Source organism: Bufo bufo, chromosome 5 (genome assembly GCF_905171765.1).
Source record: "Bufo bufo chromosome 5, aBufBuf1.1, whole genome shotgun sequence".
NCBI classification, from domain to species: domain Eukaryota; kingdom Metazoa; phylum Chordata; class Amphibia; order Anura; family Bufonidae; genus Bufo; species Bufo bufo.
In genome coordinates this window covers 127,249,985-127,322,073 of record NC_053393.1, presented here as the reverse complement: position 1 = coordinate 127,322,073, position 72,089 = coordinate 127,249,985, and positions in this window count along the sequence as shown.

Sequence of the window (72,089 nt, the reverse complement as noted above, 5' to 3'; positions counted from 1 at the left end):
CAATTAGCAAGACACCCCCAATAAAGGAGTGGTTCTGCAGGTGGTGACCTGACCACTTCTCAGTTCCTATGCTTCCTGGCTGATGTTTTGGTCACTTTTGAATGCTGCCGGTGCTTTCACTCTAGTGGTAGCATGAGACGGAGTCTACAACCCACACAAGTGGCTCAGGTAGTGCAGCTTATCCAGGATGGCACATCGATGCGAGCTGTGGCAAGAAGGTTTGCTGTGTCTGTCAGCGTAGTGTCCAGAGCATGGAGGCGCTACCAGGAGACAGGCCAGTACATCAGGAGACGTGGAGGAGGCCGTAGGAGGGCAACAACCCAGCAGCAGGACCGCTACCTCCGCCTTTGTGCAAGAAGGAACAGGAGGAGCACTGCCAGAGCCCTGCAAAATGACCTCCAGCAGGCCACAAATGTGCATGTGTCTGCTCAAACGGTCAGAAACAGACTCCATGAGGGTGATATGAGGGCCCGACGTCCATAGGTGGGGGCTGTGCTTACAGCCCAACACCGTGGAGGACGTTTGGCATTTGCCAGAAAACACCAAGATTGGCAAATTCGCCACTGGCGCCCTGTGCTCTTCACAGATGAAAGCAGGTTCACACTGAGCACATGTAACAGACGTGACAGAGTCTGGAGACACCGTGGAGAACGTTCTGCTGCCTGCAACATCCTCCAGCATGACCGGTTTGGCATTGGGTCAGTATTGGTGTGGGGTGGCATTTCTTTGGAGGGCCGCACAGCCCTCCATGTGCTCGCCAGAGGTAGCCTGACTGCCATTAGGTACCGAGATGAGATCCTCAGACCCCTTGTGAGACCATATGCTGGTGCGGTTGGCCCTGGGTTCCTCCTAATGCAAGACAAAGCTAGACCTCATGTGGCTGGAGTGTGTCAGCAGTTCCTGCAAGACGAAGGCATTGATGCTATGGACTGGCCCGCCCGTTTCCCAGACCTGAATCCAATTGAGCACATCTGGGACATCACGTCTTGCTCTATCCACCAACGTCACGTTGCACCACAGACTGTCCAGGAGTTGGCAGATGCTTTAGTCCAGGTCTGGGAGGAGATCCCTCAGGAGACCGTCTGCCACCTCATCAGGAGCATGCACAGGCGTTGTAGGGAGGTCATACAGGCACGTGGAGGCCACACACACTACTGAGCCTCATTTTGACTTGTTTTAAGGACATTACATCAAAGTTGGATCAGCCTGTAGTGTGTTTTTCCACTTTAATTTTGAGGGTGACTCCAAATCCAGACCTCCATGGGTTAAAAAATTAGATTTCCATATTTTTTTTTTTGTGTGATTTTGTTGTCAGCACATTCAACTATGTAAAGAACAAAGTATTTCAGAAGAATATTTAATTAATTCAGATCTAGGATGTGTTATTTTTGTGTTCCCTTTATTTTTTTGAGCAGTGTAGATTTGTCTTCTTAGACTAATATACCTTTTCTTTTCTGTGCAGAATATTCTTAAAAGGAATTTGTTATCTTATCTGAGGGTAGCATAGACTGGAGACAGGGACCCTGTTTAAAATGTAGGGTCAGCTACATTTTTGTCGGAGTGTCGGAGTTTGCTTAGTGCAATGCACAGACTCATATTTATGTTCTCTCATACACAGTAAATGAGCTGATAGCTGTCAATCCTCCTCATTGGAGGGGTTGGCAGGGGCACTGTAGCACTTAAGTCCCACTGGAGATTCTCAACAGACATTTTGGGAAACCTACTAGATAAATACAGTAAGTAAGTGACAGAGCACTGGTATCAGGGTTTCTGCCACCATAGTATGCTGTCATCAGATAGGGTTGGAATAAATTGGTGACTGATCCCCACTTAATAAAAGATTAATAAAATACTGTTTTCATGAAATACTGACTATACAAATAAGAATCACAATGGCAGACAGTTGTATTATTATTTCAGCGATAACCACAAAGGCATTGCTGTTGGAAGATAAGAAGGCGCTCAGCTTCAGCCGGCGTCCATATTATCCCCAGACATATGTTATCTGTATAAAGCATATGCACACGCTTACTTAATAATCTGAGTTTACTGTACAGCAGCCATTTCCGAAAAATATACAGTCCATCTGAAGATAGAGCCTCACATAGTGGAGATCATGGAATGGACAGATCCGTAATATAGTAATATAGAAAACATTAATGCACAATTCGTACAAATCAATTTGTTTATCAGAGTTCTTGAGTAGAGTGGGGTCTATCCTCACTGTTCAAGAGGCTCCCCCTCCCACTTGATTGACAGGGCCAGACAACTCGCTTTGTCCTGTCAATCTCACGTCTGCACCCAGGGGCGGATTGGCCATAGACCCTGCAGGGAAATTTCCCGGTGGGCCGATGACCAGGGGGTTGCTAGAGCCCTCCTCATGACTGCAGGCCGGGTATATAAAGATCTGATGCTCTCAGCCTTAAAGGGGTTGTCCTAATTATTTTTTTGTTCTTTGTATGTTTTTAACTAGACAAATGTAAGGGGGGTTTCAATGCACTTCATCTGCAGTGGCTCCTTTCTCAGATTTCACTAAGGGTCACATGACCTGTGATGTCAGCTTCTCTCACTGCTCTGATGATGTTTAATGCACAAGCCTGAGAGAGCAGATATGTGTCTGTACACGAGACTGTGTCACTGTGCTGGCCACACCACCCTGCACTGCAGTCTACTGCTCTCTGCCCTCTCCCTGGATTCTTCAGGAAAATGTAACCTCTTCTGCAGCACACACTGAGGGCTGGAGGCTTTGCTGAGCAGTTGCAGGCAGCGAAGAGACACAGGATCTTCCCTCCTCATCTGCAGATACAGAGCTGACAGACTGGAGGAGTTCTGCAGAGCAGAGCACAAGAACAGGTAGGGGGAAGATCCTGTGTGTATCAGCAGTGTCATTGTACAGCTAGTCCTACACATACAACTTGCTGCTGAGCATCCCAGCAGTCAGACATTTAACTCGGGCTGCACTTTTATTCACTCCCTTTGCAGAGCAGGGGGAGGGGCAGTCTTTTTTGGCGCCCACAAATATTAATGAGGAAAACCTCAGAGATTGTTTTTATTGTAGGTAAACAAATGGCCAGAAGAGAACCAGGGAAATTGATTTTTTTTTGCCTAAAACTTGTTTAGCTTAGTTATATATTGCTGACTATCAGATTTAGGCCTCATGCACACGACAGTATTTTTTCACGGTGCGCAAAACGGGGTTCCGTTGGTCCGTGACCGTTTTTTCGTCCGTGGGTCTTCCTTGATTTTTGGAGGATCCACGGACATGAAAAAAAAGTCGTTTTGGTGTCCGCCTGGCCGTACGGAGCCAAACAGATCCGTCCTGACTTACAATGCAAGTCAATGTGGACGGATCCGTTTGACGTTGACACAATATGGTGCAATTGCAAACGGATCCGTCCCCCATTGACTTTCAATGTAAAGTCAGGAGTTAATATACCATAGGATCGAGTTTGAGTTAGATCGTGAAACTCATATCCGACAGTATATTCTAACACAGAGGCGTTCCCATAGTGATGGGGACGCTTCAAGTTAGAATATCCTGCGAACTATGTACATGACTGCCCCCTGCTGCCTGGCAGCATCTGATCTTTTACAGGGGGCTGTGATCCGCACAATTAACCCCTCAGGTGCCGCACCTAAAGGGTTAATTGTGCGTATCATAGCCCCCTGTAAGAGATCCCAGGCAGGAGGGGGCAGACCCCCTCCCTCCCCAATATTATATTCATTGGTGGCCAGTGCGGCCTCCCCTCTCCCCCCCCCAGTTAAAATCACATTCCGAATCCTCCATCATTGGTGGCCAGTGCGGCCTCACCTCTCCCCCCCCCTAGTTAAAATCACGTTCCGAATCCCCCATTATTGGTGGCCAGTGCGGCCTCACATCTCCCCCCCTAGTTAAAATCACGTTCCCCCATCATTGGTGGCCAGTGCGGCCTCACATCTCCCCCCCCTAGTTAAAATCACGTTCCCCCATCATTGGTGGCAGTGGAGAGTTCCTATCGGAGTCCGAGTTTAATTGCTGGGGCTCCGATCGGTAACCATGGCAGTAGCGTCCTGGTTGCCATGGTTACCGATCAGAGCCCCAGCGATTAAACTGGGACTCTGATCGGAACTCTCCACTGCCACCAATGATGGGGGAACGTGATTTTAACTAGGGGGGGTAGAGGTGAGGCCGCACTGGACACCAATGATGGGGGATTCGAAACGTGATTTTAACAAGGGGGGGGAGATGTGAGGCCGCACTGGCCACCAATGATGGGGGATTCGGAACGTGATTTTAACTAGGGGGGGAGATGTGAGGCCGCACTGGCCACCAATGAGGGGGGATTCGAAACGTGATTTTAACTGGGGGGGGGGGGGAGAGGGGAGGCCGCACTGGACACCAATGAATATGATACACAGAATTAACCCTTTAGGTGCGGCACCTGAGGGGTTAATTGTGCGGATCACAGCCCCCTGTAAAAGATCGGGTGCTGCCAGGCAGCAGGGGGCAGTCATTTACACAGTTCTCAGTATATTCTAACTTGAAGCGTCCCCATCACTATGGGTACGCCTCTGTGTTAGAATATAATGTCGGATATGAGTTTTCACAAAGTGAAAACTCATATCTGAAAAAGCTTTTATGCAGACGGATCTGCGATCCGTCTGTGTGAAAGTTGCCGACGGCCACGGATCACGGACGCGGATGCCAATCTTGTGTGCATCCGTGTTTTTTCACGGACCCATTGACTTGAATGGGTCCATGAACCGTTGTCCGTCAAAAAAATAGGACAGGTCATATTTTTTTGACGGACAGGAAACACGGATCACGGCCGCTGATGAAAAACGGTGCATTTTCCGAGTTTTCAACGGACCCATTGAAAGTCAATGGGTCCGCAGAAAATCACGGAAAACAGAACAACGGCCGTCGTGTGCATGAGGCCTCACAGTGCTATATGTATTTTTTTATAACTTGGACAACCCCTTTAATTAACTTAGCAGCATCACGTACATATCCACCTGACCGAATGCACCGTGTTATTTGCTTTCACTGAGGCAGTATTTTTTTGCTGCACTGTGGTATTTGGTTCTGCTGAGGAGGTACTGCCTGTCCAAAAAAAAAGTCGCCACCTGGATTTAACTAAGCAAATAGTTATGAGCCTCCTATTGGATAATTACTGCATGGGCGATTATCTTTATCTTTTTGCACCATTGCGAGGTGGTGACCGCCGCAAAAAACTCCTCCTTCGTGAGGCGTATTGGATCTTTAGGCTCAATACCAGAGTTCCTGCGGGTTTGAACTTGAAAAAAGAACTCATGTATGTATATCAATAATTTGAAACAAATGTAAGGAAATTTGTTCCAAGCTGGTTATATGGATCCCTGTGTAGTTTCATATGGTGTAGAATTTAGGCCATTGAAGGGTTAGTTACTATATTTTTTATAAGGCATGTTGCTTTTCACACTGTGCGGTTTATTTAGCCAGAGTATTGAAGCCCGAATGTAGAGACAGCAGCTTCTGTTTCAGAGACTACTGGAAGGCAAGGGTTAACCTGGTGAAAAACCTGAGCTCAGTGTGAAAGGCACCTGCAATTTGATGTGTGTGTATAGGTAACAGGTGATATCATGATGGAGTGACCAATGGAGTAGTTTTTCCCTCCCCTCGGTTTCTGAGAGGAAGGGTCAGTACACATATAAATATAGCTCTCCTTTAGGATACATTGTTACGACTAAGGACGTTATGTCTGAAACGCGTTAACGATCACTGCATACGATGTGGATGTGTCTGCTGTTTTATATATATTGTAATAAAGGAGAAGTTTTAAGAGGACCTTCATTCTATTCTGAAGCCGTTTTCTTAATTTTTTGCACCGATTATCTTTCAGCTGGCAACAAGTTATTTAACCCCAACTGGTGCAATGAGTTGCTTTTCATTTCTTAAACAACCATGTCGAAAGACACATTTCGTGGTCGTGGAAAAGATGTTAGTCTGTTTGAGAAGGGTCAAATCATTGGCATCCATCAAGCAGAGAAAACATCTAAGGAGATTGCAGAAACTACAAAAATTGGGTTAAGAACTGTCCAACGCATTATTAAAAACTGGAAGGATAGTGGGGACCCATCGTATTCGAGGAAGAAATGTGGAAGGAAAAAAATCCTGAATGATTGTGATCGGCGATCACTTAAACGTTTGGTGAAATCAAATCGAAGAAAAACAACAGTAGAACTCAGGGCTATGTTTAATAGTTAAAGTAAGAGCATTTCCGCACTCACAAAGGGATTGGGACTGAACAGCTGTGTAGCCGTAAGAAAACCACTAATCAGTGAGGCAAACCAGAAAAAAAGCCTTCAATTTGCTAGGGAGCATAAAGATTGGACTCTGGAGCAATGGAAGATGGTCATGTGGTCTGATGAGTCAAGATTTACCCTGTTCCAGAGTGATGGGCGCATCAGGGTAAGAAGAGAGGCAGATGAAGTGATGCCCCCATCATGCCTAGTGCCCACTGTACAAGGCTGTGGGGGCAGTACTATGATCTGGGGTTGCTGCAGTTGGTCAGGTCTAGGTTCAGCAACAGTATGTGCTCCAAGAATGAGGTCAGCTAACTACCGAAACATACTGAATGACCAGGTTATTCCATCAATGGATTTTTTCTTCCCTGATGGCACGGGCATATTCCAAAATGACCATGCCAGGATTCATCGGGCTCAAATTGTGAAAGAGTGGTTCAGGGAGCAGGAGACATCAGTTTCACACATGGATTGGCCACCACAGAGGCCAGACCTTAACCCCATTGAGAATCTTTGGGATGTGCTGTAGAAGGCTTTGCGCAGCAGTCAGACTCTACCATCATCAATGCAAGATCTTGGTGAAAAATTAATGCAACACTGGATGGAAATAAATCTTGTGACATTGCAGAAGCTTATCGAAACAATGCCACAGCGAATGCGTGCCGTAATCAAAGATAAAGTTGTTGTTTTTTGTGGCAACTTTTTTTTTTGGACAGGCAGTGTATTTTGTGCTGCATGTTTAGTTTTTTTTCCAAAGCCATTTTATGTTCAAAGACCACTCCTGCCCACACCTCTACTGTGAGTAGCAGTGCAAGCGCAGAGGCTCTACTGCTGCTACAGGAGCAGCGGATGTGCACGCACCGCTACACTTCCAGTGATGGAGCATGGACAGTTGCTGCTCCGGAAGCTGCGGCTCAGGGAGGGGACTCTTGAGCAGTGAGGACAGTCCCTTGCTGCTCAAGAACTCTGACGAATGAATTGATTCATATGAATGAACAGTCACCTCTAACTAGGATCAATAATCCCTTCTGAAAAATTTAACGTTTTAATGGAACTGGATCGTTCTCTATTATAGTAAAATATTTATCATTCAACAAATGAAAGGTATTATATTCTGTTAAACCCTTTTTCCCTGCTAACCAATTTTTTGTCATTTTTTTATAGAATCCGGGAATTCATTCTGCTCGGACTCATTGGACACTTCATAGGGAGTCGATGCAGTGAAAAGTAGGACCATGTGCAGAACGCTTCCTCCTGTGTCTGCACAGTACAACTAATAACGCTTGATGGGACAGGAGCAAGCAGAAGTGGATGACCCCGAGTCTGCGCAGGATTAGTCCAGAGAGTCTGCGCAGTAAAATGAAAGCCGGGAGCGAGCACTACTAAATGGAAAGGTAGCAAGCAAGTTGTTCACTCAATGATCTCATATGACTGTGCCACGAATAGCACGACCACTGTTTACCACAGAGTATTCGACCCCAAGCCAGCAGCAGAGCAGTGGTCACGAAGAAAGGGAATTTATATGATGGAAAAATTACAGAGCATACAGTAAAGAAATGTAAAATGCTATAAAAGCGTCCAACCCTTTTAAATATACGGATTGAAAATGAATGTTTGTAAAAGCATGTTCTCTTGTAATATTTGATATATGATGACCCTTCTCTCCCGGCTGCCCTGGATACTGCAGGATTGCACTGACACTAAGTGGTACAGAGATATATCCTGGATAATGGTAGAGAGAAATGTACAAAAAAAAGGTAATGGATGGGGTTACTGGTGATTTAGCGCTGCGTGCCTAATATTAAATCATGTTACTTACCATATTTTGCTTGACAAATGGAATTATCTTAGACGCTTTAGAGAACATCCAGGCTGACTTCTGGCCAAACGTTCTCTGGAAATGTTGCTTTGATGGTATGACTTCAGCCACTTTGTTATGGTGCATCAGGCGTACTTCAGACAGTTTTATCTACTCAGGTAAAGGCTGCATACTATTGATGTAGACACTAGATGTTTAGATGCAGTTGTAGTATCGAGTATGGTACATTTTATGAATGATTTGATGTAGCATTTGAAACTCCTCACTATGGGCAAGATCTGCAGGAAAGTCTTATTTACATTATGTCACTACTGTTATCGGCCACTGTGGGTGTCACTGTTAGGAGGGCACTGTAGATGCCACTGGTAGGAGGGCACTGTGAATATCACTGTTATGGGGGCACTGTAGATGTCACTGGTAGGAGGGCACTGTGAATATCACTGTTATGGGGGCACTGTAGATGTCACTGTTAGGTGGGCACTGTGAATATCACTGTTATGGGGGCACTGTAGATGCCACTGGTAGGAGGGCACTGTGAATATCACTGTTATGGGGCACTGTAGATGCCACTGGTAGGAGGGCACTGTGAATATCACTGTTATGGGGGCACTGTAGATGCCACTGGTAGGAGGGCACTGTGAATATCACTGTTATGGGGGCACTGTAGATGCCACTGGTAGGAGGGCACTGTGAATATCACTGTTATGGGGGCACTGTAGATGTCACTGTTAGGTGGGCACTGTGAATATCACTGTTATGGGGGCACTGTAGATGCCACTGGTAGGAGGGCACTGTGAATATCACTGTTATGGGGCACTGTAGATGCCACTGGTAGGAGGGCACTGTGAATATCACTGTTATGGGGGCACTGTAGATGCCACTGGTAGGAGGGCACTGTGAATATCACTGTTATGGGGGCACTGTAGATGTCACTGGTAGGTGGGCACTGTGAATATCACTGTTATGGGGGCACTGTAGATGCCACTGGTAGGAGGGCACTGTGAATATCTCTGTTATGGGGGCACTGTAGATGTCACTGGTAGGAGGGCACTGTGAATATCACTGTTATGGGGGCACTGTAGATGTCACTGTTAGGTGGGCACTGTGAATATCTCTGTTATGGAGGCACTGTAGATGCCACTGGTAGGAGGGCACTGTTAATATCACTGTTATGGGGGCACTGTAGATGCCACTGGTAGGAGGGCACTGTTAATATCACTGTTATGGGGGCACTGTAGATGTCACTGTTAGGAGGGCACTGTGAATATCACTGTTATGGGAGATAAAGAAAAAAGGAAAAAAAACTGGAACTGCAAATAGTATTTGCTCCTTGGGCGCTGCTCGGCTGGATATATAACGCAGAAGGTGAATAAAAAAGTATTTATTGGTCTACGCGTTTCGAGGGAATTGGACCCTCTTCCTCAGGACAATCATACAATACAGGACAGTAAACATTTATTTATACACTTGTTTTTGGCGCCTAACCTCGATTTAGGGGGCGGGGCTATGGGCGGAGTTAATGTGCATATAAACAAACATGAATTAAAATAATCGTTACTATATAAGTAAAAGCAAACTTAGAGACACTTCACAAGGACGTCCGGTAATCACTGGAGTGGAAAATATGTACCAGTGATGGATGTAAATAGAGAGCAGCAGGGGGAGGTGATGCGTCAGGACGGGTCGCTAGGCCACGCCCACATTTGTGACGCAACACTGAGGGGGAAGTTGGGTTTTACTCAGTAATAGAAGCGCTGGGGGGGGGGCTATGGGCGGAGTTAATATACATGTGAACGAGCATGAGTTTAAGATAATCCCTACTATATTGGTGACAACAAACATAGTCACTGGAGTGTGAATTATGCCCCAGTGATGGATATAAATAGAGAGCGGCAGGGGGAGGTGATACGTTAGGACGGGGTGGCTAGGCCACGCCCACATTTATGACGTGCACTGACGGGGAAGTTGGGTTTTGCTGTTTTTCTAAGTAATAGGAGCGCTGGGGGGGCGGGACAGTAGGCGGAGTTAATATACATGTAAACATGAAATAAGACAATCCCTCCTTTATGGGTAAAAACAAACTTAGGGACACTTAATATGGATATCCAGTGGTAAATAGGGTAAAAAATGTATGCACAAGTGATATATATGAAACAGAGAGCGGCAGGGGGAGGTAATACTTAGGGACGGGTCGCTAGGCCACGCCCACATGGATGACGTAACATTATCGGGGAGGTTGGGTTTTGCTGAGTGATAGAAGTGCTGGGAAGCGCTATAATATACTATACTACGCAGAGTAGTAGGAAACGCCCCCACTACCTTGGCACGTAAGCTGACGGGGCGGGGCCTCGGAGATGTCCTGTATAACAGTGAATAGACGTTATGGGAGCAGAATAACGACTGAATGGTGAAAGAATATAAAATGCACACAGTAAAAAGGAAATTAACATAGCAGGTAAATATAGATAAAAATATTATCATAAAAAGGATATATCATGTATAAAATTCTATAGAACATAGGTAGTAGCATATGTTATTTGATTACAGTACTGTTTCACTCAGTTCATTAAGACCATGGGGTGTTAGCGTATCAAGTTGATATATCCAGAAGACTTCACGTTTTTGTAGGATATCAAACCGATTAAATGGGTTTTCTGGTATGGGCATATTAAATGGGCATATTAAGAACGTTCTAGCCAAACACTGGCATATATTACTCCAAGATCCATACCTCTCAAAACACCTAGCGCATAAACCAGCCATTACATATAGACGAGCCCCTACGATAAAAAGCATTTTGGCCCCCAGCAAACCCAGACAACACAATGCACCACAAAAGAAATCCAGTATAATTACGGCACAGAATGTGGGCAGCTACAAATGCCGGTCTAGGCGATGCCTATGCTGTAAAACAATTACCCATAATCAAACCACATTCATATCAAACCGCAATAAAACGTCCTTCCCCATAAAACAATACATGACGTGCCAGTCCTCTTACGTCATATACCTAATCGAGTGCAGTTGCGGCCTGCAGTATGTGGGGCGCACAACACAGGAGTTACACTGTCGACTTAATCAACATACATACAATATACGACGCTTATATCAAAAACACGGTCTGTCAAGACACTGTGCGACAACTACAGAAAAACAAAAACACCCAATAAAAATCACTCCTATAGAACACATACCAGAAAACCCATTTAATCGGTTTGATATCCTACAAAAACGTGAAGTCTTCTGGATATATCAACTTGATACGCTAACACCCCATGGTCTTAATGAACTGAGTGAAACAGTACTGTAATCAAATAACATATGCTACTACCTATGTTCTATAGAATTTTATACATGATATATCCTTTTTATGATAATATTTTTATCTATATTTACCTGCTATGTTAATTTCCTTTTTACTGTGTGCATTTTATATTCTTTCACCATTCAGCAAAACCCAACTTCCCCGTCAGTGCACGTCATAAATGTGGGCGTGGCCTAGCGACCCGTCCTAACGTATCACCTCCCCCTGCCGCTCTCTATTTATATCCATCACTGGGGCATAATTCACACTCCAGTGACTATGTTTGTTGTCACCAATATAGTAGGGATTATCTTAAACTCATGCTCGTTCACATGTATATTAACTCCGCCCATAGCCCCCCCCAGCGCTTCTATTACTGAGTAAAACCCAACTTCCCCCTCAGTGTTGCATCACAAATGTGGGCGTGGCCTAGCGACCCGTCCTGACGCATCACCTCCCCCTGCTGCTCTCTGTTTACATCCATCACTGGTACATATTTTCCACTCCAGTGATTACCGGACGTCCTTGTGAAGTGTCTCTAAGTTTGCTTTTTTCTTATATAGTAACGATTATTTTAATTCATGTTTGTTTATATGCACATTAACTCCGCCCATAGCCCCGCCCCCTAAATCGAGGTTAGGCGCCAAAAACAAGTGTATAAATAAATGTTTACTGTCCTGTATTGTATGATTGTCCTGAGGAAGAGGGTCCAATTCCCTCGAAACGCGTAGACCAATAAATACTTTTTTATTCACCTTCTGCGTTATATATCCAGCCGAGCAGCGCCCAAGGAGCAAATACTATTTGCAGTTCCAGTTTTTTTTCCTTTTTTGTTTATCTCACTTCGCTTTCGCATTTAATTTTTAAATGCGCCCTGGAACCTACGCTGCAGCAAGGCACCTCTGGCCGCTGGTCCATTTTCCAGCAAGGCTCGTCAAAGGCGTTGTGACTCTTCACAACAGACTCTGGTAAGCGCATTACTTTTTTCATTACTGTAATCGTTTTATACTTTACTACACATTTGGCGCTGCCTCTCTCTTCTCCCCTCCCTTTCATATATATATATATATATATATCACTGTTATGGGGGCACTGTGGATGTCACTGTTAGGTGGGCACTGTGAATATCTCTGTTATGGAGGCACTGTAGATGTCACTGGTAGGAGGGCACTGTGAATATCACTGTTATGGGGGCACTGTAGATGTCACTGGTAGGAGGGCACTGTGAATATCAAGTTATGGGGGCACTGTAGATGTCACTGTTAGGAAGGCACTGTGTATATCACTGTTATGGGGGGCACTGTAGATGTCACTGTTAGGTGGGCACTGTGAATATCACTGTTATGGAGGCACTGTACATGTCACTGTTAGGAGGGCACTGTGAATATTACTGTTATGGGGGCACTGTAGATGTCACTGTTAGGAGGGCACTGTGAATATTACTGTTATTGAGGCACTGTAGATGTCACTGTTAGGAGGGCACTGTGAATATTACTGTTATTGAGGCACTGTAGATGTCACTGTTAGGAGGGCACTGTGAATATCACTGTTATTGAGGCACTGTACATGTCACTGTTAGGAGGGCACTGTGAATATTACTGTTATGGGGGCACTGTAGATGTCACTGGTAGGAGGGCACTGTGAATATCACTGTTATGGGGGCACTGTAGATGTCACTGTTAGGAGGGCACTGTAGACGTCACTGTTAGGAGGGCACTGTGAATATTACTGTTATGGGGGCACTGTAGATGTCACTGTTAGGAGGGCACTGTGAATATCACTGTTATTGAGGCACTGTACATGTCACTGTTAGGAGGGCACTGTGAATATTACTGTTATGGGGGCACTGTACATGTCACTGTTAGGAGGGCACTGTGAATATTTCTGTTATGGGCGCACTGTAGATGTCACTGTTAGGAGGGCACTGTGAATATCACTGTTATGGGTGCACTGTAGATGTCACTGTGAATATCACTGTTATAAAGGCACTGTAGATGTCACTGTTTTGGGACCAGTGTGGATGTCACAGCTATGGTTGCACTGTGGATGTCACTATTATAGGGCCACTGTCCATGTCACATGCCGGAGAATCTACAAGGTCCGTCTGTATCGTGAGGCCTGCAGAAGTCGACTTATAGGACTCTCTGATATGGGCTGCTGCTGCAACCAAGACTGAAGCCATTAATACCAGGGTCCACCGTCCAAAACCACTGTCATCAACATCAACCCAGTGATTAATATCAACTCTGGGGCGTCGCAGACACCTGTGTTGCCATGGAAGCTGCCACCAGAGGAGCAACAGCAGTTCTGTCAAGAATATCTGGCCTGCATATGGCTCTTTGGAAAGAAAAATGGAGATTGGTACTAAAATTGGAGAGCATTAATGGAAGGTCCAAGGAACAAATTATCTATGCATGAAGTGTTCGTGACAAGAAACTTTTATCTAATTAGAAGTTATTGTAGGTGTAACTTATGTAGATCAATAGTTATGTATAATAATGATGAAATCATGTAATCTGTGTGAAACACACTGATATCTATGCACTGCCGTACACTGCAGAAAACTTTAATTATAATACTAATTATTCTTTTGTTCTCAGGGTTCAAAAGACTGAGTCTGGGGACTTAAACCAAGCAGTGCCTTTTACCCCTGCTGCTTCACACTCCATCTACCTCTTATGCCATAATCTGCCAGATTTTTATATTTATTTCAATGCTGTCTTGCTGCTCTGGTCTCCGAATAAACAAAATAATCTTCTCGAGAAGAAATTGCTTCAAGAAGTTTTGTGTTGGTGCGACCAGTTTCCAACACACCTAAGGAAAGACTCTAATGTACAAGAGTTCCTTGTGACCCTCACCTGTGCTTCCGGGACTCTTTCTTAAAGGGGTTCTCCAGGAATTAAAAAAATGAAAATACTTAAATATTATTTTATAATAAATATATTCACAAATACCTTTCATTACTTAGAATGGCTTGTTTTGTCTAGGGAGCAATCATTAGGAGAAATAAAATGGCCGCCGTCCTATCAGTACACACAAAACACACAGGAGGACAAGTTACTTCATCACAATGAGCCATAGTGCTGCCTCATCCTTCTCTCTGCTCTGCTTGTCAGGAATCATAATCTTGAATACAGGTGAATCTCTGTGGGAATGGAGATGATGTGGAGACATGAGAGGAGGGTGAGGTGTGGCTAATGAGCAGCAGCACTTGTATGCAGTCTCCATTACCACAGCCCCACATTACCACAGCCTTTCCTCTCTATTTCAAATCCTCTCTCTATTTCATGTCTCCTCATGAACTAAATTCCCCAGAGATTCAGCTATCGTTCTTATCATCTGTATTCAGGATCATAATCCCTGACAAGTAGAGAGAAGGAGGAGGATAAGGCAGCTCTTTACCTCAGTGTTGTAAAGTAACTTGTCCTCATGTGTGATCAGGACAGGTTTTGTGTGAACTAATGGGACAGCGGCCATTTTGTTTCCCCCGATGATTGCTCCCCAGACAAAACGAGCCATTATAAATAACGAAAGGTATTTGAGAATGTATTTATAAAAAGTAATATTTAAGTATTTTCATTTTCTTAATTCCTGGAAAACCCCTTTAAGAACCGCATGTGGGGGATCTGTCAGGGCAATGTTCCTAAGTTTGGTACCCACCTCCAGTTCTTAGCTAGCACCCCTCCTTGACAACATCATGGAGTGGGCTAGCAATATGTCCCCTTGGTAGTTAGTATTGTTAACCTAGGCAATGTATGTTTGTATAAGCACTTATGCCCTTAACCTGATCTCTTCACAACTATGGGAGGTAGGGGGTCAGCGTGAACAGCAGCGTTGGACATCTGATGCAAGACTACCAGAAGGAATCATTAGCACAGTCCAAGGACATCCTGGCTTTAACCAAGGGGGTGCGTATTACACCAGACCTGGGGATATTAAAAATTGTGTATTGTATTATACACTCACCTAACGAATTATTAGGAACACCATACTAATACGATGTTGGACCCCCTTTTGCCTTCAGAACTGCCTTAATTCTACGTGGCATTGATTCAACAAGGTGCTGATAGCATTCTTTAGAAATGTTGGCCCATATTGATAGGATAGCATCTTGCAGTTGATGGAGATTTGAGGGATGCACATCCAGGGCACGAAGCTCCCATTCCACCACATCCCAAAGATGCTCTATTGGGTTGAGATCTAGTGACTGTGGGGGCCATTTTAGTACAGTGAACTCATTGTCATGTTCAAGAAACCAATTTGAAATTATTCGAGCTTTGTGACATGGTGCATTATCCTGCTGGAAGTAGCCATCAGAGGATGGATACATGTTCTCATTCTGTTTACGCCAAATTCGGACTCTACCATTTGAATGTCTCTATAGAAATCGAGACTCATCAGACCAGGCAACATTTTTCCAGTCTTCAACAGTCCAATTTTGGTGAGCTCGTGCAAAATGTAGCCTCTTTTTCCTATTTGTAGTGGAGATGAGTGGTACCCGGTGGGGTCTTCTGTTGTTGTAGCCCATCCGCCTCAAGGTTGTGCGTGTTGTGGCTTCACAAATGCATTGCTGCATACCTCGGTTGTAACGAGTGGTTATTTCAGTCAACGTTGCTCTTCTATCAGCTTGAATCAGTCGGCCCATTCTCCTCTGACCTCTAGCATCCACAAGGCATTTTTGCCCACAGGACTGCCGCATACTGGATGTTTTTCCCTTTTCACACCATTCTTTTCACACCAGTACCTGAGCAGATTGTGAAATACTCAGACCGGCCCGTCTGGCACCAACAACCATGCCACGCTCAAAATTGCTTAAATCACCTTTCTTTCCCATTCTGACATTCAGTTTGGAGTTCAGGAGATTGTCTTGACCAGGACCACACCCCTAAATGCATTGAAGAAACTGCCATGTGATTGGTTGACTAGATCATTGCATTAATGAGAAATAGAACAGGTGTTCCTAATAATTCTTTAGGTGAGTGTATAATTATAGTATTATTATACTAGCAGAAGGACCTGGCTTTGCACGGGTATATTTCATCTATATCATTTCATGTTTGTGTATATCGTTAAAAGATAGACAGTATCCACTATAACAGTGACATCTACAGTACCCCACCCCTTTAACAGAGACCTCTACAGCTGCCTGCCCTTTAACAGTGATCTTAACAGCGGCCGCCCCTTTATTAGTGACCTCCACAGTACCCTGTCTCGCTAACAGTGATTTCCACAATAACGCGCCCCCTTAACAGTGATCTCTACAGAGCTCCGTTCCCTGAAAATGTGACCTCCACAACACCCTGCCCCCTTAACAGTGACCTCTACAGCACCTCCCCTTGACACTGACCTCTATAGCGGACCATCCCCTTAACTGTGACCTCCACCATTCCCTGCCCCCTTAACAGAGACAGTGCCTGCCCCTTTAACAGTGACTGCTACAGTACCCTGCTGCCTTAAAAGTGACCCCACAGCGGCTGCCACTTTAATAGTGACCTCCATAGTCCCCTGCCTCCTTAACAGTAACCTCCACAGTGCCCGCCCCTTTAACAGTGACCTCCACAGCATCCCACCCCCTTAACAGTGACCTCCACAGTGACCGCCCCTTTATTAGTGACCTCCACAGTACCCCAACTCCTTAAAAATGATTTCCACAACAATCCACCCCCTTAACAGTGGCCTCAACAGCAATTTGTCCCTTAACACTGACCTCCATAGCGGATCGTCCCCTTAACTGTGAGCTCCACAGCACTCCGCTCCCTTAACAGTATCATCCACAGCGCCCTGCCCCTTTAAAGCTAACCTACAGCAGTGAAGAAAAACGGCTGGTTTGTTATGGAAATCTGGTGTAAAACTATGTGTATGTGAAGACTAAGGGCCTGCCAGCTTCTATTGGCTGATAAGAGTCATGCGACCGTGTGTACGGCAGTTGGGATATGAGTAAACACCTGCAGGCTTCTGTTGGCTAATGCAGGTCATGTGATGGTGCCATACTTGCATTTTTGGGAATATCTGCTAGAGAGCTGAGACCCAGTCTAAAACCTTCCTGGATACCTGATGTAACTGTGTGACAAATTTCGTGATTGTAAATGCGACTGTGCGGATTCCTTTAGCGGACATACATATATACACATACACTCTGCTTTATATATTAGATTTTACTGTTTGCTTCTGGTCATATCTACCAGCAAGGAATGGTTGACAAGGAACAGGGTTAAACACCCTCTTCCTCCCCTCTTGGTGGGAGTGGGCTGGACCTGCTCCCTGCCAAGAGGGGGAATTCCTGTGTAGACACAGAGAAGAGGGAAGTAACCTGAAGAGCTCCTGCTACTGCTACCTAATCGCCAGAGTGATGGGACTGAAAAAGCCTCAAGTAAATCCTTAAGTATAAAAACAGCAGAGTAAGTGGCTACATCAGCATCTACAGACAGTGTAGGGAGTACGGCTAGGACACTCATCACCCAGAACATGATGGCCAGTATGACCTCAGTGCTTAACTGCAGCCATCCAACCTGCCTCCAGATTCCTTGCTGGTGCCAGAGAGAATTGCACTTGTATTGAAAATTCTTCTATTGAAATTATTTAAAGCTCTATGTTGTACTTAGTAAAAAAAAACGTTGTTATGTTTAACTCTGGCCTCCTTCAGTTCTATAATTCCACTGCACCGATCCCCAGGGATCAATAGCCTGTGGGAGTACACCGTGATACAACACTTCATCAGGGTCACTACCACTCCTATCCTCTACACCAGCTCCTCAACACACATCAACCACTCTAGCAGGATGTCTGCAGTATGTACTGCTCACCAATGTCTGTACAAATGTCTGTACAATTAACAGGGGTGGCTTAACACCTAATTAATAGCTTTAACACACAATACAGCTCCCCGATATGTTTTGCCAATGAGTCGGCATATTCCAGGTTAACCGAGGCTATAGTACCACGCCAATGCTACGATCACTCATTTATAGGCTTTACCTGCCTGCCCCTGATTGCCATAGGCCATGGGTGCTCAACCTGCGGCCCTCCAGCTGTTGTAAAGCTACAACTTCCCTGCTGTAGGCTGATAGCTGTAGGCTGTCCAAGCATGCTGGGAGTTGTAGTTTTGCAATAGCTGGAGGGCCACAGATTGGGCATCCCTGCCATAGGCCAATCAATTGTTAATGGGGTGTCAAGGTCATAACTGGCCAAAGGTTTATACCTATCAGGAACATAAGTGTTTAAAGAATCAGCCCCATATAGCCTCTCCCCATTGCATATGACACAGGACTTTTGAGATTTGACCAGTATTAATGCGCTTGTCAGCGAGCGCTCCAGATATCTTAGGGTCAAGAGACTATGCGGCAAGGACTTTTCCAGACAGTCTTACTGCACATGCTAATGGACTGCTATGACAAAGTATACTGTACATGACAATATAAAGTGGTTGGGACAAAGAAGAGGAAATTTAGACAGGATTCTTCTGCGAGAGAAGGCACGTTGGATCCATAAATTAAGTTCCATGAGTCCTAAAGATTTTAATGAAGGCTTTTCTTTTTCTATATTTATTTGATAATTATGCCCTTGCACTGGTTTATAAGTTGTATATATTCAATATTAGGTAACTTGTAATTATTATAGTATATGTTATTCATGTATGATTTAATTGATTGCTGCACTAGATATGTAATATTTCATCTTTGGCATAGGACTCAATTAGCATGCACAGTTACTGCTACATACTGTTATGTAAATGGAAAGTAAAAATGTTATGGCCTTTGGAAGATGGGGAGGAAAAAATGAAAATGAAAAAACTGTATATGATGCCAAGAGGTTAAAAAAGACAAATGTAAAAAAAAAAAAGGTGTTGCAAGTAGTTGTGTTTTACATGTTCAGTTTGTGGCCCAGCAGGGTCAGTTTCTTTATTGTAGTAGAGCTCCAGAGCCTTCTATAGGATCTCAGTAGATCTCTGCGCCTCCGAGGTTGCCTATCCTTGTTGTACATGCTAACTGTAATAAAATCTGCACAGCATTTCTACAGCTGTGGACGGAAGGCATTTTAATTAAAGCAGGCTAACAATTCCTCCTTTTATTTAAGTTTGCCAACTGTTATCAGTGTCTTTACAGGAAATTATTTTGGCCGCGCAACATTTGGTGAAAAAGCCTCTAATCTAATTCATAGCGTAGATATTCTTTAAGAAGTCCCGGCCAATATCCTTCAAAGTGCACAGGCTAAATGGCACTCTTATTCCCACAAAACCATCTTTGTCTGAGGCCCCTGGTGTTTACATGAAAGCAGAACAGTGCTGGGCAATATTTTATTACATCTAACAATTAAGACATTAAAACCGACATCACTTCAAATGCTGGTTTGAAGTAAAAGATATGTTTCATCAGAGGGAATCGACTCAAGTAAAAGCAGGCTTTAAAGACGACAGGAGTACAACATTCTTCTTTCTTCCTTCTTAAATGGAGAAAAGTGAAATTATAATTAGCAAAGCATGCAGCTGTATTAGTTAGAAAGTGAATGGCAACATGAATACCTGAATATGAAATGACATAGAATTATATAATGTGCATATGTAGTATATACAGTATAGATGCATAATCACTTGGGCACCTTTGGTACCAAGGTGTGAAAAATTAGGATCCAATGGATATATTTTGGTCACCATGGGATGGATTAAGATTATGGCTGTTTTCACACAAGCATGTTCGGTCTGGGAAACATGCTCTGTGTGATGGCCGCATTCCCTGACCTGAACACTGCTCCTCTGACCCAACTCTTCTCTTATGATGCTGCGAGTTCCTGCCTGATCACAGGTCTACTGTGCTGTAATCACATAATACCGTGAGTACTATATAGCAGACCCACAGTTGAGCAGGAACTCACAGCAAGTTATTATGATGCTGTGATTTCAGGTCAGGGGAGTAATATTCGGTCTAGGAAATGTGGCCATCACATTGAGACTATTTCCTGGACCAAATACGCTCATGTGAAATTATCCTATTACATGTTAAAGAAAGTGTTTACAGTAGACTTATAGGCTACTTTCACACTAGCGGCACGGATCTCCGGCAGGCTGTTCCGTCGGGTGAACAGCCTGCCAGATCCGTCCTGCGGCTAGTGACCGTGTAGGTGTGTCAGGTGTGGACACGCCCTATTTCTGAAACAAAACCCCCTTCAGTGTAATCCCCATCCCTTTCAGTGTAATCCCCCCACTCATGCCCATTTTTATGATGCGTCACTCTTCAGTGCACGTATGAAAGCCGGGGCTGATGCAGCATCCTGGTGCCACCTACAATTCACGTTAATGGATGGCTTTTATCCAGGAGAAAACAGTCCTCCATGCGCTGTACTGGAGATTGAGTATCCAGCACTAGAGGGAGCATAGGCATTTTATACATATTGTTAAAATACTAAATTCAAAAATAACACAGTATGCAGTCTAACGCTACCACTAGTGGCAGCTACAGGTAGCCTGAATGTTATGTTTTATAACTATGTCTATGAACGAAGGACTCAGGGACAAAGGAAAAAAAATTACTTAGGTGCCTTAAAAATATGCATTTCCAGCCATCTCAGTTGAGCCCTGTGTGTGTTACATATATATATATATATATATATATATATATACAATGCTCAAAAAAATAAAGGGAACACTTAAACAACACAATGTAACTCCAAGTCAATCACACTTCTGTGAAATCAAACTGTCCACTTAGGAAGCAACACTGAGTGACAATCAATTTCACATGCTGTTGTGCAAATAGGATAAACAACAGGTGGAAATTATAGGCAATTAGCAAGACACCCCCAATAAAGGAGTGGTTCTGCAGGTGGTGACCACAGACCACTTCTCAGTTCCTATGCTTCCTGGCTGATGTTTTGGTCACTTTTGAATGCTGGCGGTGCTTTCACTCTAGTGGTAGCATAAGACGGAGTCTACAACCCACACAAGTGGCTCAGGTAGTGCAGCTTATCCAGGATGACACATCAATGCGAGCTGTGGCAAGAAGGTTTGCTGTGTCTGTCAGCGTAGTGTCCAGAGCATGGAGGCGCTACCAGGAGACAGGCCAGTACATCAGGAGACGTGGAGGAGGCCGTAGGAGGGCAACAACCCAGCAGCAGGACCGCTACCTCTGCCTTTGTGCAAGAAGGAACAGGAGGAGCACTGCCAGAGCCCTGCAAAATGACCTCCAACAGGCCACAAATGTGCATGTGTCTGCTCAAACGGTCAGAAACAGACTCCATGAGGGTGAAATGAGGGCCCGACGTCCACAGGTGGGGGTTGTGCTTACAGCCCAACACCGTGCAGGACGTTTGGCATTTGCCAGAGAACACCAAGATTGGCAAATTCGCCACTGGCGCCCTGTGCTCTTCACAGATGAAAGCAGGTTCACACTGAGCACATGTGACAGACGTGACAGAGTCTGGAGACGCCGTGGAGAACGTTCTGCTGCCTGCAACATCCTCCAGCATGACCGGTTTGGCATTGGGTCATTAATGGTGTGGGGTGGCATTTCTTTAGAGGGCCGCACAGCCCTCCATGTGCTCGCCAGAGGTAGCCTGACTGCCATTAGGTACCGAGATGAGATCCTCAGACCCCTTGTGAGACCATATGCTGGTGCGGTTGGCCCTGGGTTCCTCCTAATGCAAGACAATGCTAGACCTCATGTGGCTGGAGTGTGTCAGCAGTTCCTGCAAGACGAAGGTATTGATGCTATGGACTGGCCCGCTCGTTCCCCAGACCTGAATCCAATTGAGCACATCTGGGACATCATGTCTCGCTCTATCCACCAACGTCACGTTGCACCACAGACTGTCCAGGAGTTGGCAGATGCTTTAGTCCAGGTCTGGGAGATCCCTCAGGAGACCGTCCGCCACCTCATCAGGAGCATTCACAGGCGTTGTAGGGAGGTCATACAGGCACGTGGAGGCCACACACACTACTGAGCCTCATTTTGACTTGTTTTAAGGACATTACATCAAAGTTGGATCAGCCTGTAGTGTGTTTTTCCACTTTAATTTTGAGTGTGACTCCAAATCCAGACCTCCATGGGTTGAAAACTTTGATTTCCATTTTTTTTATTTTTGTGTGATTTTGTTGTCAGCACATTCAACTATGTAAAGAACAAAGTATTTCTGAAGAATATTTAATTAATTCAGATCTAGGATGTGTTATTTTTGTGTTCCCTTTATTTTTTTGAGCAGTATATATATATATATATATATATATATATACACTCACCTAAAGAATTATTAGGAAAACCTGTTCTATTTCACATTAATGCAATTCTCAAGTCAACTAATCACATGGCAGTTGCTTCAATGCATTTAGGGGGGTGGTCCTGGTCAAGACAATCTCCTGAACTCCAAACTGAATGTCAGAATGGGAAAGAAAGGTGATTTAAGCAATTTGGAGCGTGGCATGGTTGTTGGTGCCAGACGGGCAGGTCTGAGTATTTCACAATCTGCTCAGTTACTGGGATTTTCACGCACAACCATTTCTAGGGTTTACAAAAAATGGTGTGAAAAGGGAAAAACATCCAGTATGCGGCAGTCCTGTGGGCGAAAATGCCTTGTGGAAGCTAGAGGTCAGAGGAGAATGGGCCGACTGATTCAAGCTGATAGAAGAGCAACGTTGACTGAAATAACCACTCGTTACAACCGGGGTATGCAGCAAAGCATTTGTGAAGCCACAACACGCACAACCTTGAGGCGGATGGGCTACAACAGCAGAAGACCCCACCGGGTACCACTCATCTCCACTACAAATAGGAAAAAGAGGCTACAATTTGCACGAGCTCACCAAAATTGGACTGTTGAAGACTGGAGAAATGTTGCCTGGTCTGATGAGTCTCGATTTCTGTTGAGACATTCAAATGGTAGAGTCCGAATTTGGCTTAAACAGAATGAGAACATGTATCCATCCTCTGATGGCTACTTCCAGCAGGATAATGCACCATGTCACAAAGCTCCAATCATTTCAAATTGGTTTCTTGAACATGACAATGAGTTGACTGTACTAAAATGGCCCCCACAGTCACCAGATCTCAGCCCAATAGAGCATCTTTGGGATGTGGTGGAACGGGAGCTTCGTGCCCTGGATGTGCATCCCTCTAATCTCCATCAACTGCAAGATGCTATCCTATCAATATGGGCCAACATTTCTAAAGAATGCTATCAGCACTTTGTGGAATCAATGCCACATAGAATTAAGGCAGTTCTGAAGGCAAAAGGGGGTCCAACACCGTATTAGTATGGAGTTCCTAATAATTCTTTAGGTGAGTGTATATAAATACACATACTGGGTCCAAATAATTTTGTACACAATATATTTGCCAAGAATCTCAAATTTGCAAAATAAGCGTAGCATTAGCACCAAAATGTTTTCTATAATTATGGCATTATTGTACTTTATTTGTGTTTGCAGAGTGCTGTTGCATTGTCTTTATATATATAAATTTGTGTCAAATGTACTTTATTTACAGCTTAGAGGGTTTTCAAATCTTGTTTTCGAATTCCGAGCGGATACATTAGTAAAAAGAAAAAACGTATGGAAAAGTATGGCTTGATGTACCCATAGACTATAACTGGGTGAAGGTAATTCAAGAGTACATGCATGTTTATGTTTCTGTGCATTTAAAGAATTTGAAAACTTACTACATAAACAACTTAGACAAAAATGGGAAATTAAATCACTAAACCAATATCTAAAAAACAACCAAATACCAAAAGGTTTAAGACTACACAAAAACCCAGCACAAGACTTGTCTAATGAAAATTTTGACACAGAATGGAACACTTTTTAAAAAAAAAACTTTCTATTACATTGATACAAATGATAATACAAAGAAGAAATCAAATCCTAGAAGAGACTGTAAAACAAATTGAAGTAATTAAAACTACAATAGAAACCTCCCCTCAAGATAATGAGTTTAATGAATGGCAACAGCGAATCTTTAAAGGATTAGACAAATTAGAACAAGAAATCATAAATAAAAAGACAAAAAAACGTAGACATAAATAGAAGCGAATACAACAACAAATAGAGATACACAACAGGAAGATAGCAATACAAACAAAACAAAACCACAATACAATATCCCAATAACCAATCGGTATGAAGCACTAACAAACCCCCTTTTTTAGACAGAACTCCACCACATCACAGACCAAGAATCCGACAGATACCACCACAACAAATAGAACAGAAACAGCAATGGACACAATCACCAATACACAGGTACAACCTGAGATACAGACAAGACGAACACTACAACATAGATCGGGGAAACACACCACCAACACGGACAACAAGGAATACATACAGCACTCACCATCGACGACAAGAGCAGCAACCACAAGGTCACACGCAGAAATACAGAACACAAACATACAACGGCGAAAGAAAACACGAAGAGGTCGGGGGGGGGGAGATAACTACAGAAGAAATCACACACGATATTAGAAGATAACACAATAGTGAATTTAAGCACAACTAAATTGACAGAATCCCAAACTAAATTATTAAATAAAGGTTTAAAGTTTGCCCCCACAACAAATTTAGATAAGTTTAGCACATATATTGGAATTGAGAAATACAGTCAGGTCCATAAATATTGGGACATCAACACAATTCTAACATTTTTGGCTCTATACACCACCACAATAGATTTGAAATGAAACGAACAAGACGTGCTTTAACTGCAGACTGTCAGCTTTAATTTGAGGGTATTTACATCCAAATCAGGTGAACGGTGTAGGAATTACAACAGTTTGCATATGTGCCTCCCACTTGTTAAGGGACCAAAAGTAATGGGACAGAATAATAATCATAAATCAAACTTTCACTTTTTAATACTTGGTTGCAAATCCTTTGCAGTCAATTACAGCCTGAAGTCTGGAATGCATAGACATCACCAGACGCTGGGTTTCATCCCTGGTGATGCTCTGCCAGGCCTCTACTGCAACTGTCTTTAGTTCCTGATTGTTCTTGGGGCATTTTCCCTTCAGTTTTGTCCTCAGCAAGTGAAATGCATGCTCAGTCGGATTCAGGTCAGGTGATTGACTTGCCCATTGCAAAACATTCCACTTCTTTCCCTTAAAAAACTCTTTGGTTGCTTTTGCAGTATGCTTTGAGTCATTGTCCATCTGCACTGTGAAGGGCCGTCCAATGAGTTCTTAAGCATTTGGCTGAATATGAGCCGATAATATTGCCCGAAACACTTCAGAATTCATCCTGCAGCTTTTGTCAGCAGTCACATCATCAATAAATACAAGAGAACCAGTTCCATTGGCAGCCATACATGCCCACGCCATGACACTACCACCACCAGGCTTCACTGATGAGGTGGTATGCTTAGGATCATGAGCAGTTTCTTTCCTTCTCCATACTCTTCTCTTCCCATTACTCTGGTACAAGTTGATCTTGGTCTCATCTGTCCACAGTATGTTGTTCCAGAACTGTGAAGGATTTTTTAGATGTCGTTTGGCAAATTCTAATCTGGCCTTCCTGTTTTTGAGGCTCGCCAATGTTTTACATCTTGTGGTGAACCCTCTGTATTCATTTTGGTGAAGTCTTCTCTTGATTGTTAACTTTGACACACATACACCTACCTCTTGGCCAACTGTTGTGAAGGGTGTTTTCTTCACCAGGGAAATAATTCTTCAGTCATCCACCACAGTTGTTTTCCATGGTTATCCGGGTCTTTTGGTGTTGCTGAGCTCACCGGTGCGTTCCTTCTTTTTAAGAATGTTCCAAACAGTTGTTTTTGGCCAGGCCTAATGTTTTTGCTATCTCTCTAATGGGTTTGTTTTGTTAGTGACAGCTCTTTGGATCTCATCTTGAGAATTGACAGCAACAGATTCCAAATGCAAATAGCACACTTGAAATGAACTCTGGACCTTTTATCTGCTCATTGTAATTGGGATAATGAGGGAATAACACACACCTGGCCATGGAACAGCTGAGAAGCCAATTGTCCTATTACTTTTGGTCCCTTAACAAGTGGGAGGCACATATGCAAACTGTTGTAATTCCTACACCGTTCACCTGATTTGGATGTAAATAGCCTCAAATAAAAGCTGACAATCTGCAGTTAAAGCACATCTTGTTTGTTTCATTTCAAATCCATTGTGGTGGTGTATAGAGCCAAAAATGTTAGAATTATGTCGATGTCCCAATATTGATGGACCTGACTGTATATAAGGAGAATATGCCTTAAAAAATACTATATCAAAAACCCAGTCGTCAACTCAACCACAGATCCCTCAATATATAAACATACAGATCTGAAATTAAAATCCAAAAAATTAAGATCTGAAATTAAATCGGACAAGAGATTGCGACATTTAGAAAATGAGTAGAAACAGACCTCAGAAAACTTAAAATTAATACATCTAATAATAAATTATCAAAAAGAGAAATAGCAGCAATCAAACAATTACAGAAATCAGAAAACATAACAATTAGACCTATAGACAAAGGCAGAGCTATTGTTATATAGAATTTAGAAAACTATAACCAGGAATGTAGAAGACAATTATCTGACAATACTACATATGAACTGTTGAAAAGTGACCGACTAAAGAATTTTCAGGGGAATTAATAAAATTATGCAATAAAGCCCTAGATAAAGGGATCCTATTAGAAACAGAATACAAATTCATTACCAACACACAACAAAGAATACCAGTATTTTATTGCATTCCGAAGATTCATAAAAATCCATTACATCCACCAGGAAGACCAATCATCTCAGGCATTGGCTCAGTTTCATCTAACCTATCACATTATATAGGTAAAATCCTAGAATCAATAGTAAAGAAAACACCTGCATATATCAAAGATCCAACAGAAATTATCACAATATTAGAACAACTTACAGTAGAACAACACTGGATAATAGGAACCATGGACGTCAACTCATTGTACACAATATTGATCACTCTCAAGGTATTTCAGGTGTACGAAATAGATTACAAAAAAGTGACCGGATGTTAGACGAACAAATTGAATTCATATTAGATGAAATTAAATATACAGTACAGACCAAAAGTTTGGACACACCTTCTCATTCAAAGAGTTTTCTTTATTTTCGTGACTATGAAAATTGTAGATTCACACTGAAGGCATCAAAACTATGAATTAACACATGTGGAATTATATACATAACAAACAAGTGTGAAACAACTGAAAATATGTCATATTCTAGGTTCTTCAAAGTAGCCACCTTTTGCTTTGATTACTGCTTTGCACACTCTTGGCATTCTCTTGATGAGCTTCAAGAGGTAGTCACCTGAAATGGTCTTCACTTCACAGGTGTGCCCTGTCAGGTTTAATAAGTGGGATTTCTTGCCTTATAAATGGGGTTAGGACCATCAGTGGCGTTGAGGAGAAGTCAGGTGGATACACAGCTGATAGTCCTACTGAATAGACTGTTAGAATTTGTATTATGGCAAGAAAAAGCAGCTAAGTAAAGAAAAATGAGTGGCCATCATTACTTTAAGAAATGAAGGTCAGTCAGTCAGCCGAAAAAATTGGGAAAACTTTGAAAGTAAGGGCTATTTGACCATGAAGGAGAGTGATGGGGTGCTGCGCCAGATGACCTTGCTTCCACAGTCACCGGACCTGAACCCAATCGAGATGGTTTGGGGTGAGCTGGACCGCAGAGTGAAGGCAAAAGGGCCAACAAGTGCTAAGCATCTCTGGGAACTCCTTCAAGACTGTTGGAAGACCATTTCAGGGGAGTACCTCTTGAAGCTCATCAAGAGAATCCCAAGAGTGTGCAAAGCAGTAATCAAAGCAAAAGGTGGCTACTTTGAAGAACCTAGAATATGACATATTTTCAGTTGTTTCACACTTGTTTGTTATGTATATAATTCCACATGTGTTAATTCATAGTTTTGATGCCGTCATAAGAAAACTCTTTGAATGAGAAGGTGTGTCCAAACTTTTGGTCTGTACTGTATATTATCACGCAACTACTTTTTCTATTAATCAGATTTTTACATACAGACAAGGGGGACAGCCATGGTCACCAGATTCGCCCCCAGCTATGCCAACCTATTCATGGCACAGTGGGAAGAAGACACCGTTCAACCTAAGCTGGGAGAGAGTTTGGTGCTCTGGCGCAGATATATCGACGACATCATCTTCATTTGGCAAGACACAGAAGACCAGTTACAATTATTTATAAAAGACATCAATACCAATAATAGAAATGTAACCTTCACAGTAAATGTGAGTAAAGAACAAATAGATTTTCTAGACATCACAATCAAAATACAAAATGGAAAATTAGTATGTAACACGTATCAGAAACCAGTAATAAAAAATAGCCACATCCTTTTCTCAAGTTGACACCTCCCAAGCTGGCTAACAAATATAACGACTGGACAATTTAGAAGATTAAAACCCAATTGCACAAGTAACGACACATTTGAAAAAGAAGCACAGACAAGGAAAGCACAATTTTTAACGAAAGAATATCCAATATAATTACTAGATACATCCCTAAATCAAGTTAGGGAAATGGACAGAAGTACATTCTTTACCAAGAAAGCAAATAGAGAAGATAAAGAAGATACCTTACGCATCATACTACCGTTCAATAAACAATACAAAAAAACTAAAGAAATTATAAATAGACATTGGCACCATATACTACAAGACAAAATAATAGGACCACTACTTACTTAAACCCCTCAAATAACATATACCAAGGCACCTAATCTGGACTTAAAAGTTGCACCAACGTAAACAAGAACTAAAACAGAATTAACAAATAACTGGTTACATCATAGAGGCTTCTTCAGGTTAGGATCATGTAGTGTGTGCAAGATTACTAAATTTCCCCCAAAAAAACATTACTATACAATCCACAACAAACTCTTTCAACTTGGAAATAAAAGACAATCTAAAATGCAACTCAACAGACGCAATTTATATCCTACAATGCCCTTGCAATAAACAATACATTGGCAGAACCAAAAGAACCCTAAATAAGAGGTTATCAGAACACATCAATAATATAAAAAAAAGGTTTTGAACAACACTCTTTATCAAAACACTTTAAAGACTACCATAACAAAGACCCCACAGTACTTACCTTTGCATCCTTGGAAAGAATCAAAAAACAATGGAGGTGTAAAGGGGGAATATTAATCACCAATATTTATGCAAATATCAATAATTAATATTCATAAATGGGAGGAGCCGTCTATTGATGACTCCGCCCATTTATACCTTTATATAATATTACATACTTTCGCTATGCTTTACACTAATCACTACTCTAGCTGCATGCGCCTTACTAACTCGCTACCGCTAACAAGTACACGCTACACAAAGGGTACAAATATAACGGTATTTATTAAAACCTAATACACTAAGCACGCAATACACTAACAATACACAGCACTACAAATATACAATCCTAAACTACACTACACGTTCCCAATTCCACCCATCAACTAACTATACAGTTCACACATACAAGTATATAACAACCCACCCCACCTGACTACTCACTGTCCCTACGGGGTACGACGAGGGTTACACGGTGGCACTACAGGAGTGTATGTAGTCCACAGACACTAATACAGTAATAGGGGTGAGATACAGTGGGGGTCATCAGGGGGGTGTAACTGAACCACAAATACAATCAGGGGCACAGGATCAGGGAATCAGGGACAAGGGTTAACCAGTGGCACAGGATCAGGGGTACAAACAAGGATACAATAAGGCAAGGGTTTGGGGGATCAGGGTGTCCAGTAACACGGCAAGGGTAAATCAGGGCCCAGGGTACACATCAGGGGCAAGGGTTAATCAGGGCCCAAGGTGCACATCAGGGACACAAATAAAGGGGTTACAGGACCAGGGGTGATAGGGTTAACCAGGGGAGAGATATAGCGGTAGGGGGTCAGGGGATATAGGGTTAATAAGGGGATGTGAGGGGTAGGTAGGGGCTACACAGGTAGATACTTCCTTCCAGCGTTAGTAGGCCTTTTCCAGGTGGTCATCATGGAGCTGCTCTCTCCCATGTGTCTCTGATTCTAGTCTGGTTGCAAGAAACCCCACCTCTGTCCGGTTTGGGGTTTTATAGCCCAAATGCAACCCCCTCCTCCTTCCTCAGGCATGTGACATCATAGTGTGCCTTCCTACAATCCCAAGAGTAGTTTAGTCATGGGGCAGAGGTGTGGAAAACAGGTTATGATGTCTCTGGTTAGAAGGCCCCCTCACAAACGGTGCCAAAGAGTCTGATTGTATGGGGCCTGAACAAAAGGGGACTAGATGCTAATCAGCTGTTATCCTACAGGCTATCAGCACAAGTTTTTCTCTAAACAACTCTGTTGATAAGAGTTGGAATTGCATATATACATATATATATATCCACAGATGCTTGGGGCACATCTATAAACACATACACAAAACCAGGGGTATGAATGGGCAGCAATAAGCCCACATACATACTGTCATGCTTACATAAGTGTATATACATAGACACGTGTGCAAATACATACACACATATCTATATATACACACACCCTCGCATATATCTGGGGCATCACATACAGGGGACATGCATATGTCCCCACTTGCCATACAGGGCCAATATAATCACGGTCATACAGGAAATATATACTAACTATAAGGGGACACATATAAGGGGGCACATATATATACTAATATAAGGGGGATTATAAGGGGGCACAGCTTCCAGGGACCACATATTTCCCACAGGGGCCACCATGAGCCCCTGGGGATCACCATGGGCAGACGTGCGCAGATGCTGGGCACATCTGCGCACATCACCCCATGATGCGGTGGTTAATATATGCATATATATACCATACATGCCCGCACGTGTTTGCAGGCATGCATGGATATATATGCATACGTCTCAACCCTTCCTCAACAGGAGGGGAGGCAATCACATTGCACAGATGTCGAGAGCAGAATCGAGAAGAATTTTTGAATTTGACACATTAATTCCCAATGGACAACGCAGAGATGGAAATGTTCGGCTTTCTGAAGACCCTGGGTTGGGTGCCCTTCATGGACGAGACATCGAGGTCCGGCTGTTTACCAGCACCTCGATCTCTCCTCCATCCCTACTTCCACCATCTCGTCTCCATTTTTTCACAATTATTTCACCATTTCTTTACCATTTCCATACAGATATTCATTAATAAATATAATCAATCCTGAACAACACAGGAAAATCATCCCCTTAAATATATATATATATATATATATATATATATATATAAAAATCGAAGGCAGCACACAAATAACGGTGGAAAAATAGGGTGTTTATTCCCCCATGTGTAGACAGCAACGCTTCAGCTCTCTCAATGGAGCCTTTGTCAAGCCATAACAATGTATATCAAAGGGTCTCTAATGACCCAAAATTTAAGTTGCTAAGGGAACTTGGAGTTATGTTAGGACAGGCCAAACATGGTGGCATTATAGATGAGAAACTGCACAGCTATTTGCTATGTGAAAAACCAATAACCCCTATACTGTATACTCTCCCAAAAATATACAAGTACTTGCGAGCTCCCCCTGGCCGGCCGATTGTATCCGGCAGGGGGTCCTTGTTTTGCAATCCTGCCATTTTTTCTGGATAAGATTTTGCGACCATTCGCGGTTTCCGCAAAATCTTATATCAGAGATACAAATGATTTTTTGAACAAGATTAAGGATTTGAGGGTCCCAGATGGAGCTACTCTTGTTTCGTTTGACGTGTGCAGCTTGTACACGTCAATCGAACACGAATTGGGTCTACATGCCGTAGAACTATGTCTCCTCCGGACAAACTACACAGAGGAATGCAGAACATTTCTACTTGGTCTACTGAGATTTATTTTATGTAGGAATTATTTTTTATTTCAGGATGATTATTATGTACAGTTAAGGGGGACCGCAATGGGGTCCAATGTGGCGCCCACTTATGCAAACATATATATGACACATTTGGAGGATGCGTACATCTATCGGTGTCACCACTTCAGCCATGTGCTGGGGTGGTGGCGCTATATAGATGATGTGTTTTTGATATGGGTGGGCGCCACAGAGGACCTCATGGCTTTCCACTCATTCTTGAATGATATTGACCCTAGTGTCAAATTCACTGTGTTGTACTCTCAAGAAAAAATGCAATTTCTCGACACGGAAGTAATGATTCAGGGGGATACCCTAGTCACCGACCTCTTTGTTAAGTGCGCGGACAAAAATACCCTGGTCAGATATGAGAGCCACCACCCTAGGCCTATGATTGAATCTCTTCCCCTAAGTCAGATGTTACGTGTAGCCAGGATAGTTGGGGAAGGTCCAGTGAGGGACCAGCGTTTATCTGAAATGGCCAGTAAATTTAAGGTGAGGGGGTACCCCAACAAGGTTGTTTCAGATAGCATTCAGAAGACGAAAGTGAGGATGAGAGATGGAGACCTTGCAAGATCTAGAAAGTCTATACTAAGAATACCTCTTGTTACTGATTACTGTAATAGCAGTCCACAGGTTTCTTCGATTGTCAGGAAACACTGGTCGATTTTAGCCAGTAGTTTCGACAATGTTGAAGAATTTAAGGTTCCCCCACTGTGCTCGTTCCGGAGGAGCCGGAACTTGGGAGACAAATTAGTTAGATCTGATGTGGGATCTACTAGGATTAATTGTGGCACATATTTTGGCTCTACTCGGAAGGGCTGTTATCCATGTCACGGTTGCGTGAATTGCCCATATATGTTGAGGGGTGAGTCATTTTCTAATCCAGCCAATGGGAAGACAGTTCACATCAATTAGTATTTGACATGCGACTCAACTTATGCTATCTATCTATTATCATGTCCTTGTGGACTATGGTATGTTGGAGAAACAACCTGGGATGTCAAAACCAGATTAAATCAGCACAGATACACCATCAGAAAGAAGAGGCTGGATTTACCTGTGCCTAAGCATTTTACAGAAGCAGGTCATGTAGAGCGGGATTTAAAATTTAGGATTCTTGAACAAGTGCCCTTACCCAGACGGGGTGGGGACAGGACCATACGCCTCAAAAGAAGCGAGCTCTATTGGATTTTTGAGCTCCAGACTCTGAAACCAATGGGGCTCAATGTGGATTTTAGGGTAGTCTGATTCTTTCAGTCTTGTCCAATTTTGCCCTACCCTCTTGTGTTGTACGTTATGACTGTAGGTGATCTTTTCTTCTTTTTTACTTTTTTCATTTTCTGTTTGTGTTATATATGTAATGTGGGGTTCTGTAAAATTCGACTCATCTGAAGTGTAAGGCTGTTTTTAAGTGCAATTATTCAATGATAGTGAATAGTAATATTGTCTCTCTATTTTTTTATAGATGAATCCAAAGTTAAGCTCTACAAATGGATTATCTCTGGGAATACTGGAAGAAGGCAGGATCTACAGGCATTTTTTAACTGCTATGTTTAGATATTTGTATAATAATATATAGTGTATGGTCTGAGTTCTGAGACCTGGAACCGGGGAGGGGGCGCGGCATGATGGCGATCTTGGGCATGATTCTTCCTGATTGACAGGTGGCCGGACAAGGGGCGGTGACATGACACATGTGTTGAGTGGATGTTTTGATATATCCTCCCTGGGACAGCTGCGACTTGGAGCCTCCTATGGATGGCGTCCTTGCCTGCGGCTGCCTCATAAGTCTGGGGTCTCCGATTGGGTCCCAGTTGAGGACTGCAGACTTGGAAGGTAGTTATCTATATGCATGAACAACATGGACGTGAGTGAAATTTCCTGTTGAGTATTGGGATGAGGTGGTAATATATTTAGGTGGTGTGTGCCACTGTTTTATAATAAACCACTGGACCCCTGCTTTGCGATGATAGAATATAGTATTTGCATATTGGGATTGATAATAGTCCATGACGTGGTGGGTTGCTCATATCATGTGATAGGTCACATGATTGTCATACCGGCGTTGCTAGTTCCGCCCTGGTTTGGGAATGGACATGCGCAGTGTGCCTCTGTCTATGCGTGGCCATCTTGGTTGTGGGTCTCTGATCTCCGTTCATTACAGGTTGTCTCGCGGCACCAACGAGGTCCCGCGCATGCGCCTTTTCGGTTTCCGGACGCCGAACGATTCCTACTCTCCTTCAGTATGCAGGATCTCCATGAATTTGTTTTTAAAATTACACAATTATGAGCACCTGAATGTAATTATTATGAATCATGTATACACATTTAATTAAGTGGGTTATGGTTGTTGTTTAATATCACAATTGTTAACACGGATATGAACTGTGTAGTTGATTTATTATAAACACATGTCATGAATTTGGATAACTATGATGAATTTTTTGTAAAGAATTTTTTGTATAATCATGTAATTTTTGTATAATCATGTAATTCACTCAGTAATTATGTATGCTATTTAAACACCTGAGTTTGCACTGATTGTTATGGCTTGACAAAGGCTCCATTGAGAGAGCTGAAACGTTGCTGTCTACACATGGGGGAATAAACACCCTATTTTTCCACCGTTATTTGTGTGCTGCCTTGGATTTTTCTATATATATACACCTTATTGGATCAAGTCCGTGATCTGCCCAAGGAATTGCACCCCTGTGATTTGTGTGCTGCTCATCTTTTTTGAAAAATGGCGGGACTGGCACAAAGGAGGAGGTACGGGTGCCCGTCCCAAGGGGAATAGACTGATAACCCCAATCAATGGATCCGGAAAAAAGAGCGGCACTCCGGTAGGTAAAAGCAAGTGAACCCTTTATTCACCCAGGTGGTGCAACGTTTCGGCTCCAAACATGAGCCTTCTTCTGCTTGAAGAAGGCTCATGTTTGGAGCCGAAACGTTGCACCACCTGGGTGAATAAAGGGTTCACTTGCTTTTACCTACCGGAGTGCCGCTCTTTTTTCCGGATCTATATATATATATATATATATATATATATGTGCGTAAGTATACACATATGCATACATAATGCATAAACTTCAACGTTATCTCTAATTACCATCTAGTTTCATACTCTCCATTATGAGGTAAATAAAATGCATCAATAACGCAAAAAACAAATTATGAAGTTACAAAATTAATAAAAAATTATTTTATGCTATATTCTTATATACCATAGTTTTTTTTATAAATTCTATAGACACACTCCTAAATTTTATTTATATATATACAGTACAGACCAAAAGTTTGGACACACCTTCTCATTCAAAGAGTTTTCTTTTTTTTCATGACTATGAAGGCATCAAAACTATACATTAACACATGTGGAATTATATACATAACAAACAAGTGTGAAACAACTGAAAATATGTCATATTCTAGGTTCTTAAAAGTAGCCACCTTTTGCTTTGATTACTGCTTTGCACACTCTTGGCATTCTCTTGATGAGCTTCAAGAGGTAGTCCCCTGAAATGGTCTTCCAACAGTCTTGAAGGAGTTCCCAGAGATGCTTAGCACTTGTTGGCCCTTTTGCCTTCACTCTGCGGTCCAGCTCACCCCAAACCATCTCAATTGGGTTCAGATCCGGTGACTGTGGAGGCCAGGTCATCTCTCCTTCATGGTCAAATAGCCCTTACTTTCAAAGTTTTCCCAATTTTTCGGCTGACTGACTGACCTTCATTTCTTAAAGTAATGATGGCCACTCGTTTTTCTTTACTTAGCTGCTTTTTTCTTGCCATAATACAAATTCTAACAGTCTATTCAGTAGGACTATCAGCTGTGTATCCACCTGACTTCTCCTCAACGCAACTGATGGTCCCAACCCCATTTATAAGGCAAGAAATCCCACTTATTAAACCTGAGAGGGCACACCTGTGAAGTGAAAACCATTTCAGGGATCTACCTCTTGAAGCTCATCAAGAGAATGCCAAGAGTGTGCAAAGCAGTAATCAAAGCAAAAGGTGGCTACTTTGAAGAACCTAGAATATGACATATTTTCAGTTGTTTCACACTTGTTTGTTATGTATATAATCCCACATGTGTTAATTCATAGTTTTGATGCCTTCAGTGTGAATCTACAATTTTCATAGTCATGAAAATAAAGAAAACTCTTTGAATGAGAAGGTGTGTCCAAACTTTTGGTCTGTACTGTATATATATATATATATATATATATATATATACACACAGTTGCAAGAAAAAGTATGTGAACCCTTTGGAATGATATGGATTTCTGCACAAATTGGTCATAAAATGTGATCTGATCTTCATCTAAGTCACAACAATAGACAATCACAGTCTGCTTAAACTAATAACACACAAAGAATTAAATGTTACCATGTTTTTATTGAACACACCATGTAAACATTCACAGTGCAGGTGGAAAAAGTATGTGAACCCTTGGATTTAATAACTGGTTGAACCTCCATTGTCAGCAATAACTTCAACCAAACGTTTCCTGTAGTTGCAGATCAGACGTGCACAACGGTCAGGAGTAATTCTTGACCATTCCTCTTTACAGAACTGTTTCAGTTCAGCAATATTCTTGGGATGTCTGGTGTGAATCGCTTTCTTGAGGTCATGCCACAGCATCTCAATCAGGTTGAGGTCAGGACTCTGACTGGGCCACTCCAGAAGGCGTATTTTCTTCTGTTTAAGCCATTCTGTTGTTGATTTACTTCTATGCTTTGGGTCGTTGTCCTGTTGCAACACCCATCTTCTGTTGAGCTTCAGGTGGTAGACAGATGGCCTTAAGTTCTCCTTCAAAATGTCTTGATAAACTTGGGAATTCATTTTTCCTTCGATTATAGCAATCCGTCCAGGTCCTGACGCAGCAAAGCAGCCCCAAACCATGATGCCCCCACCACCATACTTTACAGTTGGGATGAGGTTTTGATGCTGGTGTGTTGTGTATCTTTTTCTCCACACATAGTGTTGTGTGTTTCTTCCAAACAACTCAACTTTGGTTTCATCTGTCCACAAAATATTTTGCCAGGTCTGCTGTGGAACATCCAGGTGCTCTTGTGCAAACTGTAAACGTGCAGCAATGTTTTTTTGGACAGCAGTGGCATACTCTGTGGTATCCTCACATGAAATCCATTCTTGTTTAGTGTTTCACGTATCGTAGATTCGCTAACAGGGATGTTAGTATATGCCAGAGACTTTTGTAAGTCTTTAGCTGACACTCTAGGATTCTTCTTCACCTCATTGAGCAGTCTGTGCTGTGCTCTTGCAGTCATCTTTACAGAACGGCCACTCCTAGGGAGAGTAGCAGCAGTGCTGAACTTTCTCTATTTATAGACAATTTGTCTTACCATGGACTGATGAACAGCAAGGCTTTTGGAGATACTTTTGTAACCATTTCCAGCTTTATGCAAGTCAACAATTCTTAATCGTAGGTCTTCTGAGAGCTCTTTTGTGCGAGGCATCAGTCACATCAGGCAATGCTTCTTGTGAAAAGCAAACCCAAAACTGGTGTGTGTTTTTTATAGGGCAGAGCAGCTGTAACCAACACCTCCAATCTCATCTCATTGATTGGACTCCAGTTGGCTGACACCTCACTCCAATTAGCTCTTGGAGATGTCATCAGTCTAGGGGTTCACATTCTTTTTCCACCTGCACTGTGAATAAACATGGTGTGTTCAATAATAACATGGTAACATTTATTTCTTTGTGTGTTATTAGTTTAAGCAGACTGTGATTGTCTATTGTTGTGACTTAGATGAAGATCAGAGCACATTTTATGACCAATTTGTGCAGAAATTCATATCATTCCAAAAGGTTCACATACTTTTTCTTGCAACTGTATATATATATATATTTTATATATTTGTCTATCTTTTTATTCCATGTACCCTTTCTATTCCTATATATGGGATATGTCGATACCAATTAACCATTGAAACCTCTGACTGGAGTGCACACTGATCCACACCGGTTTTTCCAACTAACTCCATCGAGTGAAATTGCGCCAAAAATAGCTATTTAAAGCCTGCATTCAAGTCTGCATTCATGTACCACGCGCAAGTCCTGAAACGCGTCTGGAGAATACATGAATGCAGTAAGATAGGAAGCTTCCGATTTACCGTACCACCCGATTACAACATACCGAACTGTTATACAGCTAAACAACATCCGATTTTTTACTCCGCTATTTTTATTATTGTTTCGCAATCACTGGAATACACATACCTTCCTTTACATCTTTATTTATTAATTTTTATTTTTATTTTTAATTTTTTTAATTTTTTATATTTCCTTTTCTTCACTAACCATATGAACTTATCTTCCTTTTGGATAAACACAATTTGGATATATCTATTTTCTATATGGACACAATGAACTATCATAATTACTAGGGGACTATCTATTTTTCCCTTTTTTTATATTTTTATATTTTATATATACAATACTTTAAATAAAATCCTACAAATTTTAATTATATACGGTTCTATATGTTATTCTATATAATCAAGGAGTAATTGTCATAATTGACCACACATATTCAGACCTCTACCACGCCTTGTCGATTGTATGTAGCATACCGTGTCTATTGTATCTCCTATCGGTGCAGTTCTGGATGGTTGAGTTGCCTGTTATTCACTACCATTTACTTCTGTCCCTGGGTTTTCAGGGAAACCCTCTAACAGAGCACCAGTACCATTTGCCACAACAGATGAGCCACCATATACCCTTTATATTTCACATGCATGTTTATGTTTCTGTGCATTTATTTTGTTTGTTTTTTGCAGGACAGAATAATGTAGCACACCACGCTTTTCCGGGCTGCAAAAAAAAGTATAGAATTTTTTATTTATTTTACATTGCAGTGAATGAGAGACCAATGGAAACGTAAAACAATACATTTATCATCTATCAAATGTATCAGTTTTTATCTAGATAGTTCCTACTTCCTTATTTAAAAAAAAGAAAGAATTCACAAAAACATTAGCTTTTGTTAAAAAAACAGACACAAACATATTGAAACGTAGGCACATCCGTCAAACATATATGTTAAAAAAGTATAGATAAACACAGAATTGCATACATTTGTGTAAGTTTTTTCTTTTACTGTACGTCTAAACGTATCCGCTTGACTTATGTCAAGATACCAGATGTGAAGAGGCCCTAACATGAAGTCTTGCTGCTCCGCAAATTGTATGGGGTGCTGCAATTGTTTTAGTGTCAATTTAGATTGAAGTAATTTCAGTTAAATATATTACAACACACGACCAAAATGTCTAAATGTCAGTATATGGAAACAGTAATGTCTGTCATCCGATGTCCCTGACATTTTTGAACTCTCCTTACATACGTATTGTTTGGACAGTTACAGTTCATTATAATTATGGATGTGGTCCAGTTTAAAGGGGATTTTTTTTGAATGGTAAACATATTTCTATGATTTACTATGATCTGTATGCTAATCAACTGGCATGAAAATTTGGTGAGTTTGTGGGCAGCCTACATGAAGAAATACAGACCCTGGCATGCCCAGCAGTGCCTTAGCCAGCACCTACTGTATCATGATCTGATGGTGCACACTCCTGTGCAATATCAGAGAAGTGGTGCTTAGTGAGGGTATAAATAATGTTACTAATCCTCCCTACCCATCACACACTGTCCTGGCCTGGACCTATTGAAAGTACAGCTTGAAGACTGTGAGAACAATGGTATAAACTGCATTACATTTTGCATTTGGCGAGTAAAGATGAACGATAATACTAAGGTTGGGTTTCTACTTTCAGGTTTTTAGAGGCAGTTTTTGAAGCTAAAGCCAGACGTGGATTTAAAAAGAGAAGACTCAAGTCTTTCTTTTATACGTATCCTCCTTTTATGATCTGTTCCTTGCTTTGGCTTCAAAAACTGCATAAAAGAACCTGAACATGTAAACTCAGCCTAAAATCACTGAGGGTGAATAAAATCTTGTGACAATTAGACCTGTCAATGGTGGGATATTTTACACAGCAAGTGAAAAATCCTTGAAGTTGATGTGTTGTAAGCAGTAAAAATGGCTGGGGCATCAACTAGGTCAAAACATCGGGGGCCCCGAATGTAGTTGAATTTCTGCAGTGAAACACATGAGCCAATGGCTCCCTGCCCCGCTGTTCACTCTTATAGGCCACAGATCACTAAGCCTGAAGCCTATGAGGCAGGTGGATGGCGCCAGCAGTTGAGAGGCCATTACATTGTCATGAAGGAATGTGCTGGGGCTCATGTGGCGTGAAGACTTTATCGCAACTGCCTGAGCCGTCAAGCATGCCACTTAGATTGCAGGTTAGAAGAGGCCAGTGGCCTTGGTTCCAGATAGGTGTTTTTTTTCTTTGTCACTTTGGGGTAAGACAGTACGGATCACTATAAGGGGTCATTATAACTACTGGGTGCACTATAGGTGGCATTATACCTACTAGGAGCACTGCATCGGGGTATTATAACTACAACGGGTGCTACAGGAGGCATAATAACTGCTAGGGGCACTACAGGGACTGAACTGTATCTAGCACATGTGACTGATGTACAGTGACGTCACTGACCTAGGAAAAGGGCTAAGCGCTCAACAAGCACCACGGCCTCTTCGTACAGCTAATTTGATATTGATGACCTATCCTGAGGATAGACCATTAATATCAAGTTCCCGGAAGGCCCCCTTTAAAGGTGCTGACTTTCAAGATTGAGAGAGACCTACTTACAGGTTTAGATGTTACATGAACCACATGGGTATGGATTACATGACAAGTGTTGCTATTTTCTTCTTGTTTGGCATGTGTTTAGCCATTGAAACTTATCAGCACTTTGTTGCATAAGAGAGATTTTCCCAACATGTATGCCAATGGCACCACAGACATGGCACCAATTTTCAGACATCTTTGATGCTTCAATTCTTTACTTACTTTCCTAAGCTGTTTCCAAAAACTATAAGAATGCTCTGTTGATCCAATTAAGTAACCTAAGGGTAATGAATTTTGATAAAGTTGTCAACACATATATCACTGTGGCACGCAATGAAAATGTAAATACGGTAAGTACTTTTCTTTCTAAGTCAAATCTTGCATCCTAATAATGTCTGCTTAATTACAAGTGGAATGGTTTACTGCATTCATTACAATGTTTACAGTTTAATACCTTCTACATAGATCATTGTCAAACACATGCTGAATGAACAATCTCTTTGCAAGAAGCAGGTCTCTTCAGATTGAAGCTAAACACATGGATTGAAATTTAAAGGAAGCGAAGATGATAGTTATCTCAAGCTTATTAATGTGAATGTGTCATTAGATAATGTCCTTTTATTTAAGTCAAGTTTTTATGTTACATTTATTTTATTAGAATTCTTGGTGAATATTAAAAATTTTCCATATCCATATTTACAATATTTCCCAAACCAAGATGCACCAGACCATCAGACCTCAGATCAAACCCTCAGTCTTCATCAGACCTCAGATAAGACCCCACAATTTTCATCAGACCACAAATCAGACCCCTAATCTTCATCCGACCTCAGATCAAACCCCCAATCTTCATTAGACCACAAATCAGACCCCAAATCTTCATCAGACCTATGACCATGAGACAAAAAAATAAATTAAAGAACTCTCCTGCTCCGGATGGCGCCACCACTTGGAAGAAAAAGCACGCTCTTCCCACAGTGCTGCACTGTGACCTGAAGTCGTGAAGTGTCAGGTCATATTCGAGCTTACGTGCACTACGTCCTGATGCTGTAAGCTGTCAGGACACAGCACAGCGTGGCACCCAGAGAAGATCAGGGGGTGGTGAGTAAAGCCAGCCATATTTACTGCTCCCCACTCCGACTGTACTAATGAGCACTTCCATAATGGAAGCGCTTATTAGTATTTGCTTCATAAGACACTCTGCCACTTTTCCCGTACTTTTGTGGGGGAAAAATGCATCATGCCACTAGGCCGAAAATAAGTCAAGCCTCCCTGTTTTTTGACAGCAGCCACACAGGCCATAGATACAATAGACTGGAGGGGACCTCAATGATTTCTATAGAAAAAAATTCTAGACATACTCTATGACTTGTGAAGAGGTCAGGAGGGAGTAGATAAGCTGTGATATCATGAATCATGCATTATCCATACAGGGATGAAATCTGACATTATTCTGCCTGTGATGATAATGCAATGGTCTACTGAAAATTTACCTATACAGAAGTTGTAGTCTATTAGGTATAGTGGTCAGTATGAATACTGCCAGATTTCATATATATATATACAGTACAGACCAAAAGTTTGGACACACCGCATTCAAAGAGTTTTCTTTATTTTCATGACTATGAAAATTGTAGATTCACACTGAAGGCATCAAAACTATGAATTAACACATGTGGAATTATATACATAACAAACAAGTGTGAAACAACTGAAAATATGTCATATTCTAGGTTCTTCAAAGTAGCCACCTTTTGCTTTGATTACTGCTTTGCACACTCTTGGCATTCTCTTGATTAGCTTCAAGAGGTAGTCCCCTGAAATGGTTTTCACTTCAGAGGTGTGCCCTGTCAGGTTTAATAAGTGGGATTTCTTGCCTTATAAATGGGGTTGGGACCATCAGTGGCGTTGAGGAGAAGTCAGGTGGATACACAGCTGATAGTCCTACTGAATAGACTGTTAGAATTTGTATTATGGCAAGAAAAAAGCAGCTAAGTAAAGAAAAACGAGTGGCCATCATTACTTTAAGAAATGAAGGTCAGTCAGTCAGCCGAAAAATTGGGAAAACTTTGAAAGTAAAGGCTATTTGACCATGAAGGAGAGTGATGGGGTGCTGCGCCAGATGACCTGGCCTCCACAGTCACCGGACCTGAACCCAATCGAGATGGTTTGGGGTGAGCTGGACCGCACAGTGAAGGCAAAAGGGCCAACAAGTGCTAAGCATCTCTGGGAACTCCTTCAAGACTGCTGGAAGACCATTTCAGGGGACTACCTCTTGAAGCTCATCAAGAGAATGCCAAGAGTGTGCAAAGCAGTAATCAAAGCAAAAGGTGGCTACTTTGAAGAACCTAGAATATGACATATTTTCAGTTGTTTCACACTTGTTTGTTATGTATATAATTCCACACGTGTTAATTCATAGTTTTGATGCCTTCATAGTTATGAAAATAAAGAAAACTCTTTGAATGAGAAGGTGTGTCCAAACTTTTGGTCTGTACTGTATATATATGGACATGGAATAAAAAAAAAAAATCACCAAAAATTGTAATAAAACATGTTTAACATAAATATGTTTTCTTATGACACAATCCCCTTAATAAGTTTGAAACAAATATTAGATACATGATTTTAGGAATTTATTTCAAATATACACAGTAAAAAATTGCTATTGCTTTTATGTGGTAGAAGAAATATGTCTGGTCATGAATGGCAGAAAACAGCCCCGTCTTAGGCTATTTTCACACTTGCGGCAGTGTGATCCAGCAAGCAGTTCCATCGTCGGCACTGCCTGCCGGATCTGCCGATCTGGATGTGACTGAAAACATTTGTGAGACACATCCGGAGGCGGATCCGTCTCACAAATGCATTGCAAGAATTAATCCGTCTCGCCGCTTGTCATGCGGACAGACGGATCCGTCTTGTATATTTTTTCACTTTTTTACCGGTCTGTGAATGCCGGATCCGGCACTAATACATTCCTATTGGGAAAAATGCCGGATCCGGCATTCAGGTAAGTCTTCAGTTATGGTTACGGTTTTATACTTTGCCTGATCAGTCAAAATTACTGAACTGAAGACATCCTGATGCATCCTGAATGGATTACTCTCCATTCAGAATGCATGGGAATATGCCTGATCAGTTCTTTTCTGGTATTGAGCCCCTGTGACGCAACTCTATGCCGGAAAAGAAAAACGCTACTGTGAAAGTACCCTTAAACTAGTTGAAGGTTTGGCATTATGGATATGGGCAATTTTCTAAATTACTATTTCTTAAAGTATTTCAACAGTATCAACTATTTTTCAGTTTTTTTATTATCAGGCAGACAGGAAGTGAACAGATCCCGGGTCCTCATGCCCAGGAGAGCGCCTGCACAGGGGTGCTATCACAGAAGGCACAGAAGTTAAAACATAACATTTAGTGAAGTAATAAAATGAAAAAGATATGGGAGCCAGAGGAAAAAAAACTAAAATATGAAGCAGATAAATGCTGAAGATAAATGCTGTGATGGGTACTATTGGTTGGGAATGGGAGAAAAAGATAGGGGAACTCCTGACCCTATACTGTATCCTAGATACCCTAATGTTGCAGGGCACCCCGCAAGGGGAAACCCTACAACATTCCCAATGTGTTTCCCTCCGTGTAACGAAATCTGAGGTAAATAGACAGATAGATAGATAGATAGATAGATAGATAGATATATCTCATATTCTCCTAGACTTACATTATCAATAGCTAAATGTATAGCAGTGGCTAATTGATCTATTAAGCAAATGCACATGGTGCCTCTCGATGCCAGCGCGTCTGAAGACTAGGTGAGAAACTCCACATTATCAGGGCAAGCCCCATTTAGCACAGGCCTGCTAATTGAAAACCATTTGGACATCCTAATGAACACCTGGGAAGGGGTTACTTAAAATGCTCAGCCACCCTAGACATGTTGGCTGCTAGACCAGTGGGCGGTCTAAGCTATTCAGTAGATGAATGAAATAATATCAGAAGCCATAACGCCGACCTCATGGCACCCACAGCCTCAGAACCCTAATAATTGTGTTCAGCCTAACATGGTCTTCGGGCAGAGTCTATGCGCGCCATACTGGACAGGAGGCATTTCTCTGTATTCAGGATCTGGCCTTCTGGAAATCATAACTGAATCACATTTGGTGTCTGTATGACCGGGACGAAGCGACTCAGATTATGGGATCATACCTGTACCCGCAGTCCCTGTCATACAGCGAGGAATCGCCGTGATTCATATTGCCACCTCAGTCAGTCTTCTGGGAAGGTGGGGCAGAAACCTGAATAATATCAGACGTCCCAGAAGGCCGGACCGAAAGGAGGGAGGTTCCCTCACATCCCACCCCTTGGCTGAGGGAGGATAAAAATGGGTGCTTGGGAACAGGTAGGGGTCAGCCATTTTGGGGATCCACATCGTTTGGAGTGACTGCCCATATCTTCAGCTGTCCCCACAGCCGGAATATAACTGCTGCATCTCAGTAAGCCAATATTCTGTATTTTATCCCTTTTATTTTATCTGTTTTACTGTATTATTGTATGTATATTTTTATCTTTTATCTGACACTTTCTTTTTGTATTGCACTGCACTATTGTGTATTAAATTTAAACATTAATAAGTCCCTTCCTTGTGGTCTTATAGAACTTGCTCTTTCGGAGGGAATAACGTTACCAGTAGTGTTTCAGAGGATTTTAGGTCCCATATAGATAACCTGTGTTACGGTGTTAAATTTGGGTTGAGAAAATATCTGAGTATAGGTATCTGTACTCTCACTAAGTTATTTAAGCACTTTATGATCTCTCTGAGATGTATATCTGAGGTTAAACAAATAGTTCACTTGCTGAATTTGGTCGCAATTTGCAATATGCAGTTAACAGTAACTATTTGCAGATTGGTTGAGTATGATCTGGTATGGTTGTATGCAATTTGGTTTACAATATGGAATTTGAATTTGGATTATGAACTTTGTAGTTTTCAATTGGTGGAACTGTAAGTAAACCCACATATAACTGGTTCAGTATACAGTTCTAATCACTATATTAACACTATTTTAACAGTAGGAACATTATATAACTGTTTTAAAAACTATTTTGGCCTCTTTGCTTCCATAAAACATAGCTCTTGTGGAGTGAATGTCTGTTAAGCTTCTCTCTCTGGTGAATAATGATTCCAGCAGCTCCTGCTAGGGGAATTTCCCACACAAGCTGTGTGTGAGGCTGGCTGTAATTGGTCAAAACTCCTAGGCTGTGTGAGGCTAGCTAGGATTAGTCAAGACTCCTGCCCAGCAACAACAGTTTAACTCTATGATTGTTGTTTCTGCTGTGTCATTGAGCTTACCTTAAATTATATAATGAATCTTAAAGGCATATTATCTTTTCTGCTTCTGTGAACACAATATATATAACAGTTATATGACATCCAAACATGAAGTCACTGTAAAAAAAACTCTGCTTTTGTCTTTAACACACAAACATAGGAACTGCATCACGGTTATTGACAGGTCTAGCTGTATAAACACTTAAGCTATATTAGCAACCTAGGACAGGTCTTAGCTGGCCAGCTACAGCTCACTATCATTGATGTTGATCCCTGTACAGTTGAATCCCCCACATTCGGGATTTGGAGGCAGTGTCATATTTTCTCACAACAAGGGTAACATAGCAGCTGGGCTTGGCACTGCAGTCCAGGCCCATTCCCTTGAATGGAAATGAACTGCAACCCCGATGAACATGACGTCAATAGCCTAGGAAGAAGCCACAGCTCTTATCAGATGGCCTCATCAAACAGCCAGGAGTCATCCCCCCACCGGTCAGATATTGATGACCTGTCCTGAGGACAGGCCATCAATATATGAGTCCCAGAAATCCCCTTTAATTTAGATAAACCTGTTCATAATAGAAGCCTTCACCATTGTTAAACCTTTTCTTATTACTGTTATATCTTTTTGATCTGATGGAACACAGTTGCCATTAAGAAATCATTCTTTCTTTATGTAACTAGCTAATCATTCTGAAAGGAGCATGATAACTGTTCTCTTACAGCTTGTGTGACTTAAATCCCTTTTGAATTAGGTTTCCCTTTCCTTTTTTTCCTGGCGTTATTTTCACTTATTCAGAACTACTTATATCCCTCAACCCCCTCCTTCTCCCAGCCTGGGATGTCTTGATAGACTCTGATAAAAACAGAGGCATGTGTGATTAAAGACTCCACACAAAATAAACCGTTTCCATAGCAACAAAGAACGTATGTTTCATCTCGATTTTTGTTCTGCTTTTAGAAATGGCTATCCCTCCACTGCAGCCAAAGAGGCGCTAGCACTAGACTGATCACTGATTGGGAAAAATAATCTTGGAATATTGGCGTTTTTACTTTTTCAGTTTTGACAAGGATTTTAATAGAACTCTCAATTAATTATAGTTTTGATGTATACTCTTTTATGTGAGGACTGGGACAATACTTGTTTCTTCATTGACCAACGTTATACACTTTTCATGTTATTATAACAACGCCATCTTGCTCACAAGACAGCAGAAATGGACTTCACCTATAGCAGTCACCTTTCCCAGGTACTAACAGTGTGTCCCACTTACAGTAGGGTCGAATTGCATAGCAAGTGGCCAGTTTAAAGAATATTATGAACATGTATCAACATTGATAGCTAAGAGTACAAACTCACCAAAAAATGACTGGAACTGAATTATGATGGTAAATGGACTATGGCACAAATAGATGAAAGAGATGTCAGTCAGGTAATGGAGCAGATGGAAGATGGTGACGGTATTGAGATTGGAAGCAGGTGAATAATTGTGAACAAAAATTAACACCAAGAGAAACTGACCCAACAAACAGAAAAGCAACTTAAGATCTGATAAAAGACAATTGGCCACATTTTATTTTTTCATGTTAACGCTCCATGGGAACAATCTGTAGTGACTTAACAAAACCCACATACATGTTTCAAACGTGAAACTTGATCTTAGTCCTAGTCTACTACAAGCTGTCCCTAAACTGCATTACAGACTGCAGCAAGATAACAAGAATACGCTAGGATCTAGAGAGAAGAAAATCAAAAACTAAACTCAGTAAACAGACAACAAACTTCGAGGCAAGGTAAGAACTAGAAGGTCTACAAGAGCCAAGATACATGGACAAGACACAAATCTAGGCTAGGAGCAAGATACAAGCATTCTGGATACAAATGCATATAGCTTACACTATACACTTTCAGTGCAGAAAGTAGAAATATTTAAGGGAAAGCTAACCAATAAATAGTGTTGATCGAGCATGCTCGGCCGAACACCTGTTCGGTTTGAGCATCTCGATGTTCGGCACATGGAGGTACTCGGCCGAGTACCGCATGTGCTCGAGCGCTATGCTCGAGTCTCCTCCCCGCATGTTTTTTGGCTGCTACGCAGCCAATAAACATGCAGGTAAGTACTGCCCTCACTGTAATGCCAGTAGCCATGTTGGCTACTGGCATTACAGTGATTGGCTGGCCGGAAAGGGTATATAGCACCCGATGAAGCATGTTTAGCTCATTCGTAGTCAGGGAGAGCTGAGCATAGGAAGGGACAGAGCGTGTAGGGAGTGTAATTGAATATTTTTTTTGTACAAAAACGTTTCAGAGACCCAAAAGTCCTTGTAAGGACTACTGTGTGTGACAGCAGCAATATATGTTTGTAGCACAACCTGCGCTAAATTGCTCAGTGTTAGGGAGAGCTGTGCATAGGAAGGGACAGACAGTGTAGGGAATGTAATAGGAAGATTTTTATACAAAAAACTTTTCAGAGACCCAAAAGTCCTTTTAAGGACTATTGTGTGTGACAGCAGCAATATATATTTTTAGCGTGTAATAGGCCGCTGCGGACAGTTATATTATTCGTGCCACATCTCCTGTGTAAAGTGTGCGCATCCCTAAAATATCTGTGACATCCAGTGTACTTTTTCCTTAGACGGTGTCCGCTGCGGACAGTTAAATTATCTGCGCCACATCTCCTGTTAAAAGTGTGCGCATCCCTAAAACATCAGTGACATCCATCGTACTTTTTCCGTAGACACTGCGAACAGTGACATTACCTGTGGTACCTGTCCTGTATATAACGTTTCCTCATCACAAATACTTTTGTAAATTTTTTTGCACATACACTTTCAAATCCTACGCTACTGTACGTGTGACATACTTTCAAGCATATATCACATTTAAAATGAAGAAGGCGAGCAGTAAGGGACAGGGAAGTGGCACTGATGCTGAGGGTGCACGCAGAGGCCGTGGCCCTGGGCGCGGAGAAACTGTGCCTGCTGCCAGAGCACAAAAAAACAATTATCCACGATACCTAGCTTCATGTCCCAGTTTGCATGGCGGCGCAGGGCAACGCTTGCAAAGTCAGCCCAGTGCGAGCAGGTGGTCGGTTGGATTGCAGCAGATAATCCTTCCAGTCGGTTAAAGGGGTTCTGCAGTTTGTTTAAACTGATGATCTATCCCCTGGATAGATCATCAGCATCTGACTGGCGGGGGTCCGACACCCGGAATCCCCGCCAATCAGCTGTTTGAGAAGGCAGCGGCGCTGGCAGTAGTGCCGCAGCCATCTCACTGTTTACCGCTGGCGCAGTGATGTCACGACTAGTATCAACTGGCCTGGGTGGGGCTAAGCTCTATTCAAGTGAACAGAGCTTAGCCCCGAACAGGCAATTAATACTAGTCGTGACGTCACTGGTCCTGCGGTAAACAGAGAGAAGACCGTGGCACTACTGCCATCCCAAGGCCCGTATGCCCTATTGTTGGCTTTATCCTTGGTTGGGGAAACTTCCTCAGGTATATATCCTTGCTTTCAATATAAATCCTTCTGCCCTTCAGCTTTCTTGTCTGGCTGGAATACTAGCTGTTGTGGGAACTTGTTTCTCAGGAGGTAAACCCTTCTCCTGGTGGGGCAACTTCTGAGCTTGCTTTACTCAGGAACCTCAGGCAGGCTAGACTGCATTCACTAGCCTCCTGGACTACACTGCCCTGCCTTTTCCTGTCTGGACCTGGCTATTTATACTAGGGGGTCCCCTAGCTCCCTCTACGGTCTAGGAGGAGGAACTACACCCCTAACAGGCCTGATACAGGAAATATGTGATTACACTTACCGGTAATCGTTTTTCCTTGAGCCTATGACAGCACCCATGGATAGTATCCGCCCCTTTCCTCAGGACAGGAAACAGGAAGCACAGCCTCTTTAAAAGGGAAGTACAACCCCCATCATGCCAGTCCTATTCCAAGAACTAAGGAAACAGAAAAGACTACACCACAGGACACAATACATCCATAATAGATCAAACACTTATACATATATATTATTATTTATTTATTTTATATTTAATTCGTTTTTTTAATATATATTTATATTTATTTATTTATTTTTTAATATTATGGGAGGGTCCTAGGTGGGTGCTGTCATAGGCTCAAGGAAAAACGATTACCGGTAAGTGTAATCACATATTTCCCCCCTCGCCTATGACAGCACCCATGGATATCTAGGCAAGATTATCTAGGGTGGGACAACTGCTTGGAGGACTTTACGCCCAAACCCTAAACCCTCTTGTGAAGGAAGCTGCAGTCTATAGTGCTTAAAACAAGTATGTGAAGAACTCCACATAGCAGCCCTGCAAATCTGGTCAATAGAAGCAGAAGCTCTTTCTGCCCAGGATGTAGACACCGCTCTAGTTGAGTGTGCTCCAAACCCGGCAGGAGGAGGAACCCCTTTAGAAGAATATGCAAGGTAAATGGCCTGTTTAATATATCTGGCAATAGATTGTGAGGAAGCAGGGGAGCCCTTCTTCTGTCCCTGGAAGGAAACCACAAGCTTAGAGGACGACCTCCAGCCCTGAGTGGCAGAAAGGTACTGAATTAGGCACCTTCTAACATCGAGGCAATGGAATTCCCTTTCCTTCTGATTCTTTGGAGAGGGACAAAAGGAAGGTAAAACTACATCCTGTGATCGGTGAAAGGATGACGAAACCTTTGGAAGGAAGGCAGGGTCAGGAGATAAAATAACCCTATCTTCTAAAATGTTAAGATACGGTCTCTCAATTGAGAAGGCCGATATCTCGCTCACTCTTCTAGCCGATGTAATGGCTAGCAAAAAAGATAATTTATAGGTTAAGATCTTTATTGGGATATCTTCAATAGGCTCAAAGGGATCCCCAGTTAAGGCAGACAAAACTAGATTTAAATCCCAGGGAGGAACTCTAGACTTCTGGACGGGCGCAAATTTAGAAATTGCAATCACAAATCTTTTAATCCAGGGGTGGTCTGCTAATTTATACTCAAGGAGAGCGCTTAAGGCAGAGATCTGGACCTTCAAAGTACTAGGTCTAAGTTTTTTATTCCAGCCCTCTTGGAGGAAGCTAAGAACTAGTGGCAACTCCGGGGGCTCCAGGACATTAACAGACTTATTTGCAAACCTAAGGAAGGCCCTCCAAATCCTTAAATAAATCTTTGAAGTAACAGTCTTTCTGCTGGACAAAAGGGTGTTTATTACTTCCCCAGAAAGACCCTTCATTTCTAGGATCTGCCTCTCAACAGCCAAGCTGTCAAGTGCAGGCTCTCTAACTGTGGATGAAGTACCGGCCCCTGCACTAGTAGCCCCGGGAAGACAGGAAGCACCCAGGGATCTGCTACCGACATCCTCCTTAGCCAGGAAAACCAGACCCTCCTGGGCCAGAAGGGGGATATAGTAATTACTAGGGCCTTCTCCTCCCGAATTTTCTTCAGGACTCTCGGGAGTAGTTTTATAGGAGGGAAGGCATACAGGAGGCCTACTCTCCATGATTGGGCCAATGCGTCCACCGCTGTGGGCTGCTCCAATGGAGATAGGGAGAAGAATTTCTTTACTCTTCTGTTTTCCCTTGTGGCAAAGAGATCTACCACCGGGAGACCCCACAGGGCCGCAATGTCGTCGAAGACCTGCTGATTTAGGGACCATTCCCCCTGCTGAACACAATGTCTGCTCAGAAAATCTGCCATTACATTCTCTGTCCCCTTTAAGTGTACTGCCCTGATTGATGGAAGAAAAAAGAGAGAGTCCAAGGATTGGGGATCGTTGTCCCAAACTCCCAGAATCTGCAACTGTAGTGACCTCGAGTGGAAGTGGACCCATTCTACTCCCGGGATTGCGGCCGTCATCAGGCCTAGAACTGACATTGCTTCTCTTAAGGAGATGGAGTGGCGAGCTATAATGTCTTGAACCCTGGAGACTAGTAGAGATACTTTTTGTGGTGTAAGAAAACACATTTGTTTCTGGGAATCCAGGAGTAGCCCCAGAAAGGTACATAACTGGCTTGGTACAAGACTGGTATTCTGAACGTTTAATTCCCAACCCAGTTTCACTAGAACCTCCCTGAACCAGGAAATCATACTGATTAACTGGTCTGGTTCCTGAGAGAGAAGGAGAAAATCGTCTAGATAGGGAATGACAATCAAATCCCTCTCTCTCAGATGAGCCATCATTTCTGCAATAATTTTTGTGAAAAGCCTGGGTGCCTGGGATAACCCGAATGGCAGGGCCTGAAATTGTACATGTAGGAGTCTGTCCGGAAACTGAACCGCTACTCTTAAGTACTTCTGGTGATTGGGATAGATTGGTATATGGTAGTAAGTGTCCCTGAGATCCATGGTGGCCATGTAGCAGCCTGGGAATAGAGTAATAGCCCCTCCCCCTCTCTTGAGCTGGAACCTCCTGCAGGACCTTCTTCTCCAACAAGTCCGAAATCTCCAGACGTAACGCCTCCAGTTTTTCTGTGCTGGAGCGATAGTCCGTCAAGACAAACCTTTCTGGAGGAGTTCTCAGGAAGTTTAAGCAATAGCCTTCTGAGATAATTGAAAGAATCCAGGGGCTGTTCGAGATCTTCCGCCATTGCTCTATGAAGAGTGTGAGCCGGCCTCCCACCGGGGGTCTGGCGTCATTGTTGAGGCTTTTTTGAGGCCTCTCCACCTGAAAAAATAAATCCCTTGTTTCTTCTCGCCGCATTACCAGATTGTCTGGGAGCTTCTCTTCTCTTAAAGTTGAATCTGGTCGTCTGAGAGCGAAAAGGTTTCTTAGGAGGCTGCTGATACATAGAGGGGAATCCCTTTTTTCTGTCAGAAGCTTTTTCCAACAAATCATCTAACGTTGGCCCAAAGAGGAATTCACCCTGACAGGGAATGGCACATAATTTCACTTTTGAACCCGAATCTCCTTTCCAATCCTTAAGCCAAATGGCCCTCCGGGCAGAATTTGAAAGAGCGGCGGCTCTTTCTGATAGCTTCAGAGAATCTACTGAGGCATCTGCTAGAAAATCAATGGCACTATACAGGGTTGGGAATGAGGCAAGCAACTGCTCCACCGGTGCCCCTTCTTTATCTGATCCTCCAATTCGTTCATCCAGACTCTTAATGATCTGGCCACTGAGGTGGCGGCTATAGCGGGCCTGAATGAGCCAGCCGTCGCTTCCCAGTTCTTTTTTAAATATACCTCGGCCCTTCTGTCCATCGGATCTTTAAGTGTTCCTGAGTCTTCAAACGGGAGGGCCGCCTTTTTAGAGATCTTTGCTACTGGGGCGTCTAGTTTCGGAGCTCTATCCCAATCAGCTGAAGCCTTATCTTCAAAGGGATACTTTCGTTTTAGGGCAGATGGCACAAAAAACTTTCTGTCCGGCCGACTCCATTCATTCTTAATTACAGAAGTTATATTCTCGTGTACGTCAAAACATTTCAACTTCCTAGGACCCAGGCCCTCAAACATAGTATCTCTCATAGACTGAGGCTCTGACTGGTCATCAAGTACTCTGACGATCCTGACTAGGGAATTAATGTTCTCTGATAGGAAAAAAAGGTCTCCCTGCCAATTGCTCATCCTGGGAGTGATCCGAGGACGGTACCTCTCCCTCCTCCTCTAACCCCGATAACAACTCTTGATCACTTGAAGGGGGAATAGAGGCAGCAGCAGAAGTACTGGGACGATCTTCAAGCAGATTACTCAAGGACTCTCTCACTGACTCCTTAACCTCGTCCTTGATAATATGTTTTAGGCTTGATAAGAGAGAAGGGGCCTCATCCTCCAATAATTTGCCCACGCAGGTCTGGCAGGCAGGTTTACCCCAACCGGATGGTAGCTTTCTTTTACAAATTGCGCAGCCCCGCTCCTTGGATCTTGACCCCCTTCTCTCTTTGGAAGTCTAGGCACAGATAAGAAGACTCCCATTAGGATAATGTAAGATATGAAAAAAAGGCAGGGTATTCACCCCTCTTACCCCCACCGGTACCAAAGTCTCGTTGGTAGTTTCCGTGGGCTCAACGCGCTGTGTGGGCTCCATTTTCTGCCTTTGGCTTTCCTCCATGGAGATCACTGCAGGTCACAACACCAGCCTGCAGTGAAAGCTGGCTGGATTTGAACTTTGCCGGGCGTGTACCGGCACCCTCCCCTTCCGGTCTAAGGCACGCCCCCTTCCACTGCTTGGACCGGAAGCCAGGATTCGGCGCTGACTACTGACGTCAGCGCCAGCCTGCTTACCCGGAAGTGACAGAGCCGCACTCCCGCGCGAACGCCGGATCGCAGCCGAACTTACGGCAAGGCCGCAGAGGTTTGCCGTGCAGGGGACACCTAAGCGACCACGACGGGGGAGTGACCAGAGCGAGGGGGAGTCCAGGGATCCAGGCTCCAGCAGCAGCTTCCAGAGAAGACTTACGCCACTCGGGTAGGCCCTCCTCCCACGGGTAAATACCAGGGGCTCCCGCAGCTCCATCTTCAATCGTGCTGTGCATCCACCCTGTCCCTTAGGACAGGAAACAGAACTGGCATGATGGGGGTTGTACTTCCTTTTTAAAGAGGCTGTGCGTCCTGTTTCCTGTCCTGAGGAAAGGGGCGGATGCTATCCATGGGTGCTGTCATAGGCGAGGGGGGAAATACACATAAATAACAGGAATAAAATGACATTATACATTAAAATGACATATAAAATACAATGGCCCTGTTCCACAGGAGGTGGAGAACAACGTGGCCCAATTGACCCTTGTGTAGTGCCCACATTTACCTAGTGGGACACTACAGGTCAGCTCACCTGAAGGCCTGAGCATATAATGTTTTAGAGGGTTAGCTCACCAGCAGGCCCTCACCTACAACCTTTTAGAGGGTCAGCTCACCAGCAGGCCTTCACCTAAATTATTTTACAGGGTCAGCTCACCAGCAGGCCCGCACCTAAAATCTTTTACAGGGTCAGCTCACCAGCAGGCCCTCGCATATAATTTTTTACAGGGTCAGCTCACCAGCAGGCCTTCACCTACAATCTTTTACAGGGTCAGCTCACCAGCAGGCCCACACCTAAAATCTTTTACAGGATCAGCTCACCAGCAGGCCCTCGCATATAATTTTTTAAAGGGTCAGCTCACCAGCAGGCCCTCGCATATAATTTTTACAGGGTCAGCTTACCAGCAGGCCCTCACCTACAACCTTTTAGAGGGTCAACTCACCAGCAGCCTGCACCTAAAATCTTTTACAGTGTCAGCTCACCAGCAGGCCCGCACCTAAAATCTTTTAAAGGGACAGCTCACCAGCAGGCCCTCTCATAATTTTTTACAGGGTCAGCTCACCAACAGGCCCTCGCATATAATTTTTTACAGGGTCAGCTCACCAGCAGGCCCTCACCTAAAACCTTTTAGAGGGTCAGCTCACCAGCAGGCATGCACTTCAAATCTTTTACAGGGTCAGCTCACCTGAAGGCCCTCGCATATAATGTTTTAGAGGGTCAGCTCACCAGCAGGCCCTCGCATATAATTTTTTACAGGGTCAGCTCACCAGCAGGCTCTCGCATATAATTTTTTACAGGGTCAGCTAAACAGCAGGCCTTTTCCTACAATATTTTACAGGGTCAGCTCACCAGCAGGCACACACCTAAAATCTTTTACAGGGTCAGCTCACCTGCAGGCCCTCACCTAATTATACCTAATAGGTAATTTGCGCGCATGCTGCCTTGCTTGGATGTAGTAGCCGTAGCTGTTTCTCAGGCTCCCTTTCCGGAATCGAACCATGATTCCCCCATTACCTATGGTCTACATGGTTTGGGCTGAAAATAACATTGAAAGTTGATAGGGCAGACATCTGAAAGGATCGCCGCCGTCACGGGAACGTGCGATGGGCCCCAGGTTATCTAGAGTAACCAAAGTGGCAGCAGGCCCTCGCCCATAATGTTTTAGATGGTCAGATCAGCAGGCCCTTGCTCCAAATGGTTTTTTGGTGCTGTAAGGGTTAACTCCCTGACTGGGTGTGGTCACTTAGCTTATATCTTCTGTGGTTTCCTGGCTGGAGTCAGTTGTACTTCAGCTGTTGTTGGTGCTGGAGCTCTGCTCCAGTCCAGGGTGTTCCATCTGTCCAGTGAGGGCCACCCTTGTGGTCATCGATGTCTCCAGTGATGTCTTCCCATTCTATCATTCATGTTCTCCTACTTTACCTGTGTGGATGTTTGGTGTGGGTTACGTTCAGGGTTTGGTGTCTCGTCTTGTTGTTATTACATGTCTGGTTAGTTGGCGTTTTATGTGCAGCATGTATGCAAGTCGTACCCTGTTAGTTGTGCCTTCGGAAGGGGGCTCCATGGTTTCCCGGAGGGGTGAACCAGAAGCCAAGTCTGTGTGCTGTTGTTGGAATGCTAGTTCCAGTTTACCTTGGTGTGGTGTTTATCTGTCATTCCACTTGGCTTCCTTTCCCTGCTGCTAGGCCATTTGAGACTCCTGTTCATCCGTGTCTGGGAAGAACAGGTCGTCTCTCCCCTGCTCCTATGTGAGGGATTATCAGCGAGACTCAGGGCCAAAGGTATCCTGGGTATGAGCCGTCCTACCATCCAGGTCCGCTCATACGGTGAGGAGTTAGGGTGAGGATTAGGGGCGCTGTAGGAGGTGACCTGCTCCCTGATCCTGGCCTAGCTGCTTCCCTATTATACCTTAAATTGTACGGTGAAGGGTTTCCCCCACTCCCCACCGTGACAGCAGGCCATAAATCATAATTTTTCAAGGCTGTGTATGATGCCCTCCTTTATGTGTAACAAAGGGTGTATTGGAGTGCCTGTCCTTGAAATTTTTGGCAGCCCTTTCACAGTGCATAGGCTTTATGAGTGTAGGAGTCCCACTACCTGAACAATTGTTCCACAATGTGAATGAGGCCCTCCTTTATGTGATATACAGGTTGTATCGGAGTGCCTCTTCCTTGTAATTTTTGGCAGCACTTGCTCTCTATATACAAGTAAATATGCAGGAAAGAATGTTTCCTAACAATATTTCCTCTAAAATCGATTTTATCTTGGGTGCGTATTATTGTCAGTCTGTAAAAATGGCATACTACTCGTTCCCAGCAGCGATCTGGAAGTCCAAGATGCATCCAGACATTTTCCCCATGCTGTTCCTGAACCATTTTGGTGGTGTTTCCATCATTTTCTGACCTTTTCCTATGAACCAGGCACCCTCCCCTCTTCAGAGCAGAGGGTGCCAGGTTTAATGCTCAAGTTCTCCCATTGACTTCCATTATACTCGGGTGCTCGGTAGAGCACCCAAACATCCCGATGTGTTTGGCCAGAGCACCTGAGCACTTTGGTGCTCGATCAACACTACTAACCAATCAAAGACTCCATCCTAAACTAACCAAGCTGAGCAAAGCAGTTAGTTGACCCACAATAAGGGATCTGGTGTAAGGAAGTTCATGACAACTGTCCTAAACAATACTATTAGACAGGAGAAGAAGAGACAGCAGGAGAATCCCTGCTGCTCATAACAGATGCCAGCTCTGCATTGTACCTTTCGTCTTGGCTAGAGATATCCCAAGATGAGTCACACGTGATAACCAGCTTTGCAAAAAATAAAAATAAATAGTTTGCAATACACCATTGTTACAAGTAACCCAAAGGTTTTTAAGCCGCTCTGTGGTATTTGTTTGGCACCACTTTTTTTTTTATTGCACAGTGGTATTTGGTGTTGGTAAGAGGTCTTATATGTACTGCATGATGGTATTTAGCTGGCGCTACTGATAGTTATATGGGCACTGCACAGTAGTATTTTTTCCTCTGTTGGATAGAAAAAGTTTGTGTAGCCCTGCTTTAAATGATCACTGCACTTTCAGCACATTTTTGCCTAAATCAATAGTACAGGTGAATATAAGAAATGCTGATATATATCTTAATAAATAAAAATGTCTCTTCTTCTACTTATCCACTATTATTTTCTCCTGCCCCTTATTTTTAAACTCTGAATTCTCTGATAAATCCAACTTGAATGGACTTTCATCTCAATAAAGGATCAAATTACTTGCTACCCACAGAGGTTTACAGTATGGACAGGGAAGGAAGTAGGATCTGCTGAGAAAAACACACAGACAAGCTGCTCATAAAAAAAGTCTACATAAGAGGGAGGAGAAAGAGGATCTGAATTAGACAGAAGCTGAGAGACACACACAGAGGCTGCTGCAGCTAGTTTTTCCACCCAAGTGCTTTACTATACTATTCAGTACTTCTCTATAATGTCCTATATAGTGCTTCTGAATAAGCATGAGAATGAGAGAGCAGAATCTCCACTTTTCTCTATGTGCTTTGTATGGGAGACATTATAAAAGCTAGAGCTAACTCAGTGAAAACTACACATTGGAGATTGCACCTGCAGATGAGGAAACTGCTAAAAAATGTAGGATACAAATCAGATATGGTGATACAGCATATTCTGTAAAGTCACCTGAAAGTGTAGAAGCATTTTTAACACAAAAACACTTAAAAAATAAAAACAACACTATGAAAATGGCACTGGCCAGATGCCCAGATATCCTAATGAGTGTTTGTATTTAAGCAGTATAAATATAAGGGTGGAATTGTCACTGTCTCTCTCTCTCTGAGGGTTCAGTACGATCTCAGCATAATAATTTTACCCAAACCATTGAAAATGTTAAATTACGTATCAGTTAGTATTAATGCTCATGCACATAGACATTAAATCTGTATGGCACAGCACGTAAGTTGTATGGCTCCTAAGTAAACAGCCTGTTAGGCACCTAGAATCAATGTTTTATATCGAGGGGTACAGTAGAGATCCCAATACCTCAATGGAAGTCGTATTATGGCTGTGTAATATGGCAGTGCACAAAAACTAAATCCAAGTTTTAAACTACTAAATGTATCAAACACTGTGCCACCAATACTGCACACAGTCGGACGTACTGTAAGGAGCCAGAGCTGAGGCAAGTTTAGAATTCTGCCTGGTGACTGTCCCACTGTAAATATTCATGACAATACACTTTTTAGGTTAAGTAAAATTTGAAGAGACATCTTCATGAAGAATATGCGGTAAGACGACATGAGCTTAGACAAGCCACTAAAAATCAATAGAAAGTTATTAAGGAAACATGTCATTGGTATACTAGGCTATACATCAATCTCTTCTATCATGATTCTGAACAGATTGCACAGTTCACTTGGTAACAGAACTAATTTATGGGACCTGTTAGAAAAGGTAATAAAACTTTATTAAATCCTGGTACTTTATCGAAATTTAAGAATTTGCAGCACATAAATCACATATGTTTTCACATCAGGATTTATTTTAAAATTGCATACTTTTGGTTATTGCTTCCACCTTTTAATCTACATTATTGCCATAATATATCCTCCAATTATGAAACAAAAAATTAAGTATTTTTGCAGCCCTCTGTGTTATCCTTAGACCTTTTGCCTTTGTGATTTTTTTCTGTTTGCCTGAAAGAACCAATGCACCACCAGGGACACAACCTATTTATATACAGTTAGGTCCATAAATATTGGGACCTGGACACAATTCTAACATTTTTGGCTCTATACACCACCACAATGGATTTGAAATAAAACAAACAAGATGTGCTTTACCTGCAGACTGTCAGCTTTAATTTGAGGGTATTTACATCCAAATCAGGTGAACGGTCTACGAATTACAACAGTTTGCATATGTGCCTCCCACTTGTTAAGGGACCAAAAGTAATGGGACAAATGGCTTCTCAGCTGTTCTATGGCCAGGTGTGTGTTATTCCCTCATTATCCCAATTACAATGAGCAGATAAAAGGTCCAGAGTTAATTTCCAGTCTGCTATTTTCATTTGGAATCTGTTGCTGTCAACTCTCAAGATGAGATCCAAAGAGCTGTCACTAGCAGTGAAGCAAGCCATCATTAGGCTGAAAAAAACACAACAAACCCATCAGAGAGATAGCAAAAACATTAGGCGTGGCCAAAACAACTGTTTGGAACATCCTTAAAAAGAAGGAACGCACCGGTGGGCTCAGCAACACCAAAAGACCCAGAAGACCACGGAAAACAACTGTGGTGGATGACCGAAGAATTACTTCCCTGGTGAAGAAAACACCCTTCACAACAGTTGGCCAGATCAAGAACACTCTCCAAGAGGTAGGTGTATGTGTGTCAAAGTCAACAATCAAGAGAAGACTTCACCAGAGTGGATACAGAGGGTTCACCACAAGATGTAAACCATTGGTGAGCCTCAAAAACAGGAAGGCCAGATTAGAGTTTGCCAAACGACATCTAAAAAAGCCTTCACAGTTCTGGAACAACATCCTATGGACAGATGAGACCAAGATCAACTTGTACCAGAGTGATGGGAAGAGAAGAGTATGGAGAAGGAAAGGAACTGCTCATGATCCTAAGCATACCACCTCATCAGTGAAGCATGGTGGTGGTAGTGTCATGGCGTGGGCATGTATGGCTGCCAATGGAACTGGTTCTCTTGTATTTATTGATGATGTGACTGCCGACAAAAGCTGCAGGATGAATTCTGAAGTGTTTCGGGCAATATTATCTGCTCATATTCAGCCAAATGCTTCAGAACTCATTGGACGGCGATTCACAGTGCAGATGGACAATGACCCAAAGCATACTGCAAAAGCAACCAAAGAGTTTTTTAAGGGGAAAGAAGTGGAATGTTATGCAATGGCCAAGTCAATCACCGGACCTGAATCCGATTGAGCATGCATTTCACTTGCTCAAGACAAAACTGCCCCAAGAACAAGCAAGAACTGAAGACAGTTGAAGTAGAGGCCTGGCAGAGCATCACCAGTATTAAAAAGTGAAAGTTTGATTTATGATTATTATTCTGTCCCATTACTTTTGGCCCCTTAACAAGTGGGAGGCACATATGCAAACTGTTGTAATTCCTGCACCGTTCACCTGATTTGGATGTAAATACCCTCAAATTAAAGCTGAAAGTCTGCAGTTAAAGCACATCTTGTTCATTTCATTTCAAATCCATTGTGGTGGAGTTTAGAGCCAAAAATCTTTTAATTGTGTCGCTGTCCCAATATTTATGAACCTGACTGTATATATTGTGGGGATTTGCTCTGGTAGACAGGCTTGCGGACACAGGACAGAGGCAATGACAACGTCTTTAACTTAAACAGTGCAGTGTTTTATTCACATATACGTGACAAAAAAAACAGTTTCAAGGAAAAACAGTCATCTTGAGTCTGGTGTTTATTCACACCAGGCGGTAGCACATAAGTCCTTGGATGAAGCAGTAGTCCACTTGCTTTGTCCCCAAACAATATAGCAGGCCTAGTCCCGGCCCAAACGCTCAGGCTCCAACACCAAGACTGACAGAGCTCCACTAACAGATGGAGGATAATCCACCCAGCTGAGACTGCTGGCTGGATTTTTATCCCAAACCAAAACCCGGCCTGGAACCGTGGGGAACAGCCACCCACCCTGCTCTTTGGCTGCTCCCAATAAGAACTGGCCCGGATCGGCTTTACATCCATACTAACAGCTGAAGTGTCAGCCTGCAACTGCAAAACTGACACTTCAGGGAAAAAAATCTGGTTCTAAGGCTACGTCTACTCGACGACATTTGTCGCGCAAAAATAAGTTACGCGACAGATAGGGCACAACTACACTGCAACATTTGTAGCGCAACATTTTGTTGCACTTATGTTGCGCGACAATTTTTATAATGGCAGTCTATGGTGTCGCACTGCAACATGCTGCGACTGCGAAGCAACAGTCGCAGAAAAATCCATCTCAAATGGACACCATAGACTGCCATTATAAAAATTGGCGCGCGACATTAGTGCAACAAAATGTTGCGCGACAAATGTCGTCGTGTAGACGTAGCCTTGCCTTACCGAGGCCAGGTTCCTCGGTGACACGTATCTTCCGTCAATGACGGCTCCTTTTTCCTGCTTACATACCTCCCCCCTTTGTTCAACCTTGAGGGGGTGAACACTTGCCACTTCCTCCGTGATGGCTTGTCGCCGAGCCTCGGGTACCCGGTACGGTTTTAACCGGACTTTCGACAGGGGGCTCAGTGATAATGTCATGCCGGATTACGGACGTGCATCCAGGGAGGTCTGAGAACACATCCATGTTCCGACTAATGAACTCCCTGGCTTCCTGAGCCTGTTTAGAGGAAAGGCTGTCAGCAATTTTCACTGTGGCAGCCGCTTCCCCTGCTTCAGACCGAGGGGCCGAGACCGCTTCCCCTAGGAACCCTGGTCGTGGGCTGTCTTCCGTACAGGTTTCCCTTTCCTTCCATGGCTTGAGCAGATTCACATGGTACACCTTCTGCGAGTTTCGCCTCCCTGGCTGGTGTACTTTGTAATCTACCTCTCCAATTTTTTCAAGTACCTCGTAGGGCCCCTGCCACCTAGCTAGGAACTTACTGTCTACAGTCGGTACCAGAACCAATACCCGATCACCCGGATTAAAGTTTCGGACCCGAGCCTGCCGATTATAGACCCTACTCTGGGCTCGCTGCGTTGCCTCTATATGCTCCCTAACCAGAGGTAACACTGTTTCCATCCGTCCCTGCATCTGGGTGACGTACTCAACAACACTTTTATGCGGTGTGATTTGTTGTTCCCACTCCTCTTTGGCGACGTCCAATAAACTGCGAGGGTGTCTGCCGTTCAGCAGTTCGAAGGGCGAGAACCCGGTAGAGGCCTGGGGCACTTCTCACACTGCGAACATGAGATAGGGCAGAGGAAGGTCCCAGTCCCTCCCATCCTTAGACACCACTCTTTTCAACATATTTTTTAACGTCTGGTTAAACCTCTCTACCAGGCCATCCGTTTGCGGATGATACACAGATGTCCGTAACTGTTTTATGTGGAGCAACTTACAGAGTTTCCTCATGACCTTGGACATAAACGGGGTCCCTTGGTCAGTTAGAACCTCCTTAGGCAGACCCACTCTACAAAACATCTCCATTAACTCTTTAGCTATGAGTTTGGCTGACGTATAACGCAGTGGCACCGGGTACCACGTGGCGTAGTCGATAATGACCAGGATGTGCTGGTGCCCTCTAGCTGACTTCGGTACTGGGCCTATGAGATCCATAGCGATCCGCTTGAAAGGAACTTCAAATATCGGGAGAGGGACTAGAGGACTACGGAAATGTGGCTGGGGGCTGGTTATCTGGCAGGTTGGGCAAGACTTGCAATACTCTTCTACCTCTCTGAACACACTGGGCCAATAGAACCGCTGTAAAATCCGGTCCTGCGGTTTCTGCTGGCCCAGGTGTCCCCCAAGAACATGATGGTGGGCTGACTCCAACACGAGCTTGCAATATGCCTTGGGCACCACCAGCTGTTCAATATGCTCACCCCGTAGTTTATTTACCCGGTACAGCATCTCCTGTTGAACCACAAAACGGGGGAACATAGACTCGGCCCCCGGTTGTTGCGGCTCACTCTCAACTACTACCACATTCTGCCAGGCTCGGGATAAAGTCGGGCCCTGGTGTTGTGCTGTATCAAAATTATCCCCAAAGACATTGAGGTCTGCCAGCTCAGGACCCGGCAGCAAGTCCTCCACATCTCCCACCATTACACTTAGCGGGGTTGTCTCCCCCTCTTCCACCGAAGTGGCGGTCATCCCTACTGCTGGCCCTTCTGACTCAGGTTCCCAAGGTTCTGGCCTCCCCCCTGAGCCAGACCACTCCGCTAGGGTTACATCTGTCTCCCGGGTATCGGTAACTTTTGTATCCGGCCAGAGTGCCGGGAAGTCTCTTTCAATTATCAATTCATACGGTAACTTTGTGGCGACGGCCACCTTATGCATCCACCTGCAGGCCACCATTTACAGAGAGAACAGGGCGGTGGGATACTCCTTTAAGTCCCCATGAATGCAGACAACGCCGATTCTTCGGCCAGTATACTCGGCCGGCCGCACCAGGGCAGCTCTTACCAGGGACACCAGGCTCCATGAATCCAACAGTGCCACCGCTAGAGTGTCCCCCACCTCCACCTGGCACAGGTGACTATTGTCTACAGTCTCGGAGGTACCTGTGGCACATAGCTTCATGGCATACAATGAGTGACGGTAGCCATAGTTGGTATCCATGGGTTCACCCCGATGGAGACAGTCAGCTCTTATATGTCCAGGTTCATGACACCGCCAGCATACCACCGGGGCTGGGTCTGCAGGGGGTACGTCCCGGGCGGGTTTGTAGTGGAGATTTCCGGGGTTTAACTGGCTTCCTCCCAAAAGAACCCCCCTGCAGATTTCTGGTGGCCTCATAGCGCTCCACCAGGTCGACCATCTCCAGGGCATTATTCGGAGACACCTGGCCGATCCAGTGCTGGAGAGGGTACGGTAAAGCCCACCAAAACACATCCGCCAACAGCCGATCCAACATAGCAGTGGGAGTCAACATGTCAGGCTGCAGCTATTTTTGCAAACGGGGCAGCAGATCATAATATTGTGGTCTGGCGGGTTCAGCCGGGTTAAATTCCCACTGATGCACCCTCTGGGCCCGGACCAATACATTCACCCCGAGTCTCACCAGGATCTCACCTTTTACTTTCGGGTAGTCGGCCGCCTGATCATCGGGGAGATCAAACAATACTTGCTGGGGACCAGACACCAGGAACGGAGCAACGATCTCAGCCCACTGGTCTCGGGATAACTTTTCCCTCACGACAACTTTTTCAAAGTCTGCCAGATAGGTGTCAACGTCATCCGAGGGGGTCATCTTCGGAATCGCTGCGTGGACAGCTTTCCGGGCATTGTGGACATTCTGGGATGCTCCTGCAGCCTGCAACGCCATTACATGTTGCAATAGCAGCTGGTTAGTTTCTTGTTGCTGCTTGTTAGCCTCCCGCTGCTGCAAGTTAGCCTCCACGAGGGCCTTCACGACCGCCTCCATTTTGTCAGGGGACACGGGTTGTAACCTTGCCAGCTTAATGTAGGAGGACATGCAATTGTGCCGGGGAAAAACAAAAACTTTTCGTCCTTCAGCCCTGCCTCACTGCGTTTGCCCGCATCCGACACCAATTGTGGGGATTTGCTCTGGTAGACAGGCTTGCGGACACGGTACAGAGGCAATGACAACATCTTTAACTTAAACAGTGCAGTGTTTTATTCACACATACATAAAGTGACAAAAAATACAGTTTCAAGGAAAAATAGTCACCTTGAGTCTGGTGTTTGGTGACACCAGGCTTCAGCACATAAGTCCTTGGATAAAGCAGTAGTCCACGTGCTTTGTCCCCAAACAATATAGCAGGCCTAGTCCCGGCCCAAACCCTCAGGCTCCAACACCAAGACTGACAGAGCTCCACTAACAGATGGAAGATAATCCACCCAGCTGAGACTGCTGGCTGGGTTTTTATCCCAAACCAAAACCCGGCCTGGAACCGTGGGGAACAGCCACCCACCCTGCTCTTTGGCTGCTCCCAATAAGAACCGGCCCGGATCGGCTTTACAGCCATACTAACAGCTGAGGTGTCAGCCTGCAACTGCAAAACTGACACTTCAGGGAAAAAATCTAGTTCTTACCTCACCGAGGCCAGGAACCTCGGTGACACGTATCTTCCGTCAATGACGGCTCCTTGTTCCTTCTTACAATATCTATATATATATATATATATTCATTCAATGCAGCAAAGTAAGAATGCTTTAAAAAATATAAGTATTAATAGTCTAAATTTAATTGTATTCCCCAGCAGGACAACGACCTCAAACATATAGCCAATGTCATTAAGAACTATCGTCAACGATAAAAAAGAGTTTTGGAAGTGGTGATATGGCTCCCACAAAGTCCTGATCTCAACATTGAGTCTGTCTGGGATTACATGAAGAGACAAAGGGATTTTAGCAAGCCTATAGCCACTGAATATCTGTGATTAGTTCACTAAGATGTTTGCAACAACCTCACTGCCGAGTTCCTTCAAAAACTGTGTGCGAGTGTATCTAGAAGAAATGAAACTATTTTGAATGCTAAGCGTGGTTACACCAAATATTAGATTTCTCTTTTGTCCATTTACTTTCCATTTTAATTGTTAAAAATAAAGTATTAACACTTCTATTTTTGAAATATATATATATATATATATATATGTATTAAGGCCGATTCATTGGTCTGCATTTGTGGGAGGGGCGCCCTGCCCTATATCTAGCACGCACCTCTCTCCAGGGGACCGACGGCAGCAGTGTTCAGCAGTGTTCCTGTTCCGGCCGTCGGCGTCAGCGTTTCCCAGGCAACAGTACGTCACTTCCGGCCAGCGCATCACTTCCGGCCAGCGCGTCCTCCCGCACTCCGGTGTCCCGGTCCTCCTCGTGCGGCGGGTAAGTTAACTACTGCCTTGTCGTACGTCGCCTCGATTAAGTCCGGTCGGTGGGGTCGGTCTCTCTAAGGTAGGAGAGGGACATCCCCACACCGGAACGGCCGTCTGGCAGCACGCCCTGCTCCCACGTGACTGGCTCGTAGGTAGCAGGAGACAGCGGCGCTCCGTCCTCGTTCATGCATTTTCAGCGTTTAGCTACATAGTGGAGTCTTGGGGAGTTTCGGTGAAAGGAGGGAGTAGAAACAAGAGGTTGTGAGCAGGGAAGTAAGGGGGGGGGGGGTTTATACAGCTGAGTAGTGGGCCTCTTAATAGTACTTTGGCGGCAGGCCACGTGTGGCTGCCGGAGGCATGTCCATGGGTGCACAGTGGTTACTTTTTCAGCCTCAATTATACTTCGTTTGAGCTAATGGTGGCTGGAAAACTGGCACTGAGGAGCTACACGCAGATAGTTTCTTCTTGGGGGTCAAAGTCTGGCACGGGCCGCCGTGCTATCAGTTAGGTAGGGGGTAATGCCGTGCAATGTGATGGTGAGGAGTTGGTGGAGGTAGCCCCACAGTAACAGGCGCCCCTAGGCCTGGCTAGCAGGGGCGCACCAGACCCTTCACATTGCATGGCATGCTTCTCCCATTGCCTCTGTCTGATGGTGTGCAGATTTTCTCATTTGCCTATACACCTGTCGTTTTGATTGCTGCATAGGTAGTTGTGTGTTTATTTGGGCGTCGGCCCGTCAGCCATTCAACCAACTCCACGGCACCGCGGCAATCCGACTTTCGTGTCTCGTCGCCCAGCTTCGGGCCGCTTAAACGCAGGCGCAAGCACCTTTACAAAAAAATAAAAAAAAATAAAAAAAATAAAAATAGATAATACATTCAGATATATATACTTATTCTGCTTAATTCGTGCGAACAGGTCTATTTCCACGGTTGATTCCTTCTGTTCTTCTCACATCAACATCGTGTCTGGTTCGGTAAGGTCCTCCTTCTTTGACTCCAATTGTTTCACTGTCACACGTCTCCTCTTTCTCCGTACATCCGCTGTCAGGTGGTCACCAGGGTTAGCTACCTTTGCATGACGGTTTCTGCAGTGCTGGTGGTGGTGTCTAAACACGGGTGTTAGTCAAATTTGTGCCAAACGGTGTTAGTGACGGTCCGTCGTTTTGCTTGCTTTTCAGTCTGCTCATGTCTCACGTGTCAGATATCGTGGATGCTTCGGGCGAAGACTTGGGTTCCAGGGCATCGGAATCCGGCAGTATTCCATCTCTGCGTAATTGGACTGTGCCCAAACTCATGTCTGAACTAAGCAAGAGAGGCATTCCTTTTCCGGCCACTGCCGGGAAGGCGGAGTTGTACAGGCTGCTGGGGTCCACCCCTGCAGGACCTAGTCATCGAGAGGTCTCTATGGCCACGGTTCAGACCTCCTTGACGCAGCTCCATATCATGCTGAACAGCCTCACCTCCTCTATGTCTGGGGTACAATCCAGGTTGGAGTCGGTTGAGACTAGGGTCACTGGCTTATCCTCTCCCGCCACTCTGTTGCCAGTAGCAACGGCACCTGTTGCCAGTACCTCAGGTAACTTTGTTTCAGTGCCCAATGTCACTCCAGCCCATTTCATTCCTGCTAATATCAAAAAGGACATCCTCGATGGCAGAGACGTGAACCTAGCCTCCCTTTTAATTGCCACTCGTGACCTATCAGACAACAGGGTCATTGCATGCGGCGATGTTTCTGTTGTCCTGAAGGGACGCGATCTCAGGCTTAGCAGGAAATTAACAATTCCGGAGTTTGTACTCACCTTTAGTCTCTACCGAGATATCATCTGTTCAGTACGGCCAGACAGGAGAGAGGAATTGGACCTGTATCTGTTCAGGGTCACTGAGTTGGGATATAAGTACGCAGGCTTCGGGTTTTATGACTACCATTGCTCGTTCTCTGCAAAGGCGGCAGCAGCGCTCAGTCAGTTCCAGTTTACCACCAACTGGGCTAACATTGACACAGAAATTTTCTGCAGGCACTTCGCTGGCCTTAAAGCCCCAGCGTGTTCTTCGTGCCAATCTATCTATCACACAGGAGAATGGTGTCATAATGCCGCGAGTGCCCCGAGGTCCAATTCTTCTCCCCCTATCCCTGGTCCGTCGACTGGCGTCCAGCAGAATCCTACGGTAGACAAACTCGGCCGCCCAATCAAGTACCTGGGCAGGTCACAAATTTGTAATAACTTTAATTTCGCTACTTGCAATTATAGTCAGTGCCGTCTGTTACACATTTGCGTTAACTGTTTCCGAGCCCACCCGAAGGTTGCGTACTCATTAAAAACCGATAAACATTACATGAGTGTGGTAAATGTAGACCTCCTTGAACTTTACTTGCACGAGCATGAGGATGCTTCCTTTCGCGACTTTCTTGTGTCAGCTTCAGTAATGGTTTTCATACAGGTCTTGTAGCGTTACCGGACGACACCTATGAGTGTAGAAACCTGCAATCTGCGTCACACAACCCAGGGTCCATAGATAGGCTCCTCCAGTTGGAGTTAGACAAAGGGTACATCATCGGCCCCTTTTCGTCTTCCCCGTTCGAACGCTGGAGGGTCAGCCCCATAGGGGTAGTCACGGGAAAGTTCAGCCACAAAGAAAGGTTGATTTTTCGATCTGTCAGCTCCCCATGGGTTAACTACACCCAGTCTGAATTCGCTCATTCCAGCTGAGGAGGTCAGCATGGTGTACGCCTCCATCGATCAGGCTATTGCACTCATCCTTGCCACAGGCCCTGGGGCGATCCTGTCTAAAGCGGACATTTCCGACGCTTTCAAGTTGATGCCGATCAGGCCAGAGCTATGGCGGTGGCACGGGATCAAGTGGAATTCCCTTTATTATTTCGCAACTAAGTTGACTTTCGGGTCCCGTAGCAGCCCTTGGATTTTCGATCGGCTGGCGAAAGCTTTGCATTGGATCCTTGAGAACAGGTTTGGTTGTGAACATGTCATACATTACTTGGACGATTTTTTGCTGATCGAATCTCCACAGGGCTCGCGGCGCGATCTCCAGAGCCTGTTAGCATGCTTCGCTCAATTGGGGATCCTCGTTTCCCCCAAAAAAGTGGATGGTCCTGCGACCACCATCACCTTCCTGGGCATCGTTTTAGACACAGAGAGCATGTCAGCTAGGTTTCCGGAAGATAAGTTGGTTAGGGTCCGGGCAGTCATTCACGGTTTCGTCACTGGTAGGGTCACCACCAAGGTAGAACTGCAGTCTTTGTTAGGCATGTTGAATTTTGCCATGCGCGTCATCCCTCAGGGTAGGTCTTTTGTTGCCAGATTGTTACCACTTCTCTCGGCAGCCCCCTGTCAGGATAGTCCAGTATTCCTGGACAGTCAAGCACAAGCAGATTTGAGCATGTGGGACCATTTCTTGAGCCATTGGAACGGCGTGTCCATGTTTGTCCCGGCGGTCTCGCACAGCTCCCCCGTCATATTCTCCAGCATCGGGGTCAGCACTGGTTTCGCTGCTATTTTTGGCTCCCATTGGCTGAATGGGGCGTGGCCGGAGGAGTTGTGCGAGGCCGCTGGAACTTCCCAGGCGACGGAGGCTAGGGACTTGTATCCCGTGGTAGCAGCGGCGCAGGTTTGGGGTAACCTTTGGTCAGGCCGTACCGTGGTCTTTGTCTCGGATAGCCCCTCCACCGTGGCTATCCTTGACAGTGGCAAATCCAGGTCTCAACTGGCCATGTCCTTGATGAGACGTCTGGTACAGTTGTCACTCCTACACAATTTCTTGTTCTGTGGCTCCCTCGTACATGATGCGCGGGTAGTAGCAGTCGACGCGCTAGCTAAGCAGAATTACTCTTTGTTTTCTCAGGTTTGCCCCGAAGCCGATACGTCGAGGACCCTGTCTCCTCATCCGTCCGCGCTCATCCTCAGCTGAACAAATTCTTGGCTGCGGCTCATGGGCTGTTTGCCAGGTCACTCTCGGTTAATACCGCCAGGGCGTATAACACTGGCTGGCGGTTGTACTGCAAATTCCAGCGGGAACACCCTCAAGGCGGCCTTGACCATGTTGATTTCATATTATCATTTATCGGGTACTGTCATGAGCACATGCACCTGTCTCACAGCACCGTCAAAACCTACCTGTCGGGGGTCCAACACCATTTGTCCCTCTCCCATCCAGGAAGAACATCGTTGTTTTCCAGTCACATGATCAAGGCCACGCTGAGGGGTCTACAGAAATGTACCCCAGGGGTCAGCCCCCGTAGACAGCCCATTTCCGGCCCAGTGTTCCGAGGCATGTCCGATCTGTTAGATCTAAGCCCTTTCGGAGTTCTACAAAGCCTAGTGCTCAAAACTGCCATCTACCTTGCCTTTTACGGATTCATGAGGCCGGGGGAATTCACGTCACTGTCACTTAGTGGCCCCTTCCTAGCCCGCCGTCAGCTGGCCCCTAGCCCGGAGGGCTTCATCTTGTCCCTGCCTGTGACCAAGACCTCCCAGTCAGGTCCCCCCATCCAAATCAAATTCTTCCCCACTTCTCACAAATGGTGTCCGGTCCACGTCCTGCAGAAATTATCAGGGGCACTGGCCGATCGCGGCGCTGATACCCCCTTGTTACCCTTCGGGTCAGCAGCTTTGTCCACCTCCCAATTCATAGCGCACACGCGTATACTCGCGGCCAACCTAGGGCTGGACCCCCTCACGGTGTCAGGACATTCATTCAGGATAGGGGCAGCCTCGGCCGCTTCCAGGAATCAGGTGCCTACGCACATCATACGTAAGTTGGGTCGGTGGCGCTCCTCTTGTTACAGCCGATATGTTCCAAACCCCGTTAGCGAGATTTATTGTGCCTTTCAGAATTTGGTGTTGTGATTTGTCAATAAACACGCTTTGTATTCTCATGCTGGGTGTTTGGCCTCTTTCAGGTGTACTCTCGACGGTAGCGGTTATGGCACAACTCAAGCCGCTGTTTCTGTTGGGACGTACCTTAGAGGGATAGGTTCTTTCACATATAGCCCCGGCCACAAGTATTAAGGCCGATTCATTGGCCTGCATTTGTGGGAGGGGCGCCCTGCCCTATATCTAGCACGCACCTCTCTCCAGGGGACGGACGGCAGCAGTGTTCCCCTCCCAGCCCGCCCTTTTCCTTTGACTCTCCCATAGGGTATGGCCTCTTTCAGGTGTACTCTCGACGGTAGCGGTTATGGCACAACTCAAGCCGCTGTTTCTGTTGGGACGTACCTTAGAGGGATAGGTTCTTTCACATATAGCCCCGGCCACAAATATATATATATCTTAAAGAAAAAAGGGGTCAGTCAGCACCTCCCAATGCGCAGGTGTACGTTGCCATGGCTAGAAACACAAAGGAAAAAAATACAATGCAACAGCACTCTGCTAATGAAATAAAGTACAAAAAAGTATTCTGATCGCCTTGACGTGTGGCAGATGGGCCCAAATAATTTTGTACAAAAAGTATTTGCCAAGAATCTCAAAAAATACTTAATAAGCATAGCATTAGCACCAGAATACTTTT